The 71,521-nt window shown below is 37.5% G+C and overlaps 1 protein-coding gene across 1 annotated transcript; it reads left to right on the top strand.

Moving 5' to 3' along the window:
* Positions 1-533: 533 nt before the first annotated feature.
* LOC128867936 (homeobox protein orthopedia) lies at positions 534-49,232 on the top strand. Its single transcript, XM_054109575.1, has 5 exons — positions 534-1,061; positions 18,686-18,971; positions 21,270-21,399; positions 45,288-45,375; positions 48,167-49,232. The coding sequence occupies exons 1-5, from the start codon at positions 932-934 to the stop codon at positions 48,637-48,639; spliced, it is 1,107 nt and encodes a 368-aa protein (XP_053965550.1). The 5' UTR covers positions 534-931; the 3' UTR covers positions 48,640-49,232.
* Positions 49,233-71,521: the final 22,289 nt, after the last annotated feature.

Consider the following 71,521-nt stretch of genomic DNA (forward strand, 5'->3'; position numbering starts at 1 on the left):
GTGAGCGCACATTGAGCGCATTGTACGAGTAGTTGTTGTATTGTAATTGTGACGCCTGATTGATAACGCATTGGCTTTATCACCATGGGAAATAAGTCAAAAGCCAATTCAACAATTTGTTGTTTTTATACTCGTACAACACCAACATGCAACTGTTGTTGTTTTGTAGTATTTTCTCATTTTTTGTGCACCAGCGCAATGGCGTTGATGCGGCCGCGCCTGGATGTGAGTGAGATTGCGTGAGTGCATATGTGTTTGTGCATCCAACACACACTCTACATATACACAGCAAAATGCGTGCGCCTGTGTTGTAACACCCTTATGCGGCTTAGTGACTACCTGCACACCCATTACAATGGCCAACAATCGCAAAACTACCCTACACGAATGTTGTGATGAAAGAGCGAAAGAGATAACGCGCTGCAGGATACTTATCTGGCCTTTTGGCATTTGCTTTTATTTTGCGGCGCAACATAGGACAAGTCACACACAGTCAACGGTTGGCAACGCATCGCAGGACCTACTGCTGTTGTGCCATTTCATTCAGACACTTGCCGTTGGTCTGCTCGATTGACTGGTTCATGCGAGTAGCATTCAAATACGCGAGTCCATGCAGTCTTTGTGTCAGTCGGTGGTTGTTGATCGAAACGTAAATTTAACGCGCGGGAAATGCGATTTTAATCAAATGCAACGTGTTTTGATGTCACTAACCGCATTGTGCTAATTGCAATTAGTACAAGTAATTTGAGGGAACAACAAAAACAAAAGTAATTAGTGTGTTCTAAGGCAAAACATTGTTAAAAAAAAGTGCAATTAATTAACTGCGTTATTGGTAAACCGTTTACCAAAGAAAGATAACACAGAAAAGCAAGCGAAAAATTGTGCGAAAAAATTGTTAAGTGACAAGTTGAATTTAAAATAGTTTGCTAACATGATGACCACCACAACGCCACACCCCATCATGGCGGCTGTTATGCGCCCCGTGCAGGATAACTCCGTGTCAAGGCCCCGCGCGGTCTACAGCATCGATCAGATTTTGGGCACACAAACAAAGAGAAGTGGTGAGTTTAATAAACTGGAAGAAGAAAATCATGAAAAAATTATATTAAAATAAATAATTGAGAAATTATTTTGTAAAAAATAAAACATAAAAAAATTATAATAAATATAAAAAATTATTTTATAATAAATTAAAGAAATAATATTTAATGATAAATTGAAAAAAATTATTTTATAATAAATAAAAAAAAATATTTTATGAAAAATATAAAAAATTACTTAATAATAAATAAAAATGTATTTTATAGTAAGTTAAATAAGAAATTATTATACTGAAAAATAAAAAACATATTTTATCATAAATAAAAAAAAAAATATTTTATCATAAATAAAAATTAAAAATTTATAATAAATAAAAAAAAAATATTTATAATGAGTAAAAGAATTACTTTATAATAAATAAAAAAATTTTATATAACAAATAAAAAACATATTTCAAAATAAATTAAAAAAAATAAAAACATTTTATAATATAATAAATTTAAAAAAATTCTTTTACGATATGCAAAAGGAATATGCAAAAAATTATTCTATTACATATAAAAAAGTTGTATTATAAATTTAAAAAAAATTAATAGCAAACTAAAAATTTTTATTTGTAATAAATTGAAAACATTATTTTAAAATAAATACAAATTTATTTCATAATAACTAAAAAAAAATTTAGAATAAATTAAAAAAAATTATTTTATGATGTGCAAAAAATTCTTCTATAATATAATATATAAAATTTTTTTAATAAATTAGAAAAAAGTTATAATAAATTAAACAATTTTATTTACAATAAATCAAAGCATTATTTTATAATAAGTTAAAATTTATTTTATATTAATAAGAGATTACTTTATAAAAAACTAAAAATAATTACAATAAATAAACAAGATTAATTTATAATGAATTAAAAGGAATTATTTTATAATAAACACAAGAATTGTTTTATAATAAATAAACAAAATGAATTCATTATAAATAAAAAAAAATTCATAATAAATTTAAAAAAATTATTTTATGATATGCAAAAAATTATTCTATAACATATAAATCAGACAAATTATTTTATAATAAATTAAAAAAAATTTATAATAAATTATATTTATAATAAATTAAAATTTTATAATAAGTTAAAGTTGATTGATAGACTTAAAACCACTTGATAGCAGACGATCTATTCTATCGTGCTCATTTATTATTTGTATCATTTCTGGATCTATTGATTGTCGTTCCCTTTTAAGTAAAATTCAATTTAATATACCCAATATAAGGCTTCGACAGTACGAAACCTTTAAAATTGGCTTCTCGAGAACCAACTATGGGGTAAATGCTCCGATTCCTAGGGCATGTGCTGATTTAAATATGTTTCTCAATTCTTCTGGTGCTGATTTTAAATGGCCGTTAGGCATCTTAGTCAATCATATTAAATCGTTCTTTTCTTAGTAACTTCTAAATTATTGTACATTAGCTTAATATAGACTGTAAAAATGTATCCATTCAAAGACAATAAATAAATAAATGAAAAAAAATAAATAAAAATAATTTTTTGTTTTATAATTAATAAGAGACTATTTTATAAATAATAAATGAAAAAACTTAATTGATAATAAATAGAAGTTTATTTTATTATAAATTAAAAACTATTAATTAATTAAATAAAAAAAAAAGGTATAAAAAATTATTGTGTAATATATACAAAATTTGTTTTATAATAAATAAACAAAATGAATTAATAATAAATAAATAAAAATATTTCATAATAAATTAAAAAAAAATATTTTATAATACTTCATTGATAATAACAAAATTATTCTATAAAAAATAAAAATTTATTTTATAATACAAACAAATTATTTTATAAAAGAATACAAACTTTATTTTATAGAAGTAGGAGATTATTTTATAATAAGTAAACATTTATTTTACAGTAAATAGAAACCAATTTTTTGAATTTCTTTATTCCAATGCTGCAGAAATTAAATAATTAACTTAAGTTGAAATAATAGGGTGTCTATTGATCTACTTATCTATTTGAGGACCTTCGAGTTTCATGCTGCCTTTAAAATGAAATTGGTCTCTATGATATATATTTAAGTATACGATTAGCCCTTACGCCCATTGTTGGATATTTTAGCGAGCTCCTCTTCATATTTGTGGCGTGCGTCTTGATGTTGTTCCACAAACGGAGGAGCCCACAGTTTTATGTCACCTCCAAGCAGAAGTTGGATTTTACAAGGCAGAAATACTCTTGGAGGTTTGCTTCTATTAAATATGAGTCCATGAATCTATGAAATATTTTCTTTCAATAGCAAAAATGTACACTCAATACTACTTGTAAAGATGCTGAAAGGCGGCTGCTGTTAGCAGCAAAAATTTTCTATTCCTTTAATCAGAAAGAGCAAACTTTTAATTTATTTATATATATATAATTGGCGCGTACACCCTTTTTGGGTGTTTGGCCGAGCTCCTCTTCATATTTGTGGTGTGCGTTTTGATGTTGTTCCACAAATGAAGGGACCTACAGTTTCAAGCCGACTCCGAACGGCAGATATTTTTATGAGGAGCCTTTTCATGGCAGAAATACACTCGGAGGTGTGCCATTGCCTACCGAGGGGCGACTGCTGTTAGAAAAAACATTTTCTTAATTTTGGTGTTTCACTGAAATTTTAACCTACGCTCCCTCTGAATTCCGAATGGTAGTCACGCACCACCTATTCGGCTACGGCGGCCACGGATATTTGCCTCCTATGAAATATGAATCTGTGAATCTATGAAATATTTGCTTTCAGTAGCAGAAATGTACCTGCGGTACTACTTGCAAATATTCTGAAAGGTGGCTGCTCTTAGGAACAAAAATTTTCTATTCCTTCAATCAGAATTCAGCGCAAGATTTGCGAATTCGGTGTTACGCAGCAAACTTTCAATTTATTTAGATTTTTAAAATTGAATGAAATGGGAGAATTGAGTTTGGCAAACATAACTAGGACTAATACAAAGTTTACAGCGAGGGTTTGAGTAACAATTTCCCGACGGAAATGCACTCACAGGTTTGCAAACGACGGCTGTTACGTGGAATCACACTCGACCTACGGTGACCAAAAATATCTACTACACTTCTCTAGTGAATACTAATTCCTTTCAAGAGCTGAAAGATCCAAAGCAGTGATGAATAAAAAACGAAGATAAGCATTTTCAATTTTCAAACTCATATAAATTTTTGAAAATTTTCGTTAGACAGAAAAGCACTTGGGTATTGCCGTCGGCTATTCAAAGAGCAGAACGAAAAAATAGTGCGAGTGCATACAGCGCAACCGAAGCGAATACGGAGTAAAATTAAGAAAGTCTGGAATAGTCTTCATCAGTGCTTGCAGGCTCAAAATGCTGATATTTTCATGGTATTGTTTCTTGAGTGACAGAAGCGAGCGATTGTATGATAGGTGCTAATGGGACGATTAGTCGAGAACAGCGAACAGAACAGCTGCAATACTGCAATCGCTTTGCGTCGGAAAAAGTTTTAGCTATGAAAAATAGAAGTTTATAAAAATAAACAAAGCTTTTCGGGAGACCAAAGCGTTTTTGAAGACTTTGAACTTACTTACATACAAGGCAAGAGATTTTCAGGCTTGGCTTCACGGTAACTTCTCGCACATTAGGGCGCCAGATTTGTTGCCATTTTCCAGCAAAAACTGCATTATTTATTTTATTTATTTATTTAGATTCATTACGTACAATTAAATTTATAATTAATAAAGCACTAGCTGCCAGGGCTATCGGCTATCTTTTGGGTTTTATGTGTAAGGCGTACTTGAAGCAAAGCCTAATATAAATAATCACAACGCAAAAGGCGCTCTGAAGGCAGCCATCATACATAGTAGAGATGCCCACAATGAACAAAGCAGAGTAGGTTGACCACTTCTCTTTATTATGATAATATTGGTATAGCTCAATTATGTATGGAGCAAAGAATTGGCGAAATGGCCGCCGCGGCTTCGGCGGCACACCTCCAAAGACCACCAAATGGAAATAGTTCCTTATCTAAGGGGTGGTTAAGTTTCAAAGGCCGGTATTGATTTTGAATAAAATAGATAGTCCTTTGCAAGTCATCAATGGCCTGCCTCTTCTTCTCGTTCCTTGCGGGTTCTAAGTCAAGTCGGTATTTCCTAATGCAGTATTAACGCATCATGAAATTTATTTTTTAAAGATAGTCCCTTTCAAATGTTGGCCGCATTTGCGCCGTAATTCGGTCATCTGTAAACACCAATTTTGAATCTCTCGCTGGAGGACCTCGGCCGGTATCTAGTGAATAACTTTAGTAATATTGGCTTCCAATGCCTCAATAGAAGCTGGTTTACCAACAAAGTATTTAGGCTTTACATACCCCCACAAAGAAAAGTCCAAAGATGTGATATTACACGATCTTGGTGGCCAATCCACTGGTTCGAGATGAGAGATGAATTGCTTCCCGAAACGATAGCGCACTAAAACCATTGTTTCACGGGCTGTATGTCAAGTAGCGCCGTCTTCTTCGAATCTAATGTTGTGGAGATCATGGGCTTCAAAATCATTTATCATAACACGAAAGCGTTCACCATTAACTGATACATTGGCGCCAGCCTCATCTTTGACGAAATATGGGCCGATGATTCCTCCAGTCGATATATATATGTATATATACTAGCGGACCCGACAGACTTCGACAAATCTGATAGTTTTCCAACAGAAACATGGGTTTTCTAGATTGATTAATAATTTTTACTTTTGATCTTCTTAAAATATGTTTGGATTTGTTCAGCCCTGCATGATTATTCTTAGAATTTACTTAACTATCTTTTATTATTATTTGTGAATGAAATCATTCCTTAACTCGTTCTGAAACTAAAACAAAAGCAAGAATATTGCGAGGCCAATCAAATTTATAGCTCTTACATTTTTTGACTTTTCAATTTGGTCGGGTTCACGATATTATCACTTTTGTGTTAGCGAATTAGATTCTCCAACTTGAACACGCACACACACAAACGCGCAATATTTGTATGGGAAAAAGAAAAGGGCTGTTTTAGGGGTTTCCCGGAAAATATGTTTCTTCCTGTAAAAACCATCCTTGGACGGCGAGGAACATTTAAAAAAAAGAATTGTTAAGATTGGTCCAGGCGTTGTTGAGTTATGCGCTTACCAACACATTTTGCTATTCGTTTTTAAATTATAGATGTAAATATAATTGGTGCGTACACCCTTTTTGGGTGATTGGCCGAGCTTCTTCTCGGTCTTGAAGTTGTTCCACAAATGAAGGCTACGGTGGCTGCCTCCAGTCTATTTGCCGTACCAAACAGTTGTCTTCAGCCCAAATACGGCAACTTTGCTTACTGACGTAGCGTGTCATCGCTGAAAATCATAAGATGGCCTGAGCGGGCGATTCTTTCTAGTTTCTTTTCTCATGTAAAGGCCAAAAAGGGTGATATTTTGAAATGATTGTATGGGGAACCCCCCAGGGGAGTTCCAGGGGGTGTGCCACTGGCATGGGTGGATCGGCCGTCCAAAGTTAGTGGGGGTCGGTCATACATTTGGATTCGATTGGAGCACTCTAAATGGGTCATAGTGGGATTTTTCGTTCGACCCAAATTGGGGGACATCAGAATTCGTTTTAGAGGTATGGTTCCTTCGACAAAGTTTCTTATTTTGATCCCTAGAATACGATTTTTACAGAGCAATGAGCGATTTTTAAATCGACCCGCCCAAGTCTCCAATCTGTTCACCCTTCATATACAATAAAAATATATTTTTTAGATGCTTGTGAAAAACTGATCTATGCTCCCAATCTTCAATAAATTTTCGCTAGATGGCTTCATGGCATATATTTATACTACATAAATATACATACACAAATACATACTCACGCTGAATACATACACAAACACATACTCACACTGAATTGCCATTTGTTAGACAACACTTTACTTGAAGCAGCCTCGAACCAGGAATACGCAACACAATTTAATTGAATCTGGTTTTAACAACAATAATTTACTTACACACTGTTACAATATAACAATTTTTTAGATCCTGTTGGATTCCTCTGTTCTATCATACTAAAATACACGCAAGCAGCCAACGCGACCCCTTCAATGCGCCTTTGGAAAAAAATTTCAATACCAAAACGTGTAATCAAATTTTAATGAGCCTCAAATTAATAATTTTTCACAACTCAACGATATGTCTGCGACGGCTGAACGGCTGTGCAAACTCAGCAGGATATTTTATATAATATAAGAGCGCAAGAGGACGAGATTTTAAATTTGTGTTGGCTGAGTTTTGCACAATGAAGCTTAAGGAAAGACACGCTCATATTTAGCTCGCAATAGTTGTTGTGAATTTTCTTTAGTAAGAGGTAATTTTGAAAGCATCGAATTACTGATCATTGCATTAAAAACAGGGGTAAATACACATACTCGTTACATGCACACGCGTACATGCGTGTCTATACAAGGCCAAGCGTGTGTGATGTGTAGGTACACTTACATACATACCCAGAGGGGCGTGTGAGAGAAAGGCAAAATGAGAGCAAACATTTTAAGTTTATTCCAATCGGCATCAATGTATGTAATTGAATTGCAGTTCAAGCAATTATTGCGTTGTTGTTGTTGGCTTGGCTTCACCTCAATGTCAAACTATTGTCATTTGTTTATCACAAGTGCCTGCTGCTCGCAACGAACGACGTCACTGCACTGCGCTACGGCGCACACCCGGCGCTGATGCCCTGTGGTGACATTATGTGATTTCAGAATTCGTTTTTTTTTTTATTGCCAAATATTTTGCCTCCAGCAAATTTGTAACTGAAACATTTATTATTAGTTGCGTCTGGGTGCGTGGTGTTGAGGAAATTTAATTGTATTGCCGCATCAACAATGTGCGATGTAAAAAAAAAATTTAAAAAAAATTGTTGTCCAACGCCTTGAAGTATACATTTCAGGTTATAATTAGGCGCAAAAACGGTATGGAGCTATTTAGTAAGGCTATCAAAAACATGTGGCAACGCCCAACAAAAGTTTACAATTTTCTTTTTGTACAAATAAAAATAAGTTCTGGGAGAAAAGTGATGCTTGCGAAAATGTGGTGTAAAAATAAGGTCAAAGCGAGTAGCAAATCGTACTTTTTATGCCAAGAATTATATGGGAAATCATAGTTTCCTAAAAACTTGCACCTTTGCGCATTTCGTGCTGTCCAAATTAGAGCAGCCCCAAGTAAAAGTACATTCCCCCACAAATAAAAGTCCAAAAGTGTGATACCACACGACCTTTGACTAAATATGGGCCGATGATTCCTCCTGTCCATATATATGTATATAACGGGTGATTTTTTAGCTATTATCTTTTTAAACAGTTGGTTTAAACAGCTGACGCTCGTTTCGTGTTTTGTTTCACTATCAAACATCTTCAGTTTGGTCTATAATTTAACCATGAATCGTCTTACAATCGAACAACTCTTGCAAATCATTGAATTTTATTATAAAAATGCGTGTTCTGTTAAGAAAGTTTAAGATCCACTTTTTTATCGAAAAATTGTGTTCAGCGACGAAGCTCATTTTTGGATCAATGGGTACGTAGATAAGCAAAATTGTCGGTTTGGAGTGAAGATCAGCCAGAAGAACTGCAAGAGCTACCAATGTATGCAGAAAAGGTCACAGTTTGGTGCGGTTTATGGGCTGGAGGTATCATTGGACCGTACTTCTTCAAAGGTGCTGCCAATCGTAACGTAACGGTGAGCGCTACCGTGAAATGATATCCAACTTGTTTTGCCCAAAATGCAAGAGCTTGACTTGCATGACATGTGGTTTCAGCAAGACGGTGCCACATGCCACACAGCACGCGTAACAATGGACTTGTTGAGAGGCGAGTTCGGTGAACATTTTATTTCACGTTCGGGACCTGTCAATTGGCCACCCAGATCGTGCGATATAACGCCTTTAGATTATTTTTTGTGGGGCTATGTTAAAGCTCATGTCTATTCAGACAAGACAACATTAAAGCATTTATATGTGAGATACCGGCCGAAACATTGGAAAGAGTATGCCAAAATTGGACTAAGCGGATGGACCATTTGAAGCGCAGTCGCGGTTAACATTTGCATGAAATAATCTTCAAACATTAAATTATATGGACTGTACTATCGATTTAAATAAAAATTTCATGCATTTTTCTGAATTTTACGTCTGTTTTTTTGAAAATCTTTCCTATAGCTCTTAAAAAATCACGCTTTATAAATCACAAGGCGTATTTGGACATTTTGAAAGATAATTTGAAGCCAAGTATGGATAAGTTAGGAATGGGGGGTCCCATTATTTGTTTCAATAAGACAACGACTTCAAGCACACTTGAAGGCAACGGTTTAGGAAGGATTGCAATGATTGTGATATGCTTGTTGTTAAGTTCCATGTTTCACATCCATACAGAACTACCGACTTCACGCCTTGCTTTTGCTACGTAAATTTTTATACCTGTTTGTGCTACTGCATGGCATACCGCTTGTATATATTTTAGCTGATGCATCCGAGTATTTGTGCGATAGTAAACAAATGTCGTCCGCATAGTCTAGATCTTCAAGCCGGTCGCATAAACCCCAGGAAATGTCCCTGCTGACCGCTCACGCTTGTCACATTGCTAGGTCCAAGACTAGGTTGAAAAAGAGGGTATATAATAATTTGCAATCGGCTCATTGTTTATTTGCCGGACTGTTCGAGAGCTAGCATTAGCAGCTGAGACTCTCCTATACAGGTGAGAACAAAAAAAAAAAAAAAAAATACACAGAGACTTTGAGTAACCAGTGAGCAAATTTATCTCACCTTTTTCTAATCGGTTGATGCCAGTTCGTGAATAGGTTAAACTAAACTCTGTGTCTGCCTGAGGACTCCCGTTCAGTGGACCTTTAGGTGAAAATCAGCTTACATCCGAGGTAAATGATTTATATCAATGGTAATATGCACGTAAATGTAAAATAGTGAATTATGTGTGACTATACTTGCATTTTTTTACAAAGCACACTCATTTTTCGAAATCTCACCAATCAACCATAATTCAATGACACTCGGCTATTACATAAAATTGCATAGCTTAATGTGATGATACATGCAAATTAACTCGTTTCTAATGCGCCACATACGATAATGCTGTGCTCACAACAATAACATCATCATCATGAAAACAACAACAACATTTACCAAGTGCACGCCACGCCAGCTTTTTTCAATCCAAAATGGCTTTCAAATTTGCATAAAACCAAATCAGCGCTGCCAGGAGGATAGAGGTGTCGTATGGTTGTGTTGGTTGTGTTGGTTGTATTGGTGTAACCAAAGTCCACGCCAAATGTATACTCTATACATACACAAAAGTTTAGAAGCAATCAACCAAACGCTCCACTGAGATTCCGTCACTTTTAATATAGACGAGTATAACCTCACTTATGTGTTTTGCATTGGGTTGATGTTATTGGTGCTGGTTGGGATAGTCAAAAAAGCCGAAGGTGCCAAAATATTTGCACACAGTGTGGTTTTATATCAAGTGCAATATTGCTGGCAAGCGCGCATTTACTCACCTATTCATGTATTCATATACTCACACATACATACATATGTATATGCACGTATTCGTGTTTGTTTAAGCATTTGTGTAAGCAGCTACAGCTCTTATCCCTGCTGGAAAAAGCCAAACTATTATGGAAACAGTCTAGTTCATTTATTGGATGCATGCATACATGCGCACTTGCGTCGTTTTCTGGCTATTGATGGCATTTGGTTAAGCACTATGCAGAGGCAGTGGCCACATCGCCGTGTATGGATAGGTGCAATTGTATGTGAGAGCTTTGAAATTTTTTGATACGTATGTATGTGTATGTGTGTGCATGCGCCAATTTATTAAACTGATCTATTTCATGGTCAACCATATCCATAATTGAGTTAATGATTTATTCAAGGGTATGGCTTGTGGCCAATTTTCTATACCATAAATTTCGATTTGTATGCTAAAGAGGATCCAGTTGCATGTAACGGTTGTTGCATATTTCATTCATAAGGCGGACTTTGGAAAGGAAAATTTTGATGCAGGCATTTTTGGGAACTAAATTGTAAATTTGTTATTAAAAAAAATGGCTAAAAGAGAAATTTTGTATTGGTGGTGCAGATATTCTGTAAAATCATTCATCTGGTTTGAAAATTAGCTCGCTGCTTGCCTTGGATTTGATTTCAGTTATTATACACACATACGGTGCCTATCCACCTCGATTTTCGTAGAACAGTATTGTTTTTTAAAAATTTCTCCTTTGTAATTTTTCAAAACTGCCGTGATGATGCGTGATGATCCCGAGAGGAGTGAATAAGGAAATTTTTTTTTTTTTTTCAAAACAGAAAAAACTACAAAATGGTATTGGTTTCATGTCCAAGTGTTCTGCCTTTGCTCCGCATTTTACTCGGCATTTCATAATTTACGGCGGCAGCCCTCTACTGATCAAAACATAAGTAGTTATCGATAATAACTATCATTCCTATGGAACAAATGCTTTTTTCAATGCTATTTTCACGATTTTTGATTTTTTAAAAATTTGGATTAGGATTTTTATAGTTTTTTTATATAAATAATTATAAAAATCCAGAAACATTATACATTATAAGCGCACTTCCATGGAAAATTTTCCGCCTAAATTCTTTACCTCAACTACTAGGTTGTTCAATAAGCTGTTGGGTTCGGTAAGACCAACACAATTTTATGGCTTGAAATACACTTTATTATTCATTATAGTCTCCCTGAATATCAGCTCCAACAACACCTGTTCCAACTAGATTCCAGTTTATGAGTTCCATCCCTGAAGTGAGATTCTGGAAAGGCAACCAAATACGCTTCCACAGCTGTTATGACCTCATCATTTGATGAAAAACGCTTTCCACGCATGCATTTTTTTAACTCTGGCAATATATGGAAGCCGCTAAGGGCCAAATCTGTTGAATAAGGTGGATGTTCCAACAATTCAAACTTTAATTCGTGGATTTTTCCGTCATTGTCCAAATGGTTTTGTGACACTTTGGATTGTGCCGATGAAATATATTTTTTTGCTTTTGCAAATTAGCTCTTTTTTCAAGAATTTTTGCCTTCAGCTGGTCTAAAGGGTTACAATAATATTCACAATTTACTGTTTTACCAGGTTGCAAGTAATCCAAAAACCGAATTTCTTTCGCATCCCAAAAAACCGGTGCTAACACCTTCTTGGCCGATTTCTGGACTCGATATCCTTTCGGAGTAGAAGAACCAGGATCACACCACTCTTTAGCCTCTTGTTTTGGTTTAGGATCATGGTGATAGAACCAAGTCGCATCCATAGTGATGAATCGATGCACAAAATTCTCTGTATTCTTTCGAAAACACTTCAAAAGTTGTTTTTGTTCCATTGTTAGCGAATGCGGCCCCATTATGCACACAGCTTTCTGAAACCCAGTACTTCAGTCAAAATATTGCTTACACTGTCCAATAAGATGCCTAGGGCTTCTACGAAATCTTTTTCACTCACTCGACGAATTTCGTTTACTTAGCAAATCGAGGTGTTACTTTCCTTTTCCTGTTAATTACCACTAAAAGGTGAACTATAGCCACGTATAACTTTATGCTTTTCACACTGTTTTCACAACGAAGTCACATATCGCTCACAGTGTTATGTAATTCCATTGCTTTCAAAGCTTCGCGCCTTAAAGTATGCATTGAAATATTGTAATCATTACATACAGTGGCTCAAACGCTTAATCGTACATCGTACTCACTGTTGAACTTTAAAATAGAATTTCGAAAATATAAATTAATTATTTTCGAAAAAACCGTATTTGTCATTTATTTAGAGTCTACTCGATTTATTTATTTACATAAATATATTTTATTTACATTCAACATTTTTATACCAAAAAATAAGAAAAAAAATCATATCAATTCATGTCCAAACGAATAATCATACAAAATTCAATGCCCTTAAAATATTTTAATTAATTAATTAATAATTATAATTAATTTCCCTGATGAGATTTAGTGGCTAATCCTTTGGCCTTTATCCCTGCATTTTGGCATAGACGTCCTGTCATATATTCTACCACGTTTTTACGTATGTCTGTTGAAATATTCTACCATTCGGCTTTCAGCGCTTCCTTCAGCTCGTTTTGTGTGACTTAAAACTTTATTTCTTAGTTTTAATTTCCATGGCGTCACAGTAGCCGTTTTCTTCTTAAGCTCAAATTTAGTATTGTGCTTTCTGCAGACTTAACAATTAACACATCAGAGAATAATAACTTAAAGCAATAGAATAAATACAAAAAGCAGTGATATAGTTATGTTCTAGTGAAGTTCTATTTACAGCAGTTTTTACTGCCAAATCGGGTGCCGAATTTCATGCTGCCGCTCTTGCTTTCGGACTAATAAAGCGCTTCTTTCCCACAGTTCGCCCATGGCAGTTTAAAATCTTGATCTAGGCGGCTTTTATTTGCATTCAAAGTCTCACATTCTCTAATTAGTGCAATGTAAAATGAGTTTTGTTCATTAAATTTCCAATTTCTGCAATAGTTTTTCTCTGTATTTAAGGCGCTTGCCTCATTAGAAATGGTATTTTTTGGGTGCTTCTTTAAAAGTGTGAAAAACAGAAACGAAAGAAGACTTTTTTATTTTTGTATTGAGTATTTTATTTTCTGATCTATTTTTAAAAAATAAAAAAATTTATTTGTTCCTACGAGATTTGTTCAAAAAGTTGTCAGTTTTCAAAAAATGGTCTTCCAAAAAATGGTATATCACTGGCGACACGGATTTCGGGAATCACAGGTATCTGAAATCAAAAAGGCATAAAGAATCTTATTCGGAATGAATGTCGTTATCGCGTGAATTACTATCTTAGAAAAAAATAAAAAAATAAAATAAAATAAAAAATAAAATTAAAAAAAATAAATAAAACTTGACAGAATGGCGAACGTTCAAAAATGAAAAATCTTTTTTTGACTCTTTTTTGTTTACTTTAAAGGCCCGAAAAAATACCAAAAAAGTTCTTTTTCCGAATGATCGTAGTTCACACGACAATGACATAAAAATAACATCATTTCAATTTTATTTTATTAAAATTAGTTCAGAAAAACCTGCAATATCTGTGTCTATTTTCCATGTGAAGACCATTTTTGAAGGCTGTCCAAAAGTTATTTGAACGAACTTCGTATGACCACAAAATTTTTTTATTTTTTAACAATAAATCAGAAAATAAAATACTCAAAACAAAAATAAAAAATCTGTATTCGTTTCCGTTTTACACGCTTTTAAAGATACACTCAAGCAACAACATTTCAAATGAGGCGAGAGCCTCACGCAAGGGCCTTCTAAAGGGTGGTTAAGTTTTAAGGGCCGGTGTTGATTTTGAATAAAATACAATTTGTTTAGAAAATTATTATCATTTCTCCTTATTGTGATAATATTGGTATAGCTCAATTACGTATGGAACAAAATATTGGGCAAATGACCGCCGCGGCCTTGACCGCACACCTCCATCCGATGGTCCAAATTTTCGACAACGCTGAGGCATAATTGAGGTTCTATGCCATTAATGTACCGAATTATCTCATCCTATAGCTCTTGAATTGTTGCTGGCTTATCGACGTACACCTTTTCTTTCAAATAAGCCCAAAGAAAGAAGTCCAACGGTGTCGTTGACGTTTAGGGGTTGGTTCACATTCAACATCGGTCCTTGAAATTTAACCACCCTTTACAAAAACCATCTTTATCACTTCCAATAAATTTTTATGCCTTTTACCTCAGTTGTGTTAATATTTTACTTAAAGATCAAATTCCAATAAAGTTTGGGTTTTGAATAAATTTCTACATCGTAGGAAAAAAACTTATTCTGCACTCAATCGAATTTTCAAATTGGCGGCTTTCCCAACGCAGGAAATTGCAACTCAAAGCTCATGAGCATACACACATATATACATACACATACTTACATGCTCCTTTTCACATGGACACACACACACACACACACACATACTTATGAGTAGCGCATACATGTATGAACTCGCATATACACACACATACACTCACACAAATCAATACATATATGCACTTAGCCAAAATACTTAAATACTTACACTCTTCAATGGACTTTTTCTTTCAAATCAAATTCAATTGAAAAGCCACCGAATCGAAACTCAATTGAAGCGAGGCAACAACACATCGAATAATTTTTTTTTATTGAATTGAATTGAATTGAATTTGCAATTTTTTAACCCATTGTTTACACACTTGGCAATTGTGTGTGTTTACCGAAAAAATTCTTTTGATTTATTGATTTTGAATTTTGCACCGACCGACGAGCGGCAAATACGACGCATAGTTTGCCGGATCGAGTGGAATGGCAAATATACTAATAAATAGAAGAAGAGCAGTTGTGTGTAAAACGGCGGCAAAGAAAGAAGTGCACAATTGGCAAAAAAAATTAAGAGAAAAAAAAAACACTAATAGGAATATGAATGCGAATGCGAATGCGCACAAGGAGTGAATAGTAAAGTCATTGAGCTCATTTGTTGTTGCTATTGTTTGAAAATTATTTCGTGAAGTATTTGAACAAGAAATTTTCAATTGTTTAGTGGCGATGAGAAGTCGGGTTGAATTTATTTGTTTGTTTATACTCGTACGTTGAGCTTGAGAATGGGCGGAAAAGTGGGCTTGTGAGGTTATGCGCGAATTAGGGAGTATGCCACAGCATACACACACATACACTCTCATGCATACATACACACATATCTGCTTGTGTGAATCCTCTATGCGTCTATGCGAGTCATTAATGCTTAGTAGGTTTGCTTTGTAGACATTTTAATGCTATTAATTTGAATTAATCATAACCACCCCAGAGGTGTGTAGTGAATTATGCAATTATTTAGTACAGTAAGACTTCGCTAAGAGAAATCATAGTGGAAATTGAATAAATTTTATACAGCTAATTTTTTCATTTAAGCAATTAGGTGAGTTTTACCAATCGAGCGGATCCCGAATTTTTCAAAAAACCGCATAAAGTGCATATTCTTGGGAAAATCTTAAGGTGCTTCCGATAATCATCAAGTAGTTTTTGGCAGAATTTTTTTTTTTTGAATTTTCTTGTACTATTAAAGTCGAGTACCCTCTATTGCTCACTTGGTATTTATATTATATAACCTAATGCCAGCAGAAATATTTTTGGCAACCAATAACTTGGTACCGAATGCGAGGTGTGTAGTGAAAATATCGATCGCTTGTCCCTGCCATTTATCGAAAAAATAGAACGAGATATTAAATGGGTATTCTGGTCTAGACGCCTTAATTTTAGGTATTTGTAAAACTAAGATAAAAAAAATTAAAATTATTTTTATAGGTTGTCAAAAAAGTCTTGCAGTATTTCCGAAGGCTTGTCTTTGCAAGCGCGTAGTTCTAGTTGTATTTGTCGTATCGGTTCACGCTAGAGCTTTTTGGAAAGCTCTTTTCACGTGCTAACACGTGTTTGCTTAATTGTTGTTTGCTTTTAGTCGTTCGTGAGTTATAGCGTCGCAAACATGGAGCAAAATAAAGAGAAAATACGGCATATTTTACAGTACTACTACGATAAAGGCAATAATGCATCTCATGCTGCCAATGAAATTTGTGCAGTTTATGGACCCGATACAGTTTCTATTTCCACCGCACAACGATGGTTTCAACGTTTTCGTTCTGGTGCAGAGGGGATCGAAGATGCGCCAGGGTCCGGAAGACCTGTCGTCGAAAATTGCGATATAATCGCTGAATTGATCGAAAGAGACCGGCATAGTAGCAGCCGTAGCATCGGCCAAGAGCTAGGCATGAGTCATCAAACCGTTATAAACCATTTGAAGAAGCTTGGATTCAAAAAGAAGCTCGATGTATGGGTGCCACACGACTTGACGCAAAACAACATTTTTGCCCGTATGCACTTACGACAACGTGAAGCGCAAACGGTCGTGGTCGAAAAGCGGTGAAGCTGCCCAGACGGTGGCCAAGCCTGGATTGACGGCCAGGAAGGTTCTTCTGTGTGTTTGGTGGGATTGGCAGGGAATCATCCACTATGAGCTGCTCCCCTATGGCCAAACGCTCAATTCGGACTTGTACTGCCAACAACTGGACCGCTTGAATGCAGCACTCATGCAGAAGAGGCCATCTTTGATCAACAGAGGCCGAATTGTCTTCCATCAGGACAACGCCAGGCCACACACATCTTTGGTGACGCGCCAGAAGCTCCGGGAGCTCGGATGGGAGGTTCTTTTGCATCCACCGTACAGTCCGGATCTCGCACCAAGTGATTACCACCTATTTCTGTCCATGGCGAACGAGCTTGGTAGTCGGAAGTTGTCCACAAGAGAGTCCTGTGAAAATTGGCTCTCCGAGTTTTTTGACAATAGGGAAGCGAGCTTCTATAAGAGGGGCATTATGAAGTTGGCATCTCGTTGGGAACTAGTCATCGAACAAAACGGCGCATATTTGACTTAAATCGCAGTATTATAACCAATTTTATGAACAATTGAAAATTCAATAAAAATACCGCAAGACTTGTTTGACAACCTATACTATCCATTTTTTTATGGTTTTTATTAATATTGGATGTGTATAAAAAAAATTAATTACATAAAAAACGGTGCTCTATGGTTGACATGATTCCAACCCTTGTAGTGATCTAAAACAAACAAATTAAAAAATTCTTCATGAGTTAGGATGTCGCTATCGGATTACGCCAAATCAAAGAAAAAAATAATTTACAAAATGGCGTCAACTTGAAAGAAGAAATTTTTTTTACCCTCTTTTTTTTACCTTTTCAAATATATATATAATATATATACTTCAAACTTAAATTTTTCAAAATCCGAGGCAGGTGCGATAGACAGATGTATAATAAAAAATTCTTATCAAACTTCAAAGCGATCGGCCAAGTAGAACTTGAGATATCATGACGACCATCTCAAAAAAAGTAGTTTTGAGAAAATCGCGTTTGAAGTTTGAGCAACAATTCCAATAGAATAACTTAGATCATAATATTTACTATTCACTTTGGATTAAACGGCGATATGTTTTGAGGAATATATTTTAGAAGTATAAAGTATATATATATACATATGTATAGAATAAATAAAGGTTGTGTGGCATACAACAGCGAATCCTAATCCTCTCTAATCCCGAGAGACATTCGAACCTCAAATTTTGTAGAGCTCCTAAACATTTCATTCGGATTCTAGCTATAAAAATATAATTCATTCTAAAAAAATATCAGATAAATCAAAGTTTCACACTTCGTATAAGTTTTATAAAAAGTTTATGAATTTTCATAAAAATATAAAAAAATTTAATCATAATTAAAAAAATTTCGCAGTTTTATAGCCTATTAAATTTGAGTACTACAATGACGAGTATTTTTGAAGTGGCCCAAAATTCTTGTTGATATTTTATAATTTTCCGCAAAATGTGCATAGGTTTTAATTTTTTTAATTTTGTTTTTGAAGTGAAACTCCTTTGGCGTCGATGGACGAACGAGAATGGAGAGTTAAACATATTTGTATCTGCATATTTGCCAAACACTTTACGCCACTCTATCTATCTTCCAATTTCAGATTCTACAGAGTCATTGAACAACCATCAATTGCACGCTCTACACAGTCACAGTAACAACACCGTTAATAGCCACAATCTTAGCAACAATTCAAGTAATGGCAGTAACGGCAGCAATAACGCAATGAATATCAATGCCTTGCATCATAGCCATCATTTAAATCAACGCGACGAATCGCCAACTAATATGGATAATGGCCTTGATGTGGACAATGACGATGAACTATCGAATAGCCTCAACAATGGACATGACATGGGTGATATGGAGCGACCGCGAAAAGTACGAAGGTATGTTTGTATATATGTACATATGTATATATGTGTGTGTGTTGTGTATGTGTAAATTGTTGTGGGAACTGCACTCGCTTTGTTGACTCGACTAATCCTCATCTATGCGTGACTGGATATTTCGAGTAGATGCATTATAAGGGTGCTAATGAATAAATTATAATAGAAAGTCGAATTGATTTGGATAAGTTGAACGGTTCCGAATAAAGGTCAGCTCCCATACCACAGTTCATCTTAGAACCGTCAGTGTAGATTTCGACACCAAATCTAACAATCACTTTCCCTTTCCTCTATTCGGCTCTCGGTGGCAAACGTACCGTAAAGTCTTTCTTGAAGTTGAGGTCGGGGACTGTGAAGTCTGATTTGTTTTTGAGCAGTGAGGGTCTCTGTAGAAGATTCTTGCTGTGGCCGTACAATCTTTACGCTCTTCATTGCTTGTCCAGTTCACAAGCATCATATAAGATGAACGTATGAGGCCATTTCCAAAAATTATAAATCTTCGGATTGGGGGACTAATTTGACTAAAGATTGCAGAAACAAAAACACTTTAAAGTGGTTTAAAGGAATACAAAACACTATAAAATACGAACATTTGGAGGTTGCAATCCAATGACAGAAATTAAGTGACTAACAAGCAATGATTAATAAATTTCTCTGTGGAAAATAAATCAAAAGGAAGAATAATGACTAATTTTTGGATCTTACAAGGTGAAGCCCAAAATAAACAAGAAATAGAAACGATAGGATCTTTGTTCTGATAACTTCGAGTTTATTCATTCAAAATAGTCTTCTCTGGCCTTGGTATACTGGTTTCCGCGATCTAAAAGCTTTTCGTAAGAATGTTTCAAGTCATTGATCGGAATGTCCTTCAGCACAAACCTTTTGGATGGTCTCTACGGACGCAAAACGTTTTCCTTTTCTATTTTTTATGGCCAAACGCAATTTTCTGAGTAGGTAGAAGTCACAGGGAGCCATATCAGGCGAATGTAGTGAGTGATTGATGGTTAAAATACGATTTTTAGTCAAAAAATCTCTCACGAGAGTGGATCGATGAGATGGTGCATTTTCATGCAATAAGCGCCAGCTTCCTCCTTCGCGATATTGAGGGCGGATTCGACAAATGCGATGCAACAAATGCTTCAAAACGCCAAGATAGAAAATTGCGTTATGGTTTGGTTCATTGGCATGAACTCCTTGTGCACAATTCCCGTGAAATCATAAAAACGAATGAGCATCGATTTGAGTTTTGGCTTCTCCAAACCCGATTTTATGGGTGGTGGCTCGTCTGGGGCCTTCCATTCGGCACTTTGACGCTTAGTTTCAGGTTCATGTTGGAAACACCAGGTTTCGTCACCAGTTACAATGTTGTAAAGGAAGTTCTCGTCTTTTCTCGCCGCTTTAATGAGGTCTTTCGAAGGTTGAATTCTTAGCACTTTTATGACGCCAGTATTTTTTATCTTGGACTTCATCTTTTAGTTAGAGACAAACGCCATAGCCGAATGGAAAAGACTGAAATTAAGAAAACGTTTTTTTTAATAGCGATCGCTCCTGGGCTGGCAATGTCAGTCCTCCGAATGTATTTCTACCATGAAAAATCTCCTCATAAAAATAAAAAAGTTGGCGTTCGTAGTCGGCTTTAAATTGTAGGTCCCTCCACTTGTGGAACAACATCAAGACGCACGCCACAAATAGGAGTAGGAGCACGACCAAAGTCCTAATAGAAGTGTACGCGCCAATTATTATTTTTTTGTTTTGTTTTGTATTTTTAGTCAGCAAAAAATTATTGCAATCGCTTGTAAATTCAATCAAATGAGTAATTCAGTTAAATGCTGAAGAAAAGAATGAAAAATTTATGGAAAATAAATCAAAAGGAAGAGACAATTTTTTTGATCTTACTCAAAATTAGCAAAAAATTGTTGCAATCGCTTATGACTTCAATCAAATTAGTAACTCAGCGCCTAGTCCCCACTGCGATCGATTCGATTCGAATGCTTCATTGAAATGCTTTCTATTTATGCCATTTTTATATTTTTGAATTAAAATCCGCTTAAAAAATTCTTTAATGCTTCTTTAGTTGTACCCTCAAACGCTTAACAATTAAATAAACAAATAAATAAATAAAAACTTTAAGAAGCGATCGGCTTACATTTAACTTCTTTGCAAGTCACCAAAGCGGCTTCTTTATTCATTGAGGGTAATGCGCTCATCGAATGAACTAATTTATTTGATTTTATTTTGTACTACATTTACAATAATATTAATTTCCTTTCTTTCTGTTTCTTTGAAATCTCCCATTAGATCGCGCACAACATTCACAACATTTCAATTGCATCAATTGGAGCGCGCCTTCGAAAAGACTCAGTATCCGGACGTTTTCACAAGGGAGGATCTGGCGATGCGTTTGGATTTGAGCGAAGCACGTGTACAGGTAAATAGAAGACAAATTGCGATTTCATTATCTGCTACTCCGCGCGTATACTAAATATATTTGTATAGGTATAGCGACGATTATATGCGCTTGCAACTGTTGCCGGCTGAAGCGCGGGAATTGTTATCTGATTTTGTAATTACTTTCGGATTAGCGCATTTTAGTCGCAAACAATGATGATAGCTGTAGTGCGGGGTTACTTAAAAAAAAAAAAAGAAGAAAAAAAAATCGTGCATACCAACTACTTTATTGGTGTTTTGATGTTCCCATGACGATTGCTTGCCGAACTTAGAACTTTTAATATCACCTATAATGGCTAAAATGGGTGTCTTAATGGTGCAATTGTTCAATCACGCGAGTCAATTCGATTGTAAGTGGATGATGAGATACTTACACGCGTTTGTTTCTGCTTTAATCCGTTTTGTTATTGTAACTGATGAAATTTTATAGGCCACATGAGATATTTGATTGCTGGTATTGCTGGTGTGGGTTGGTATATGTAAGTTTTAGCTATGCAATATTTTTTCTAAACAAAATTATATTATTATACCCGGGCTGACACCCGTGAGGGACTTCTCATAAGTACTTTTATATCCGTTATAGGCAGTATGCAATCTCATAACTACACCAACCCAGCGATGATAGCAATCTCAGTAAAATTTCCTACAAAAACGGTGGAAAATTTCTCAATTACCCACATCTTAAAAAAACCACAAATTCCCAAAAGGCTTCAAAGCTCATTTTCCAGACGGAAACAGCAACAATAGAGATATAGCAAGAATGATAGAAACAAGATTGCGCCCATCAGAGAGTATGCGACGTCACATTGGCCGAGTTGTGCAGTGCTGCCAACCATTTGCTCTTCGGAATAAATTTAGTACTTTTTTATAATTATAAATAATAAAATTGCAAAATTTTTTAGGTTTGGTGTTTATTTTGTTTTTTTAATATAAAGCTACCGAAACTGTAACTTCAAAAAAAAAAAAAACTGTTAAAAGAAGGTTAAAAAAGGTCACTCTGAGAAGATTTTAGTGCTAATGAAAATTTGTTGATTCTTATAAAATTTGATAATTTGAAAGCGCAAATTTAATTTTTTGCTTCTTTTAAGGTTACGTTAGAATATTAAATTCTTTTTCTATTCTTTTTTCAACTTTTCTTAGCTTTGAACACCTTTTCACACATTTTAAAAAGCGTTTGAATTTACCGAATGCGAATTAAAACCATAGAAGTGTAATCGTTTCTTCCGGTCCTCAATCCTTAGTGGGGCATAGGGCATCGAGAGGTGTATTCATAGTAAAAATAAACAAAAAATACCAGAAAATACTGAAGAAACCATAACGACATTTTTACAAAAAGAGTACCTTATCTTGTTACATAACCTCAAATATAGCACAAAAGTCGTTCTCTTGACAAAAGAGTTTCTCTTAACAAAAAACTCATAAATTAAATATTACATAATCATAACACAAAAAAAATATTACATAACCATAATTAAAAAAAACGCAAATTTTTAAGACAATTCGTCACGTTTACAAAGTCCTTCAAGTAATTCAATAAAAATTTGATATTTTATTTTCTTTAAATGGGTTTTTTAGTGCGTTTTTATATCCAAAGCTAGGCAACAATGCAGTAGCGAGAGAGAGATTTGACTGCTGAAAGCAGAAGAGCACCAACAACAACTGCAATCGCGAACAATGCGACCAGATGTTAAAAAAAGTTAAGCTAAATAAAACTGAGGGATTTATCGAACTAATTTCAAAAAAAAATTCATAGTTTACAAAATTATAAACATTACATTTTAATTAGAGCAGACTAGAAAAACGTCATGAAGAAAGAACGAAAATCCCGAGACTAAATAACAATAGAATCAATCAAATCAAGTTACGAAAATGGTAATCTGGCCATACTAGTAGTGCTAATATGACGTAACTCATTGTCAAATCCGCTTAGAGCAAAGTAACGGTACCACGATAGGCGCCATCTTATTATGCTTCCCATCATGGGGATAAAGGTTTTTTTGTTTTTGTTTGTTTATTTTGTTTTTATTCCAATAAGCTTTATCGTATTACTTTTATGGCATAGACAGACGGTGGCGTTAATCGGAATTACTGGCGATGCATTCTGATTAAAATTGTGATAGAAATTGTGTGGCAGACGGTTCTTACGCGGATTTGTGCACAGCTTATTTGCTTATTGGATAGTTTTGTCGGTAAAAGATGCATCGCAGGCAATAAATTTGGTCCTGATACTAAGAAATAGTTATAAGTATTTATTAAAAAAAAATTGTAAATAGCAATTTCTTAAACTGCTCCGCAAAGTCAAAACAATTAATGTAATTTCGAATGTGTTAGTGCAAACTAACATTGCCGCTAGTATTTTTGGTTCTTCTCTTCGAAAGTTTCATTATTTTTCATTTACAATGGATTTTAAGTGTAATTTTTCGGCAATCTTGCCTTCAAAAATTCCCCTAATCCGCTAGAATTAGGAAAATTAAGTGTAATTGTCAATCCGCATTAGTTGCACTGAGATAATTGCGAATTAAGTCGCTAACCGGGTTTAACGCCACATTTCGATCTAAAAATTCTTCGAAAATACAATCAAAAAGCATCGTGAAATTATTTAAAAAAAAAAAACAGAAATTTTATAGAAACGCAAGCACCTTTTTTAATAAATACAACTCTTTCCACCCAACGCAAATTTGATAAGATTTCTTCGCATTTATATATGTACTATATATATAATTGGCGCGTACACCCTTTTTGGGTTTTTGTGGTGTGGAAGAGGGACCTACAGTTTCAAGCCGACTCCGAACGGCACATATTTTTTTATGAGGAGCTTTTGTGTTTTATTTTTTTATTTATATATTATTAGCATCAAATAAATACAGTGAACCCTCTCTTATGCGGACAGTCACCATCAACTTTTGTCCATCTAAGAGTGGAAGGAGGGTAACTTTTTTCGGTACAAAAGACTTGGTGTAAGAAAAATGTCCACCCATGGGAACTGACCTGCTAATAGAGGCGTGCCCTAAAAGAGGCTACACTGTACGTATTTATAAATTAACATTATTTAATAATATTGCCACGGAAGTGTAAAAATTGGACCTTAAGAAATTTCTGAAAGCATTTTTTGTCGATGTCATCAAAGTACATTGCGAGTGAAAATATTAATTGATAGTACCGTATGAGTGAGGGTTATATAATATACTTTGTGAGCCCGAAAAAATGGACGATTGTCATAATTTTTTTTAAATAAATATGTTTTAGAACTTTTATTCAAATGAGGCATATATCATACTGAAAGGTAACTCTCGAAGAATACATTTTGGTGCTTTTATTTTAAACATTTTTATTATTTATTGTTGATATCGCCCCTCCCCCGAAACGTCGTTTTTTAGAAGAGGCTTGCGGTGATCACGGTAGCGCATGAGCAGCTCAACTGAAATCAAAAAAATTTAATGATTATTGTAGAAAAATGTTTTTTAGTAAATCCGAACGGTTTACTTGCCCAAAAAAAATTTCCTCGATATGAAAGCCGCTTTGCACCAAAAAAAAAAAAACGATTTTTGAGGGGTTGAAAAATTAAAAAAGAATTAAAGAATAATTCCAGGGAACTACGCAAATATTTATAAAAAGTGAACCGTTCAAATTCACGAGGTTGTAACTTCGAATAATTCAAAAAAACAGTTAATGCAAATCGGTTAAATATATTAGTTTTTGATAAATAATGATCACCGTGACGGTAATTTTCAAAAAACACGAGTTCGAGATAATCGCGCCTAAAGTTTTGCGTGCACTTATCGTTCCAAGAAAGGTTGCGCGCTTCCACGGTCTGTAACTTTCGTTCTAGTGCTCCGGTCTTTATGATTTTTTGAATTTATATTTTTAAGATGATGTACTTTTAGAATATGCCACACAAAAAGTTTCGATATTTTAGTCCAACACAAGGTATGGGGTTATAATTATGCAAGATGAACAATTATTCTTAGTTGAATTCCGATCAAATGTGCATCGATAATTACCTTACAAGAAAGTCGCTTTCAATGTGCAAATGCCCGATTTTCTCTCCATTTAAAAATTTTTGTTGCAAATTATACCTCAAATAGGGAAACTTCCCACAGTCTGGCATTACGATATATCTCTCTTTGCACTAACTACTACGCTTCCCGCGTATCTGCTATGAAACATAGTTGTTGTAATAACATAAACATTTCCATAAATGTTAGTGAAATGTTGCTGAAACAGTTCTTGTTCGAAGCTAGATTCGGGTCGCTTCGGTAACATAATTCGGTAATTGTCATGGGAATAAACTATGAGAGATAATTACCTCGCGGTGTTGGTTAGCACAAAGGTGCCTTGGAGGTTAAGATGACTTTTGGGTAAATCTTCTCATATGAAATCTAACATGGAGTTCATAAAATTCTCCTCCGGTAATATGTTTCAGCAACGTTGCGCAGATGTTGGAACATTTTATGTTACACATTATTGGTGTTGTTGTTGTTTTTGTTGGAACATTATAAAACATTTCCTCTAAATTGCTTAAAGAAGACGTACGCTTTCGACTTTTTCAACAGTATTTGACAGCAGCACCTCAACTGGTCGGTCTAAACCTGCCATTTCGTTGATCGTCTGCAACTGAGTCTCTATCTTGCTTGGATGAGCTAAGCCATTTGAGAGTCACTGCAAACGGATGAGATTTACACCATAAGGATTTATGGTGATTTCCTTTGCTAACTGAGGAACTGAAACGCGGGGGGGTATCACATTTTTCCTGTACTAGATTTTTTTTTCGATTTATTTGCTTATCTTCCGATATCTCAGAGGTTAATGAATCTAATTGACTATAAAATTTAATATTGATGGTTTTATTGGGTTGCGTGTTCGGAAGTATGGGCTGGTGCTCTATCAAATGTATAAAATAATGAAATCCTTTTTTTGTAGTATGAATGACATATATTTTTAGAAAAAAAAAAATCAAACAAAGAATCAATCAAAATTTGCAATAAGTCGCGCTGATATTATTGTGAGCCGCTCTATTTTATTCAATTCATTTGAAAGTGTTCATTATTAATTCCATTGCCACATACTCGTACGTAAATAAATAATCGCATATTATATTAAATGCAGCTTAATTGGTTATAATAATGTTGAGTGAAAATTAACTGGATAAATATTGATGTTTAATTGCAAAGTGACTTTTATTTATTACTTTCGCAATAATTGCAACAATTAATAGGCCAATTAGCACATTTATGCTCATATACACACACATCCTACTCGAATGAATGCATGCTTACGTGGGTAAAAGAGATACCAAGCACTGAGTAGAATACAAGTACACCAGCAAAGCAATCGGAGTAGTAGCAATAACAGTAGTGAGAGCCAATTATGTTGCTGATTATGCAAATTAACATTCCAACAATTGTAACAATCAAGCACCCATTGAATATGTATTTGTTGTACATGTAATATACATACATGCAAGTGTGAGTGCTAAACGGATATGAGTATGAAGCAGTTCAATTAGTATAGGGGAAAATAAATTATTAAGGATTGACGTCACTCTGGCGATTTGCTTGGTTTCGTGTTTTTGTATGTAAGCGTAATTTGCATAAGAATAACGTCAAGTACCGATTTACTGCTGCTGCTCAACAAAATACATCCTGCACGCGCTTCTGCGCTTATCCAAAGCGGATAGCTCTTACCATGCGCACTGTTGAGAATTTAATTTACTAGCAACTCTGTGTGCTTTGTCGTGCGGTTGTTGGTAGAACGAATGGTGAGGTATTAAATTTTTGTAAATAGCGTTAAAACACTTTAAATCGTTTTGTGTATACATAACATTTGCAGTCATCGCATTTGGGGTGAGTAGGTAGCAGTGAAATAGAAATGTTAGCGTTAACAATGTATGCGCCTGCATATAGGCTATGCAATTAAAATACAAGCAGGCGAGTGTATACATACGAGCAAATGAGAGGGGTGAGATTTCTGCGTTTTTTCAACACCTTTTATTAGTGTTACGATGAGCTATTAATAACGCTTTCCATTAGATTGAATTGAGGTACACGCGAGTGGTATCATTGATTTTTTCAAATTGATTTTGGCGATAATTTTGTTGTGTGACGGGACCTGGTGGAAAAGTTCACATAAGGGTGCGCAAGTTCGATGATTTTATTAGTTTATTTTTTTTTTCTAATGTGGGTCCATGTGAATGGAAAGGATTCCATCTAATTGTAGATATTATCTTTTATTTTCAAATTCATTCAAGTGTTTTGTTGAGAAAAATTGAAAGATAATAGCAGCACTTCATCAAATGCGAAGCTAACTTTTCTAGATGGATTTTAGAAGGAAGATAAATTTTAGTACTTTCTACTTACAAATTTAATGAATATTAATGAATGTTATTCTAAACATTAACAACTTTCTATACAAAAAATATTAGGGTCGTTTTATCAACAAACTAACTTAACAGGCGAGAAGGCAGACTTTTATCCCAAAAAAAGAGACAGAAGACCTATTTATTGAACCAAACAAAAATAATATAAAACAGAAAACATAAAAATGGATCCCAACAAAAATCAGGGAACACTGGAACGGCACAAGCGACCTTAATCACTCCAAAAAGTTGTTCAACTTCAATGTCAACAGAGCAAAATCTGCTCTAACCCTAGATAAAAAGGGCCTCAGATTACTCTGTGGAGCTAAGTGCTCAGGTCACTTTCCTTCAAATAAACACTTTAGCACAATAAAATTATCTAGCACAAGACCATGCAGGTCCTGCTGTGATGAAGAGGAGTCTATGGAACACTTAATCACCAACTGTGCGGCGTTAGGCCACAGCAGACACAGAATCCTGGGCTCGTACCTACTAGTGGAGGAAGATCTACAATTGCTCCCTCCTAAGGAGCTGGTTCGATTCCTCGGTATACTATCAAATAAATAATTAAGTACTGGGTTGCCAATATTCGACGGACCCATCTGGCAACCCTGTATCTTTTGACAGAGACGTCAGACCGCTTAATGACATACCGCGTTGGAAGCATCAGTCCAAGCAGATTTTTACCATGGAACAGTACACGCCATACGGCGCTCCCAAATTGTTGAAATTTACATTCAAACCGACCTGGCTTGCATTTTCGTCTTTACCAAATCAAAACCGACCAAGGCGTCGCGACATCCCAAAATCGCCGTTCTCAGCAGTTGGGCATTGCTCGGACCACTTTACAACGAATTATCCGCATTGATTTGCATTTATTCCTGTATAAGATTCAATTGACGCAAGATTGTTGCCTGCGGACAAGCCACGCCCATTGGAATGGGCCCAAAGAGTCATCGAAATCCGTCGGGCCCGTCGAATATGTGCAACCCTGTAATTAGGGGCGCATAATAGATCAATCTGGTCGCAGTGCATAAAGGCCTTAGCCTAACCCGTACAACCATTACCATTAGCATAGTCGAGATGAAGCACCTGCCGGTCTACTTCGTTTATTTCTGTGATTTTATCGACCTTTTCGACATTGGCAACATTTGCTTTAACATTAAAAATGCTTGAATGGAAACGGCGAAACCAAAATTGCATTTAATCAGATGTTTCAGTATCGGCACCATAAACACCATTCAAAATTTCAGCGGTCTCGCTTGCATTTTCGCCTTTATCAAAAAAAAAACTGTAAAATGAACCAAATTTTCTCTTTGTTGACTTCCATTGTTAATACTCTGTAACCCACAACTGAATGGAACAAACAAAGAACAGCAAGCGAATTTTTTTTAGTGTTAAATGTCACATTGACAACGAACATAAACTTAAAATTATTGGATCGACACTTTACGAGATATCGATCCCATCAATCCTGTTTTCTCCAAACTAATATAATTTTGGAATTCTTAAAAAGAAACCACTATATAGACCACCCTGTACTCGTAATATAATATTAGTTTGACTAATTTTCTAATTTGATCATCCTTTACTTTATTACGGCATACGAGTTATGCAGCCTGTTATCTTGTCAACATCTCTTCAGCCTAACTTCAATCACTTTTTAAATTCGCATTATTGGCATACAACTCATACATATATCTATATGTATGCATGTGTGTTGGGTTAAAACAAAAAAAAAGGCCGTGAAGGCCAATTTAAAATTGGCTGTTTTTAGAATTTGTTGTTATTGTTGTCGCATTAACTTGACCTAACAACGCCACGAACAGATTTGTTATAAACATCGAGTGTCTGAACATATGCCAACAACACTTCACCGCTCCCTCTCCTCATTTGTGTCTGCACGCTGATCAATCATATCAAAAACGCGCGTACAATCCCCTTTACTGCAATAAGGACAGTAATAATGGCAATAAAAAGCGAATAACAACAAAGTGCGATAACAGCGCATTGGAAATTTAAACACGAAATAAAAAAACAAAAAAAAAACGGATTTAGTGAAATTAAAAAAAAAGTTAAAAAAAATAACCATAGACTTTACACACACACACATTGGTGCTTAATGGCACTCGTGACTGATCCCTTCACGTACTTATACGAGTATACATAGTAACATCCTTATCGTCAACAGCATAAAATTGCGATTTAAAAATGTTTCAGCACTTGCACACACACGCACATGGATAGGTACATATGTAGGTATCTACGTATCAAAAATCTGTTTGTTAGCTAAATTGGTCATTGATATTCTCTGTTTGCGAAAAAATCAAAAATCACATAATACACGCTCACACTCACACTCACACTCGCGCGCACTTCAATCGTTTTCCCATAACCTGCGCATAGGTAACCACCAGTCAGTTGTCAATCGACTGGCCGCTAGAGAATAACCGTACGAACGGCTGCTCGAGCGTGTTGTAACATTTTTAAATACACCGATTAGTAGTCAGTAAATCGTTCACAAGTACCGCAATTTTTTCCCCGTTAATGTTGTGTCCCTTTTCAACCACATACATACATTCATACATATGTACGTGCGTGGTTGTTGTAATTGTTGCTGTTGTTTGCCATTGAATCAATTGAGTTTTGTATGCACATTAAATGATCCTTTGCGAGTGGTGTCTTCTCTCACACATAAATATGTACACACACACACACATCCATGTGTGCTGTATTTTAAGGGGCGCGTGGATTCAGCGCCCCTCGCTGCGGATAACATGTTGGCATGAAGATGGCAATTATTTTCGGATTTAATGCACTTGGAAGGACATGAGCGACTGGCGGTAAATTGAGCGAAAAAAAAGACTGAAAAAAAATGAAATCCATAAAAAATGATACAATCGCATTGGCCACACATGCAAATACACCGAACAAAGTTGTTTCACATGCATGGTAATAGTGGCATGCATGTGTGTGTATGTGTACGCCGTATGCATGTCGGTATGTTTGCTTGGAACTGACTGCTGGTAACTAACTGGTTTAGTGCCAGACAATTTGTATTTATATCCATCATTATTTGTTTTGATGGGGTTGGAGGGCTGAAAATAAATATGTTCTTGCCCACAACTACTTGTAAGCACACACTTCCATACGAATACATATGAAGTGTACACACACACACATTTATTGCTACATGGCTATTGATAAGCTGATACATTTTTACTGGAATTAATAGATGGATGTATAACTGAAAAATTGTTTGAACAAAAACTTTGAAGAGGGCTATGTAGTGGATATCGTTGGAAGTTGTGAAAATAAATGGTAACAGCCTGTTAATCAGAGCAAATCATAAGATTATAAAAACGTAGTAAACACACCAACACGAATGATTTAATTTTTAGATAGAGATATAAATTTCAATTACCTGTATTCCACATTTCAATAAAAAAATATGAATCAGAGTTGCTATTATATAAAAATTAAGTGCTAGTTTAGGCTGGGTATCATGCAGGCAGAATGTAGTAGAGCTTACTCCACGTCAAGCGAGGCAAGTATTTTGGACAAGGTGTGAAATTTTTTTGAAATTTTGTCTTATTTGTAGGCTTGAGTCATCATCATCATGCAGGGCCGGCGGAAGAGGAAAATTCCGAGTATAGGGCTAGCGAACCCATTTTACTTTTTTTTATATCATTATAATTTTTTAATACTATTTTTCAATATATTTTTTTTTTTGTCGGGACAGACTAGCAAGTTCAGCACACATACATAATTTAATGCAGTGTACTTCACTCGGGTTTCCTTTTTACTCCTCTTTAAATTTACCACACCTCCGAAGAAATCTGAGTAGATCTTGTGATGCCAAGGAGTCAAGGTGGTCACTTCTTATTGCATCAGTGCCAAATACCTCAAGCCTGATTTGAGCGAAGGCGGGACAGACACACAGAAAGTGGTCCGCCTTCTCATCCTCCTCTTCACAAGCTGAGCAGAGTACACTGTCTGAGATGCCCACCTTTTCCATGTTCTTTACCCCTAGAAAGTGGCCCGTTATCAGTCCAATCAGCTGTCTACAGTCCCCCCTGTTCAGTGATAGGAGGAACGGCGACAGTCGGTCGTATATGACAGGTAACATCGGTTTTGTCCATCTGCAGCCTCTTTTAGCCAGCCAAGCTAGCTAACCGTAGCTTTAATGGCTGCAGAAGGGAGTGGTAGAACGGGCTCCGGGCCTATTCTAGCTAAAGAGCCACATATCTCGTTACTCGCGATACCTACGTGTCCCGGGACCCAAGTTAGCATCGGGATATTATGTCTATCGACATAGTTCAGCATGGATTTACAGTACTCAACTATGCTTGCACACAGAGATCTGCCTCTCCATCTGTTTTCCACAACAAAGTTCCTCGCACACAGCATAGACCTCCGCTTGAAACACAGATGCGTGCATTCCAAGAGCAAAGTGTAGTTTTGTTCCGATGGATTCCACTTATAACCGTGCTCGGTCCTGAGGCCATCCGTGAAAATGTGAAAACGGTGTTTTCCTGGCTCATTTTCAAAGTTTGATCACAATTAAGCCTCTGGCAGCACCAAACTGTATCTCTTTTCAAGCACGATTCTGGATGGCATGGAGTCAAGTAGCATGGCGAGGTACGTTGGATCGAAGTCCATGCCTACCCCGTTGTCCAATGCCGGACAGGGCCGTACCAATTTCCATTGTGTTTCAGCCTACAGATGGCCTTCAAGGTCTCTCCTTGCATGAAAACATAAGTGGTGGTAGACTAACCAGATCATCTAATGCCGGACCTGAAGTAATCGGAAGTACGTCCGATAAGCCCAAATGTATTAAAAAATCATAAATATAATTTTCGAACTGCAACAAAGTAAAAAGGACTGACTCGATTGAAGCACTGCTTTTATGCTATAAAACTTTAAATTGTTTTGTATTGCTCTGCTTTATTCAAATTAAGATTTTGTTAAGTTATTGTGAAAACAAAAGGAACATTTGCTGTTTTGGGTTATGTTCGTTAGGTACAAAACTCCACTAAGCAGGATAAGCGGGAATAAGAAGTAAAACTAAGATGAAGAATGTTTAATCTCTGATTTCTGTATCTGCTGATTTGTTATTGTATTGTTCACTACTCTTTCCTATGCATTTTGCCTTAAGCGCAGAGCGGCGTATGCCGAATGTTTGCTAATTTTAGTTTTATATGTAAATTTTCCCAAGATAGCTCTGCAGTTATTCATAAAAGGATTCAGACAGGTCCCTCTGAACTCGATTCTTCCATTGTGCACGCAGGCACAGAGGCGTTTTTTGTTTAAATGGGGTTCCTGCAAGCAGGCACTTCATATTTTCATTGGCGCAGCTTCGTCCAAACGTATGACTTGGCAAATCGAATGCAGTCGTTATATAAAAAATATTTTAGGACGTTTTCTCTGTCCATTTCTTTAGTGCATATTTCAGTTCGTAGAGGTCATAATTCCATCTTCTTCTTACGTATGCGTTGTTGAATACAAGCACAGTGACATTTGGGGCTTCTGCATTTGAATTTTTTTTTTTTTAATTTACGTAAAGTTCAAAAGAAATTCATGAATTATCTATCATTGCTGTTGAAATCAGGCATCAAGCATCTCAGCACACAAAATTACCCGGAAACGTGCAACACATCCGACGTTTTTTGATTTTTTTTTGCATAAACGAATAACGCAAAGCTTTTAGCACAATTATTCACATTTTCCATTTCATCTCTGCGCAAGAAAATGATACAAATAATAACTCGACATTATAGTAGTCCTTGTAACAATTAAAATACTCATGCATTTGCATTTATTCAAAAATTTATACCACACATTTGAGCAGAGCATACACACACACATACACATGTGCGTAAGAGTCTGACAATTGCTCGAGGACTTGAAGCACACTGCTGTTGTCAACATTATCTTCACTGCTAGACAACTCAACCGCCAACAGCCAACCGCCCACACCCAACCATCCAACGCATCTTCATTATTGCAATAATAGTCTTTGCGTATCTCCTCCCTTGTGCCGTTGCTCGTTGTGTGCCACCACCACTCCTCTTTTGGTGGTATTCTGTCGTCTGGAGAGACGGTAGCATTTAGAGCAATTATTGCCAGGAAATCATTACTAATTTTATTCTCGCATTGCTGCTTGCATTGTTGGCGAACAGTCGACGCAGCCACCAACAACGCTCGTTGCTTGACGGTCGACGGTCGCCTGTCGTTGGCTGATTGCCTTTGGGGTGGGAGCCGGTTGCTGTTGCTTATTGAAATTACGCCCTAACTATACTCGTTTCTATACTCGCACTGGGCTGTGAAGTTGGCGTATGTAACTTGTTTGAAATTCCATCAGCTCATATGTCCTCTACCTTCTTTATGCCCTCTCACTCGCCTCAAACCACCAACTTTGGCAATTTACAATGGCATCATAAAACAGTTTAAATGTTAGCCAATTTGAAATTTTCAACTTTGTGAACTTTACAACACAAAATCTCAGCGTATTGGTTCTTTGTTGTGCCACAGCTGTGAAGGATGATGGACCGCTTTACGGTCCTTGGCTTTGTGCAAATTTGCTTACAAACAATTAATTTTCTTAATACCTCACCGCAAAAAGCACACGCACACACACGCATTCACATTGGCCGCAGACACGCCCAAGCCACAACACAAGGTGAGCAACGCATCAAAAGGATCTGGGCACTTAAGCAGTTATCTGTTTAAAGTCTTGGGATACGGGTATAGGGACTCGTGTGAATGGCAGTGCACAACTGTGCTTGCCCTCTCGAATTGCACCCTGTCATCTGCATACATGTAAGCGGAAATGTTTTACATCCACGCCCAGCATGAAATTCGACTACTTACAATATGTAAATATGCGCTGTGTATGTGTGTGTAAAAGCTCATGGCGAGAGAGCCAATTTATACTTCTTAGGAATGAGTAAAGTTGGAAGAACTAAATTGACACACTACTACACAAACAACAGCAACAACAGTGCAATGAAGACAAGGTGTTTCAGGCTTAGGGATTTTCTTCAACGGCAGAAAATCGGATTTTGACACCATCCCTAAATGCATTGCTTTTCGACTGGATTTGGCTTCTCTGAGTGATATTGGGAAACACTTGTGACCAAATAGAAACTTTACCTTGTAAAAGGCCCACTTATTAGTTTTAAAGTGAATTCAGGAGTACTAAACTAAACCTCAAAATACAAATTATACAGAATATTCGAGACATGCTTTGTGATTCGAAACAGCTATGAAGCATTAGGTTTATCTCGTCAACTTTGAGAGAAATCAAACACCTTGACTTTTTTAAAAATCCTTTAAAGGGGGAAACCGGTTTAGGAAGCCAAAATTTTGATGTTTTTCGAAAATTTTTTTAACAAAGAAGAAATAATCAAAAAATGTTTAAGTTTAGAGGATACTTTATTTATATTTTTAGGTACACTTTTAAATTTTGTTGAAGCTATTTCCGCGGGAGATAGTGGCGTTAGAGCGTGCTGGCCATGGACGATCGGTATCTGAGTGTCTTGCTGGTGGGAATTCCTGAAGTTGCAATTTTTCTCTGAAATCAACAGCAACTTTTTTTTATTAACACATATTTTCTAAGAATATGAACCTAATTGTGGTAAAAAAATATTGAAAATTGCATGCTTTTGAGGCACTTGAACTCAAAGTAGTTTTTTTATTTCATATTTTTTCATCTATTTTGTTTAAAAAACCATATTTAAATAATAATATAGTCCCAGAATTAGGTTCATATAGATTAGAATTGAATAAGGAAAAAATCCCGAAAAATTTTAGAACGATTGGTCGATAACTTTTTAAGCTAGAATTCCCACCAGTTGAAAAAAAGTAGTTTCGAGAAAAACGTCGTTCTAACTAACACGGGCACTGACTTAAGTGCTCATAGAATCGGTAATAATGCGAATTTCGCTTTAAAATCTTTACCACATATTCTTGAGTAGTTATACTAACGATTTATAGAATAAAAAAAAATTGATTTTTTGATCGATCTAAAACGGTTTCCCCCTTAAGAAGATGGGCGTAAATCAACATGAAATAAATAATTGGCGCTTACACCCTTTGTGGGTGTTTGGTGGAGCTCCTCTTCTTATTTCGGGCGTGCGTCTGGATGTTGCTCTACAAATGGAGGAACGAATAGTTTTACGGCCCCTCCGAGTGGCAGATGAGTTTTTCTGAGAGCTTTCAAGGCAGAAACCTGGTGGGGCATACAGTTTCAAGCGCCCTCCGAACAGCAGATGGATTTTAATCAGGCGCTTTTTCTTAACAGAAATATCCTCGGAGGTGTGCCGTTGCCTGCCGAGGGGCGACCGCTATTATTTAGAAAAAAAAACACTTTTTCTATCATTTTGATATTTCATGCACGGAAATTCGAGCCTACCCACCTCCGAATGGTAGTCACGTAGCAACCCATTTGGCTATTGCGGAATAGATTAGTATACGATTAGATTAGACTAGGGTAATTGCCTTTCTTCACGAGGGTATAGAGAGTTTAACTTAGGTCTGGAAGATCATTGTGATTACATTATTTTATACTCAATGCTCCTATGTAATATAGTGAAACCACTTCGTCTCTCTAATAAACGATGAAATATTGGCGGCCGCCGTAGCCGAATAGGTTGGTTCGTGATTACCATTCAGAATTCACAGAGAGAACGTTGGTTCGAATCTCGGTGAAACACCAAAATTAAGAAAAACATTTTTCTAATAGCGGTCGCTCCTCGGCAGGCAATGGCAAACCTCCGAGTGTATTTCTTTCATGAAAAAGCTCCTCACAAAAATATCTGCCGTTCGGAGTCGGCTTGAAACTGTAGGCCCCTCCATTTGTGGAACAACATCAAGACGCACACCACAAATAGGAGGAGGAGCTCGGCCAAACACCCATTATATTTATATATATATATTGGGTGAACAACTGCGGATTCGAAGTCTGCCAGACATCCAAAGAAGTAAGAGTTTAGTCAGCACGTTCTGGTACCAGCGGGTTGGTGGCAGAACAAGTTTTCGACACTCTCTACTTCCTCCTCATTTCTGCAGGAGCCGTTAGAGGAAATTCCCATACACTTACCATTAAGCAGTGTCATCGGATGATCTCAATGACATCGGACTAGATTGATGATGGAGCTAGTTTTGTGCTTACTCCCTCCCGGTCACATGTGTCGAGTTACCTCACAAGTGAGCTCCGTGTTCCGTCTATTGTTGGCCTGTGCGATAAAAATCAACCTGATCCAGAACTCTTTCCGACATATTGAGCAGAGTTGACTTTTATAAGATTAGTTCCCTTCCTAGCTAATTGAAAGGCAATGCAATTTCCGGAAAAATATCTGCGCCCAGTCACCCGGACAATATTCGTGGTACACTACTTAATCAGCTCATTTAGAATACTTCTATATTCCAGTACTACTTTGGAGGAAGTGTTATGATACTGCAGAGGTTTAATGACAACTTGGCTGTCAGCGTAGATAATGATCGGCTGTGCTACTCCAGGCGAGTCTCTGATACCCAGCGCAGCTATTACCCTATTAGCTATTTGCCTAATGGTTATATCTTCATCTTCTTCTTTATTGTAGGATTAAATCGTGCTCCTCAACAATTTTTGTACAAGAGATACAATTTATTTGGATTATATTGTATGTAAAAGAATAAGAGTTATCGATAGAGCTGGATGTCCAAGACTTATTCCAGCGTTTAGGAGGGCGGCCTCATATGACTATGACGGCTTTCCCGCCATTACTTATTTAGCCAACGTATTGTCGGGCATGCGTAGGACGTGATTTTCCCATTCCCTTCTTCGTCTTCGGCTCCACCTACCAATGTTTTGCGTGTCGCATATCCCTTTAATCCCTGCATTTCGCTTAAGATCTCTGCGCGTATGTACTGTGATTGATCACAATGTTGCCATCTCAACCTTGTTCATTGCTTGCCTTTTGCGTCTGTTCGGGTTTCAACGGCATAGCTGAGTGCTGGTCGGACGCATGTTTTATAAATTCGGTATTACTTAAGACCCAAAACCGTTTTCCTACTAGTTGGTGTAATAAATATTATTGAGTACTTTTGTGTTCTACTTCGAGACATATCCCATATTCTGCTAGTAAGTTAACCAACTGACTGAACAAGAGATTTTGATATGAAGTTTTATAGGGTCGTAGTCTTTAAATCCTACTCGAGTTATACTGGCTGCCGAGTTTCCATAGTGGGTAGAAAATTCAGAAGCTTCACATTTTATTGATAGACCTACATTTTGTTGGTAGACTTACAGGTTACCACAGTACTCGAACACGGATTTTGTGCGTGACTACTTATCAGTTGGCTCGGGTCGAAAGGTTATGGGGATCCAATTATGAAACTTCCAGGAATGATTACTAGAATCTCCTGGCATGGAATCGCTTTATGGAAAGTAGTAGCTATCAGTTAGTATTTCGAATACCGCTTCGACCACTGTCTTTTAATTTTCAACCGGAGGACTGGACTTTTACGAGGACTTAAATTAAGATGGAAGCTGGTAAAACATTTCCCAAAGTGAACATCATTTTTTACGAGCTATGGAATGAGAAACTAATTTACGTTGAATATCTTTTGGAAGAAAATTAACGATCGCTTTTAGGGAACTATTAAAGGTGATTAGTATTTCATTGGTGTTCAATTTACATTTAGATCGATTTTAATTGAAGTCCTTGTCAGATCTGACTAAGAGAAATCAAACTGGTGTAACAATGACAGATGAGCATGCAAGGCGAGATATGATGAAATAGATTCCTGCTGAGAAATAACGCATAGATAAACCGTACGCCATTTCTTCTTCTGCATCTTAGCATCATAGACCTTGGTGAGCCATTGCTTCATTCACAACCTTGTCTCTATCTAAGACTACCTCCTTCCAACGCCGCACGTTTAGCTTTCCAAGGTCAAGTTCCATGTCTGCGAGCCATAGTTTTCTGGGGCGTTTTCTTCTCTCTTCCACTTTTTGTTTGCTAATAGTTCCAGCTCATGATTACATATATCTAAATCGATAGGTGCCGTCTTGCAGTCTTACATGCCCATATATTTTTCGCAATATTTTTCTTTCAATACCGTTTTCTAGCTTGTGGCGACTATAATGCAAAACACACGTATTGGGGCTCACGATTAGTGAATCCCAAAGGTAGGCAGCTATATAAGACTTTAGTTGATCGAAAAAACGAATTGGATGTCATATCTCCTGGACATCCCACCTATTGGCCCTCTGATCCTAAAAAAGTTCCTGACCTCATAGATTTTGCTATATCGAGAAATATAAATCGAAACTCAGTCACTACAGAAACGTCGTATGATTTATCATCAGATCATTCCCCAGTAATATTAACCTATTACGCTAATATACCTGGCTCTGCAATTGACTCTAAATATAAAACAAACTGGCTGAAGTACAAAAAATTTATTAGCAGCCACATTAACACAAATCCTGTAGTTCATATCGAGGCTGAAATTGAAAAATCTGTTGATGACTTCACGTTTGTGATGTCATCAGCTTTAGAGCACTCTAAATACCAATTAAGTCCAAAATTTGCCACAAATGTCTCCAACTCTGAAATTGAAGGACTACTACTGGAAAAAAGAAGGTTAAGAAGAGAATGGCAACAAAACAGATCCCCTGGTGCTAAGCAAAGGCTGTCTGCTGCAAATAGAAAACTGCGAAGTGCACTTCACTTGGACGAAGATCGTAAAAACAAAAACTAATAGGACTATGAATAAGTTCGTGCGGTTTTTTTTCGAAATTTGAAACTTTATTGACGTAAAATGGTTACAAATTTAATATTCAAAATATTGTCCATCGCTTACTACTACTTTTTCCCATCTTTCTGGCAATTCACGGATTCCCTTTGTGAAAAATTCGGTCGGTTTTGCCGCAATCCACGAATCGATCCATTTTTTGACTTCATCGTAATTACGGAAGTGCTGGTCAGCCAGGCCATGTTGCATCGATCGGAAGAGATAGTAATCGGATGGCGCAAGGTCTGGACTATACGGCGGGTGGGGTAGGACATCCCATTTGAGCGTTTCTAAGTATGTTTTGACCACTTGTGCAACATGTGGCCGAGCATTGTCATGTTGCAAAATAACTTTGTCGTGTCTATCGGCGTATTGCGGCCGTTTTTCTCGCAGTGCTCGACTCAAACGCATCAATTGTCGTCGGTAGACATCCCCCGTAATCGTTTCATTCGGTTTCAGTAGCTCATAATACACAACACCCAGTTGGTCCCACCAGATACACAGCATAACCTTCAGGCCATGAATATTCTGCGCCGACGTCGATGTTGAAGCATGGCCAGGGTATCCATACGTTGCCCGACGTTTTGGATTGTCGTAATGGACCCACTTTTCATCGCCAGTCACAATTCGATGCAAAAAACCCTTTCTTTTGTGCCGTTGAAGCAGTTGTTCGCATGCCATAAAACGGCGTTCAACGTCTCTTGGCTTCAATTCATACGGCACCCAATGGCCTACCTTTCGGATCATTCCCATGGCTTTTAAACGTTTGGAAATGGTTGATTGATCAACTCCCAAAGTTTTTGCAACCTCTTCTTGCGTTTGAGCCGGATCTTGATCGAGCAATTCCTCCAATTCGGTATCCATGAACTTTGGCGGCGCACCCTCGCGTTCTTCGTCTTCCAAGCCAAAATCACCACTTTTAAAGCGTGCAAACCACTTCTGGCACGTTCGCTCAGATAGAGCATGCTCACCATAAACTTCCACCAAGATACGATGACTTTCGGCTGCTTTTTTCTTCATATTAAAATAATGAAGAAGAATTCCCCGCAAAAACACATTATTTGGCACGAAATTCGACATTTTCAAGTGTGGTAAAAATATTGTTGTTTACGCTTCAAATAAAAAACTTATACTGACGTTTGTGCCTTACGACAGTAGCTCTCCAATGAATGTTTGGAAATGTGGATCGATGGAATAATAATCAAGTTACGCCATCTGTTGTAAAACCGCACAACTTATTCATAGTCCTATTATATTGAGAGCTTATCCAATACAAAGCACACAAATTTTTCTATATGGAAAGCAGCTAAGACCATTAAGACGCCAGTAGAAGTACAAAGCCCCCTAAGAAAACCTGACGGTACATGGGCTCGTAGCGCTGAAGATAAAGCGTCGATATTCGCCGATCATCTGAGTAATGTTTTCCAACCAAATTCTTCTGCAAATGAACAAATACTAGAAGAAAGTAGTGGCAACGCATCGTTAAACTCAGAACCAATCAACATAGCTCCTGAAGATATTCAGGCAGTTATTAACAAGAATCTTAAGGTGAAAAAGGCGCCAGGTTATGACGCAATAACACCATTAATGATAAAAAATCTACCGCAAGTCGCTATAATTGTGCTGTCTGTAATATTTAATGCAATCATCGAGGTAGGCATTTTTCCAAAGAGCTGGAAAACGTCTTTAATAATAATGATTCCTAAGCCGGGCAAAGACTTAAATGTGCCATCGTCCTATCGACCAATCAGTTTGTTGCCGTGTTTGTCAAAATTATTTGAAAAAGTTTTGAGAAACAAAATGATGCCGTTTTTAAACGAACGTAATATAGTCCCTCCACATCAGTTTGGTTTCCGAGAACAACATGGGACAATCGAGCAAGTAAATCGGTTAACTGCGGAAATAAGAAAATGTTTTGAACTTAAAAAATACTGTTCAGCAATTTTTATAGATGTGGCACAGGCATTTGACAAAGTTTGGCATGAGGGTCTCAAACATAAAATAAAACGCTGTTTGCCACCTATTACACACAAAGTTCTGGAATCGTACTTAACAAACAGACATTTCAGAGTAAAATGCAACGATTATGTGACTCATGAATATGAAATTGAATCTGGTGTCCCTCAAGGCAGTGTACTAGGCCCAATTTTGTATTTAATTTATACTTCTGATCTGCCCGAGTGCGATAGTTTGACTATATCTACATTCGCTGACGACACCGCTGTGCTTAGTTCTCAAAATGATCCGTCTCTGGCATCTAGAGAGCTAAATAAATATCTCAGACTTTTAGAAAAGTGGCTGAAAAAATGGAGAATAAAAGTGAACGAAATAAAAAGTAAACATGTCACATTTTCGCTTAGAAGAGGAGACTGTCCCTCGGTTACCCTTAACAACGTATGCATACCACAGTCTGATCACGTCACATACCTTGGCGTTCACCTAGATAGGCGTTTAACATGGAGACGCCACATCGAGGCAAAGCGGCTTAATATGAGAATCAAAGCTTCAAACCTTCACTGGCTAATTAATGAGCAATCAAGATTGAGCCTTGACTGTAAAGTCCTCTTGTACAAGGCAATTTTGAAACCAATTTGGACTTATGGAATCCAATTGTGGGGAACGGCCAGTAGTTCCAGTATCGATCTTATACAGAGAGCACAGTCGAAAATTTTAAGAACCATAACTGGAGCGCCGTGGTATATAAGAAACGACAACATCCATAGGGACCTAAATGTACCGATGGTGAAGGAAGTATTCAAAAAAGTTCGTGAATACTATCAGTTGAAATTGCAAGATCACCCGAACCCGTTCGCACGTCAACTCCTGAGTACACAACATACGACCAGGCTTCGAAGAAATGACCTACCACCCCGATGAGTAGAGGGCCATTTGATAATTATTTATTGTAGAAAATGAGATAAAAAAAAAAAAAATTTCTTTTAGTTCTAAGATTTGAATACTTATTGTGAGGCCTTTGAAAAGGCAGATTCAATAAACAAATAAAAAGTAAAATAAAAAAAAAAAAAAAAAGTAGTTTTTAGCGTCCATAGTTCGCCACCAAAGTTAAGCACCGGGCGGATCAAGGTTTTGTTTATCCTTAACTTTTGGTTGCGAAGCAATAATTTAGACTTAAGCAGCTTCAAATCAGAAAAGTGAGACTTATTTGCTGCTGAAACTCTATCATTTATTGTCAATGATGTATCCTTATTGGCTGAGATTTTTGGTATCCAGATAGGTAAATTCTTGTACACTCGCGAATGCATAGTCTCGGTTCAGCAGGCCATCATACCTTAAACCGGAGCTGGGTAGGACCATAAACTTCGTTTTCGCGGTGTTAATTCTGAGACCAGTATTTCGTACGTTTTTTCCAGTTTTATAAAACCACTCTTTAATTCACTTCATACCTTTTACAAACTGTTATTACAGAGATTATTACTATTAGAGAAGCTGCGGCAAATGAGATCAACAAGATCACAGCTAGCTGAATTTCAAGATAGACGTAACTGGAAGTAATGTAGAAAGAAACACGAGGTGTTTGCTCTTTGGAAAGCGGTAGCATATCTACTATCATCAGAACGCACAACATTGATTAGCTTAAAAAAGCTAAAAAAAGGCCTATTTTCAATATTTTTTTTTCTATGCCAAAAATTATTTATTTAATTCAAATTCTTACTTCTTATAGATACATATTTAAAAAATAATTTCTGAAATTTTGAAAAAAAAAAAAAAAAATTAAAACTCCCCCATTGTGACGTGACTTCCGGTGACCCCTCGAAAAAAAGATGCATCCGCGTTGTCAGCATAACTCCTGACAGGATCATCTAAAATGAAAAAAAAGAAAATAAGTGTTTTAGTTAAGATCATAAACTCGTGCTTGAATGAAGGAAAGAAAAAAAGTAAAAATTGGAATTTTGGCATACATTTTTCCAAAAAAATGAAAATTTCGGTCAAATTTGCTTGACATTTTGCTTTTTTTAAATAGTTCTAATTGAAAAAAAAAATCCTTCGTTCACGCACGAGCAAATTGTATTTCGAACACCTGTGTAAAATTTCATCAAGATCGGTTGAGTAGTTTTCGAGAACATTTGCCAACCGACTTTGAAAACCAGGTTCCGAGAAAGACGCGTTTAAAGTTTTGAGTAGCAATAAAAGTGGGTTAGAGCGCACACATTCCAAAGGCTGTATCTCCGAAACTATTATTCAGATCGATTTGAAAATTTAGGATAATATTCCTGAGATGTTGTAGAAATTAATAAGCCAAACAAAAATCGATTTTTTGAACCCACGAAACCCATGCAACCTTAAAAGTTAAATATAATATGAAAAAAGTTTGCGATGATGCCACAAAAGGTAGCAAACCGATGAGGAAGCAAAAACGAGTTCTCATTTCCCCTGCAACAGCGCAGTGCCATGCAGAAATTAGGTTTGGCAGCTACAGGCATCATTATCAGCCCCTCTAAATTAGCAAAGGAATTGATGAAATCGATCAAGGAAGCTAAATATTTCAAGACCGCGAAGTTAGTCACATTGCGAGATCAGAAATTGCATTCATCTTTGACCTCAGCGCTCTTTTGACTTTAGCGGCAGCGACATAAAAGTAACCAACCCTACACTGACAGTTTGCACTCAGATTACCTTGCATTTACACCTTTCATTTGATACGTTGCGACGATGTTATGAGTTCGATTCACTACTCTTGCCCTCAAGAGACAAAGCTACCTGTATACTCCAATCAGACTCGATTGCTCACGTCTGGATTTTTCGTACATCCTCAAGAGGAGTACTATTTCTAATGTTCTGCATACAAATTGGCACTCAATTTTCAGAACAAACAATTGACAAGTGTGACTTTTGCCTGTCTTACATGCACCTAATTTCAGCTTGTCAGTGGGTAAGGCAGTATTTCAGGTTTCACAGGGTCGCACACTGCGAAAACCAATTGTGTGTTGCTTCCCACACATTCTCATGTGTACGAGTATATTTTGATTACAGAGACAATTTGTTATTGTCAAATTGGGCGCACTCGACTTAAACACAATTGCAAATTGCATTTAATAATTGTTTGCACGACTGAAGAAAATTTGAGAATGGCCGAAGGGTGGCAGGTGCGTTGATGTGCTAGTATTTTACCTTTGGTCGTTGGTGGCAATCCCTGTTACTGCAAATATGCAGAAATCTACCGAAAGGGTTGTTCCTCGACGACAGCCAGCTAACGGTATAAACACCTGATGAGACGACGATGGCAGTTGGGGTTTGCATTCCACTTCCCACCCTAGTCAAATGCGCATTTCGCATTTTCTTTGCGAATGAAGAAGGAGGGGAGGTGTTTGAAATGTGACTGGGCACTGCTGGGGTTAATGTAGGGTTGTTGGCGAAGAAAAGCAGAGGAGCAGCTGACTTCCGATTGGATTCTATTGTATTGCATGCTGCTGCTAACCTCAGCAAGGCGTGAAAAGAGGGTTGAATGCTGTTGGCAGCAAAGTGGACTCATACAAATACCGTAGTGGGGGGCTGCTGGCAGTTGGGTTGGTTGAGAGGTTGCTGTCGTTCGCCATACAATTGGACACGGCTATTATTTTTGCAATGCGGCTAATTCGGCAGACAATTTCAAGCGATTTTTTTTTTTTTTTTGAAATTTTAAAGTGCATTTAAAATTATTGAATTATTGAATCTACTTTTGGCATTCATAAAATATTAACTTGAAAATTTGCTTTACTTTTTATTTTCAGGTTTGGTTTCAGAATCGACGCGCTAAGTGGCGTAAACGTGAGAAATTTATGAATCAGGACAAAAATGGATATTTGCTGCCCGATCAAGGTTAGTAAATTTTTAAGGTTGCATGTTCTTGTGTTTTCAAACATTTTTTTATCATATATTCGTTCTAAAGCTTGAAAAATTTCTAATAATGAATTATCTCAAAACTCACAAAAATGTATAGCGTATGTATAAAAATATTTATGTAAGGCAAAATATTTTTTTCTAATTTAGAAATAATTTTTTTTTTATTTAAAATAAAGTGAAGCGAATAATTCTACATTCAAGCAATAGCGGAACTCATTAACGCTAAAATTTTAGCACAATTATTAAATAAACTACGATAGACTTGCGAAATTTTGTATAAATACAAGGTGAAGTCCAAAATAAAAAATACTGGCGTCATAAAAATGTTTTTGATGACGTCATATTTTTAATGATTTAGCTGACTTCCACTGAAAGCTTTGTGACATTCATTTCAGTGGAAGCGAAGTTATTGCGTCTAAAGTGTCAGCGGTTTGTGTCATCGGTACAAAAATGAGTTTCGAACAAAGAGCTAATCTCAAATTTGGTTTTAAAATCGGTAAAACGTTTAGCGAAACATTTGAATTGATAAAAAAATTGATGTCTACCTCGTGCCAGAGTTCATGAGTGGTTTACACGTTTCAGAGATGGTTGTGTGGACATAAATAACAATGAACTTACGGGCCGCCCCGAATCAGTAATCACCGAAAACTTCATCAAAATGGCTCGTAAATTTATCAAAAATGAACCGAAATCGGAGTTGAATATCTCCAAAACATCGATTTATCGCATTTTAACTGATCATTAGGGCTTACGAAAGGTCTGTGGACGTTTCGTTCCGCACAAGTTAGGATAGATTAACCTGGTTGGCAATAAGCCACGCATAGACCTTTTGGTCTTTAGCGATACCAGATGGAGACCGACCTCTATGAATACCTAAAGTAGAAATCATGTAGAATGTCAGCGCTTTTGGCGAATCTAAGTAGAGTGGGAGATCCAATTTTGAGACGTCCTCCAGACCCTCAAACAGTGAGGCTCCTTGGCATCTTAGTCGCGTTTTTAATAATGCCGGACAAACGCACAGAAGGTATTCTAAAGTTTCCTCAACATCCTCTCTGCATTTCCTGCATTTCGAACAAGTTAACTGCGGACCGAAAATTGCTCAGTATTCAACATTCGCAAGGCCTCATTAAAGAGGCGAGAAGAGACGAGAATTTCCTTTACAACAGTGTAACTGGTGATGAAACGTAGTTTTTCCTACAATAACCTGAAACTAAGCGTCAAAGTGCCACAGTAAGACCACAGACGAGCCACCAGCCAAAATATCGCGTTTGGAGAAGTCAGAAATCAAGTCGATGCTCATTAGCTTTTACGATTCCAAGGGAATTGCCCATAAGAAGTTCGTGCCAGCAAGTCAAACCGTTAATGCAATTTTCTACCTTGGCATTTTGAAGCGTTTGCTGCATCGCATTCGTCGCATTCGCCCTGATTACCGCAAAGGAGGAAGCTGGCGCTTATTGCATGATATAGCAACATCTCATCGATCCACTCTTGTGACTGATTTTTTAACAAGAAATCGTATTTTAACCATCAATCACTCACCGCATTCGCTTTATATGGCTGCCTGAGACTTCTACTCTATTCGGAAAAGTGCATTTGACCATAAAAAATGGAAAAGGAAAACGTTTTGGGTCCGTAGAGACCATCCGAAACTCTTGTACCGACATCTTGAAGGACATTCCGGTCAATGACCTGCAACGCTCTTTCGAAAATCTCTTAGATCGCGCAAAACAGTGTATCGAGGCAGGAGGGGATGGCCTTCACTCCAAGAAGATTCTCCTGTCTATTTGGTGCGATATGGCCGGTATTGCTTATTATGAACTTCTGGAACCAAACCAGACGATAACTGCTGATTATTATTCCCATCAGCTATCAAACCTGAATGAGGCACTTAACAAAAATCGATCGTCTTTAGTGAATAGACGCAAAGTTTTGTTTCACCACGACAACGCAAGACCTCATACCGCAAGGCAAACATTAGGCAAACTGAACGTGCGCGGATGTGAGCTAATGCCGCATCCACCATACTCTCCGCATATTGCACCTTGTGATTATCATCTTTTCCGGGGACTTCAATCCCATATGAATAAAGAGAACTACTCCTCAAAAGAAGCTATAAAAAGGGATATCGAAGCGTATTTTGGCTCCAAGGACAAAAAATTTGTTGAGCAGGAAATTAAAAATTTGCTTAAACGTTGGGAAGACATTGTAAATAATGAAGGAAAATATATTATTGATTAATAAATACTTTAAACATCTTTTCTATTAATTTTAAAACCACCTTTAAAGAACGCACGAACTTATGGACTGACCTGATACTTGCATATACTCGAACCTACATCGCGAATTTTAAAATGGAAAAATAGTTCCACTCAAATTTATCCACTTTTGTTTAGTACTTTTTAGATATTTTAAGCTCCATTTTTCTTTAACTTTTTTACGCTACTCATTTGAGTTACGCTCTTACGATTAATTACAAAAAAGTGTCCCAAAAATTTGATTTATGCATAATTTGACGCTAATGTAATTTTAATTACCTTCATTTTGCTTAACAAAAATCCGGTGCTCCTTTAACTTCGTGCAACTAGAATTTACCGTTACACATTATTTTATTAACAAATTATTATTTTATTGCTTGTTTATGCTTCGAATTATAATAATTTTACTTAGAATTAATTATCGCCACACGCAATTGTGGACACGTGTCCGTGTCCGACATTCCCTCACTTTCCACTAATAAACTAACTTTCGTTTCGTCTTTGCATTGCAGGTTTACCCGATTTTCCGCTTGGCTTGCCCATTCCGCACGGCATTCCCGGTCATCCAGCTGCATTACCACCAGAATTCTGGCCACCACATTTCTCCTTACATCAACATTTTAATCCCGCATTAATTCCACCAAGCCTCATGCCCCACTACAAGCTGCCCAACTTCCACACACTCCTCTCCCAATATATGGGTTTGAGTAATTTGAATGGCATCTTCGCTGCTGGTTATCCGCAAAATCTGTCCTTACATTCGGCAGCGCAAGTGAGTCCGCCATGCAGTAATAGTCCGCGTGATAGTCCACCTACACAACCACAACCGGCAGCGGCGCTCGTGTCATTGGTGCCCACCTCTATGATTGCGGGTGGCGTAACGTTGACCTCTTCGGCGGCCGCCTCGCCCAAGAGTCCAATGGCGTCTAGTGTGGCGAGCAACGCCTCAACGCCCGTGTCGGTGGTAACCAAAACCGAGGAATGAACTTGACTGCGGCGGAGTTGTTGTGCACTGACAGTCAAAGGTTAGTCGCAAGGCGGTTGCTGATTGTGGATGGCTGGCTTTGTATGTGGCATGCCTGACCTAGCGAGAATAAGTATTACGAGTGCTAATTAAATTAATTTGTGTATATATGTACATATATATATATATAATAATAATAATAAATAATTCATATACAATACGTAGTGTTAGTGGATTGTAAGTTTTGAGGGCAGCATTAAAAGTGATAAAGACTTCTGAGTTTAAGGAAAAATTTCAAATTATGTGTATTTATGTACGTACATTCGTATTTGTAAGAAATTTTATGCATATTTTGAAGACGAATTTATAATATGAAAAACCAGTAGCTATGTAAATATAATATTTCAAAGGACGAGTACGTCTGGATGTAGCGCAGATATGTGAGTGAATTAATTTATCATAAAATTATTTACGCGATTGATTGCCAAATATGCAAAGAATGAACATCAATGAAGTAGTGATAAATTGTAAGAATTATAGACATACACACATATGTTTAATAGGCTAAAGTTATTGTACAATACATTTAAAACAAAATATAGAAAAGATAAAAAGTAAGAATACTTAATAAAGTAAAAGTAAAAATTTACACAGTAAAAATGAAACTGTTTTCTTTACGAAAAATACCTAGCAAAGGTAAGTGAATGTTGCTGTAGTACAAGGTGTAGTCCAAAATAAGCAAGACTGAGCTAAAATAGAAATGACAGCAGGTTTGTTCTGATAACTTCGAGTTTATTTATTCAAAATGGTCCCCTCCGGCCTTGATATACTGTTTTGCGTAGGTAGTTCGCACCCACAGACGCGGCGCACTACGTACTGCATGCGCTTATGGAACGGTATCAAACGACGCAATATGCGATATTGCTAGAAAGATATCAGTGGATATTCATGCGATGGAGCTGTATCGCCTCTATGGAGTTAAAGGAGTGAAACCGACGATAGCAGAAAAGGTGGTAGAAAGAACGCGATCGATGGTCGAATGGCAAAGAAGATCGGATGAGTCAACCAAAGACCGGTGGACTTACAAACTCATACTGAACCTCGAAGGGTGAACGAATAGGCAGCAAGGCGATATTGACTACTACCTAACTCAGATACTCACCGGACATAGCTGCTTCCTGGAATATCTACACTGTTTCCAGCTGGCCGACAGCTCTTTTTGCCCGAGTTGCTCGAATACAGTCGAGAGCGCAGAACATGTGGCCTTTCACTGCAGAAGTTTCAGTGAAGCACGAGCAATGCTGGCGAAGGCATTCGATCACCCGCCTTCCCACGCAAGATTCGTCCAGGATATGTGCTCGACCAGCACTAAATGGGACGCCGCAAAAACGTTCGCGGCTACAGTCGTGACGAGACTGAACCGCATTGACTGGGAAAGGAAATCCCAGAAACGACAGCAGCAGTTGCTACTGCAGCAACAACAGCGGCGGCAGCAGTAGACGCAGAAAGATAGACTAACCTTATAAATATATAGACAAACAACCTTATAAATATAAAGCCTATTCGTTGATTACAAAGTTTTTGGTACCTTTGCTAGCAGGTGGACAATGGAGAGAACTGTTTTAGACAAACCGACGACAGACACAGACGCTTGAGCCAAACACAGTACCGAACTGAAGACAAGACAATAGTTTGTGAGTATAGGACTATTGCATTTTCTCCGATGTTTAACTCCCCCCACAACCGCTTTCGAAGCCAGTGGGAGAAGTGAATACCATCGATGGCGTAAAATTTCCATACGCCCACAGGAGCGAAACCTGGACCCAGGAACCTGTTGTGTCAATAGACATAAACGCGGCTCCACCTTGAAGAAATGCTAACGCGGTTCCTGGGTGGAAATCAGCCGAGGAGCAGTAATGTTATAGTGTTAGTGGGAGCATGCCCCACATGTGTGACGGCTCGTTTGATGATGTTTCAGACAATTTGATTTACACCTCCTCCACCATTTTGATTTACACCCTCCTGATTTTACAACCTCCTTTTCGAAAGAGTGTTTCAGATCATTGACCGGAATATCCTTCAGGATGTCGGTACAAACCCTTTGGATCGTCTCTACGGACGTTTTCCAACATTTCAAAACGCTTTCCTTTCATGACCAAATGCAATTTTCCGAATAGGTATGAAGTCACAGGGAGCCATATCAGGCGAATACGGTGACTGATTGATGGTTAAAATGCGATTTCTAGTCAAAAAATCAGTCACAAGAGCGGATCGATGAGATGGTGCATTAACAAGCAATAAGCGCCAGTTTCCTCCTTCGCGGTAATCAGGGCCAATTCGACGAATGCGATGCAACAAACGCTGCAAAACGCCAAGATAGAAAATTACATTGGCGGTTTGACCCGTTGGCACAAACTCCTTGTGGACAATTCCCTTGGAATCATAAAAACAAATGAACGTCGACTTGATTTTTGACTTCTCCAAAAGCGATTTCTTGGGTGGTGGCTCGTCTGGGGCATTCCATTCGGCACTTTGACACTTAGTTTCAGGTTCATGTTAGAAAAACCACGTTTCGTCACCAGTTACAATGTTATAAAGGAAGTGTTCGTTTTTTCTCGCCTCTTTAGTGAGGTCTTTCGAATGTTGAATATTGAGCAATTTTTGGTCTTAAGTTAACTTGTGCGGAAAGAAACGTTCACAGACCTTTCGTAAGCCCAAAGGATCAGTTAAAATGTGATAAATCGATGCTTTGGAGATATTCAACTCCGATTCCATGAATTTCAACGTTGATTGCGGTCGATTTTTGATATATTTACGAACAATTTCGATGGAGTTTTCGGTGATTACTGATTTTGGCGGCCCGTATGATCATTCATTCATGCCTTAAAACCATCTCTAAAACGTGTGAACCACTCATGAACTCTGGCACGAGATAACGAGATAGACAAGCATCGCCATACACTTTTTTCATTGATTCAAATGTTTCGTTAATCGTTTTACCGATTTTAAAACAAAATTTGATATTAGCTCTTTGTTCGAAACTCATTTTTGTACCGCTGATACAAATATACTGACACTTTAGACGCAATAACTTCGTTTCCACTCAACCGAATGGCACCAAGCTTTCACTGGAAGTCAGCTAGGGATGTAACTTCCAACGCACTCAATCATTAAAAAGATGGCGCCATCGAAAACATTTCTATGACGCCCGTCTTGTTTATTTTGGACTTCACCTTATAGATTTTGTTTAGTAATGGAGAATATGGAATAAAAACTATCAAATTCAACAATTTGCATTGCAGACTGCGTAGTCATCTGCACATGATCGGGAAATAACCTACTGACTGTTGCCGTTTCTGTGACCCCAATCCCGGGATATCCCAATGCACTTTCTCCTTGAATGCAGCGCTGTGCGTGGAGAAGGTTGAGACATCTCCTTCATTTGCAGCCAGAAGAAAGGCACATGCGCTCAGTCCAAACCAGCGCTATCTAAAGTTTAATAAGGGAACTGAGTTTGGATGAGGTACTGTGATGAGTAGAGGGCGCAAAAGGCAATGAGGTCGAAGTGCAAACCTCTACTAAATCTAAATCTAAAATGCAACAATTTTCAGTTATGTAGAAAACAGTGCAACGACCACTTTTTTTTCTTGAAAACTCAGTTTGTTTTATTTTATCTGCGATTTACATGCGTTCGTGAGCTTGACCGCGCTCACATAACATTACTTCTTATTTCTATACTTTTTATAATCTCCTCTTGGGTTGGACACTTCGTGCTTTCGTTCATTCAACACGACTGGCACCTGCTTTTCTATATCCTATCATCAAAAAGTACCGGAAATGTTTAATTTCAACGAATCGCGCACGTGGCAACCGGTTTTTTTTCTTATTTTGGTAGGACTGTAAGACACACATCTGTCACTATTTAACCGTTTGAGAGATGCTGTACGTCGCAAACGGCCGGAAATGTGGACAAACAATTCTTGCATTTTGCATGATGATAACGTGCCATCGTATCGATCCCAAATTGTGTTGCATTATTTGACCAAACACCAAGTAAATACCATCGTGCAACCACCGTATTCACCTGATATGGCCCCGTGTGACTTCTTTTTGTTTCCCAAGTTAAAGTTACCACTTCGTGGAAGGCGATTTCAGTCGATAAAGCAGATCAAAGAGAATGCGACGAAGGAGCTGAAGGCCATGCCTTCGTCGGCCTACCAGGGGCGCATGGAGGACTGGGTTAAACGTTGGCACAAGTGTGTTGCTTCAAACGGGTCATATTTTGAAGGAGATAAAATAAATTATCCTGAAATTTAACTCTGTTTTGTTTTATTTAAACATTCCCGGTACTTTTTGGTCATAGAGTAAGAAAAACAACAAGACTGAATGTGAAAATTATATAGGAATATAGCTACTGAACGTCGGCCACAAAGTGTTCGCAAATATTGTGTATGAGCGAATCAAAATTTATGCTGAAATATGAAATATGAGATGGGCACCAGTACGGCTTTAGAAGCAATCGGTTAGCAATTGATCGAGATTTCATGGTAAATCAATTTTTGTTTTAATTTTTCGAGCACAAAAGAGCAGAAGATATCAACTGTCTGTTTACTGTTTTAAGCAAACGTTTGATAGTCTAGACAGAAAAAAAATCAAGCACCGTTTCTCTGTACGTTGAAGATTACTACTATCAAGGTGCTAGTACAAGGCGAAATATCTGAACCCTTCCAAGTCCTGTCTGTTATTAACTTGCATGGAACACTATTTTAAAACGATTTTCAAATGTGTGCATATGCTGACGCCGTTCTCATCACGGCAAAAAAAAAAATAAAAAACACAAATACAAGCCAGTTCGCATATTCAAGCTACTAGAAACAAAATCAAAAGATAGAGAATGTCAATGCTGAAAAAACTAAGTTTATGTTTCGCTCAGCACGTATTCGTGCTATCAGCGAATAAATTGCGAATTGCTACTGATGGAATCACGAACGTAGAAAATCAAAATATATATGTATATAATAACTTGGATACGTCCGGTTCTTACTTATATACAGTGCCCGGCATTCGAAGGGTAACCAATTAAAAAGGCCATAAATTTAGTTTGAAAATTACTTTTGTCCAATTCAAAGTAAAAAATTTGTGAAATTAATACAAAATTAAGAATCAACTTACTTTTGCCCGATATGATCACCTTTTGCCTTGACTATGACCTTGAAACGATCCAGAAACGAATCGTAAGCTGCCCGAATGTGACTTACAGGTATTTTGGCCCACTCGCGGACAATGGATTTTTTCAGTGCCTCGAGACTGGTGAATTTTTTAGTTCGGATCTTCTCTCCAAAATTATCCAAATATAATAATCCATCGGATTCGCGTCTGCTGAATGTGAGAGCCATTGTGTGGTCTTTGTGAAGTTCGGAACCTTATTTTTTAGCCATTCTTGGTTCACTCGAGCTTTGGGTGGCGGTGCGGAGTCCTGTTGGAACGTCCATGATCTACGACCGAAATGTTTGTCTGCCCATGATTTTAAAGCAACCGAGTACTTTCCCGATAATAACTCGCATTTACCTTGACACCAGGCTCGATGAAAACTATTGGGGAGCGCCCATCTGCGGTTGCAGCGGCCCAAACCATTACCTGTGGCGGGTGCTGTCACTTGGTGGTGAATCGATGACTCAAATCCTCGTATGAACGGTCGGTCAAATGAACTCTATCGTTTTGGGAGTTTACGAATTGCTCTATTTGAAAAATTTTCTCGTCATTAGGCACAAAGTTCGGAAATTGACTGATTTCGGCCAAGCGAAGCAACTCCTTCGCTGTCTCAAGTCTGACTTGTTGCTGCTTTGGTGTAAGATGATGCGCCTTTTGGATATTGTAAGGCTTGACTTTGGACAATTTTTCAGTATGCGGCGGATGCTACGGTCAGATATTTTTAGTTTTTTCGCCCTTTCACGATGCTACCAGTATCAGTGTAACGAGTAATGGTGCGATAAACAAAAACTTTATTTACTTTAAGGTGCTCGAGCTCAGGAGCAATCGTTGGCTGTGATTTTCCAGCCAAATATAATGCAATCTCATTTTTTCGTTTGAAATCCATTACTGATTTTCTTTTTTCGCGTTTACTCTCGGCAAAATGCTTCTGCGCGTGTGTAAACAATATTCGGGACTATCATTTAGCTCATTAACAGCGGTCTGACGCGATATCCGACATATGTATGTTCGTATTCGTATCTCTTTCTCTGATACTTTTTTCCTTGCCTCCTTGACTATCTACCCTCTTTCCAGAGCTCTAAATACAATGGGCTTTTTAGCCTGCGTGTTTTAGGAGCCACCAAACCTCTTAGTGCTGCTTGGCTCGACCTATTCAAATTTCAATTTTAATTATTTCCGACATTAAACTTCATTCCCGTGGATCTGTAGGCAAAATAGGGGTAAACACCTTAAGTAAATGATTAAACACGGGCTATGTCCACCTTATGATCCTAACTGGCATAGGACTCTGCAGTTATTATTGCATCCGATTGCAAGAAGGAATAATACAAAAATCTCTGGCATCAGCCGTGAAGTACTCCTCGACGTTGGGAATTTCATATTACCTGAGTAGACAGAAAGCATAAAACTTACGAACGATAATCAGCGCGCATCTTTACACTATAATCCAGTCTCTACTAGCAGCAGTAGATCCTTCACACGTCAAGTCATAACGGTGCGAGTGTGCAATTAAGTGCCAGAGAAAGCTGTGTTGAAAGAAAAGAAATGAAATAAGTAGAAATTACTATACTACTCGTACAGCCATCGAACCGGCATCGAATGATATGCCCATATGCTTCACCAGGTAAATTTATAAAACTCCAAAAAGGAAAAAATCAATTATGATATCAATTGCAACTCGTATCGAGAAGAAGCATGGAAAAGAGGACACAAAGCAAAGAGGAAAGAAATATATGAATATGTGCGCGTAAATAGGACACACGCGGCGTTAAATACAATACTGTCTTACTTAATTGTTGAGCTGCAGAATTATTAAATATTTTCCAATAATATTGGCAGCCGCTACTTTTGGCTCAAATGCACAGCGGGAGAATGAGTGTGAAGGATATACGAGTAAATGAAGGAAATGCGAACCTTGTAAGTTTTAATACAAACGTATTGCTGGCAAATGTGAAAAGGATTGTAGAGCTATGTGAAAATTTTATTGAAAAAAAAAATGTTATTCTGCCGAAAAGATGCCGAAAAGAAGAAATTAATAAGAGTAAATTGTAACAGTGGCTGAGGTAGAGAAATGCAAGCTACAACTTCACTAACACTGAACAAAATAAGAAGTTCATTAATGAGTTGCCTGCGAAGAACAAAAATAATAATCAGGCTTTTTTCTTATTAATAATTTCTGTTATAGATATTATTAGAGGGGAATTTGAAGTGGCTCTATGATAATATTATTATTATTATTGATTGGCTGTTTGGGCACTGCGACCTGAAGATATCTATTGTGCAGCCACGTAGCCTACTCAAACAGTTTTAGGCTGTTTATAAATAATTAAACTGCTGTAGGCTTAATTTCTACCAGGAGGTTTGGATCTATAGCTCCATTTCCCAGGTAATTTAGTTTGCGTCGTGCCACTGCTGGACAATCGCATAGAATATGTTCTGCTGTTTCTTGCACCTCTTTGCAGAGTCTACAGGAACCGTTTTCTATTGCACTTATCTTTTTTATGTGATAATTAAGTTTACAGTGTCCTGTTAGTAGTTCAATGTAAAGTTTTATGCCCTTTCTGCTTAGATTAAGGATTGCTTCTGCCTTTATCCGTTCTGGATTTATGAGTCTTTTCGATTGCCGCATGCCCGATTGGGCTCTCCAGTAATCGATTAGGCCTCGTTGTTCCTGCTCACGTAGAAAGCTACTTTTGAAGCTGAAAGGTTCAAGACCTATGAAGGGAGTGTTTGCACCCTTTTTCGCTAGATTGTCCGCAATTTCATTGCCTTCGTGCCCTTCATATTTCGAAGAACACATCAAGGTAACAATGTTTCAAAGGCTGTTGAGGGTTTTAAAACATTCCCAGACCAACCTTGATTGAAATGAGAAGCTATCCAGCGATTTTAGAGTTGCTTGACTGTCAGAATGTTAATATTGGCACCACACGTGTCTCTCCGTAGACATTATCTGGCACTCAGCTGTAAGGCGTGGACCGACGCCTGGAAAATGGAAGTGGTTTTTCCCATTGCTATTGGGTTTTTGAAATGCGAGCCGACAATTTCAGCCCCAGCACTACCGTCTTCCATTTTGGACCGATCAGTGAACCACACCTGTGCGCCCTGTTTTAAGAATATTTCATTGTTTCTCCACGCTGAGCAGTCACTAATGATCATTTTGAATTTCTTGGAGAATTCTAGTTTCCTTTCCATCTTGTTGTGAACTGTCAGGCACGGAGAGTTCAGGATTGAACCCAGAATCCTTACATGCCCTATAAGATTGCCTTCTTTGAGATGGAATAGATTAGGAAGCCTGAGAGCTGCACTGATTGCTGTCCATTTGGTTACTAGATATAGTGGAATGAGTCCAGTAACCATTCCTAGAGCCGCTGGGGGGCTCTTAATCAACTAAAAGATCAAGGATGATAGATTACAAGGAAGCACCTTCCGAATTCGCAGTGTTGTCAAGCTACTTCAGTGTTAAGGAAGCTGCACATAAGTCCAGTAAAATCGGCCATCGTAATATTCACAAGGAAATATAAACTCAAACATCCTTAGCCAATCTACTTAGCTGGAATTGCAGATCGAATCATCCAGGGAATATACTCCAATGGAACTTGTATATTCTATAGTTATCCATAAACTTAGCATTGACGAACATAGGTACGAAGGAAGAGATTATTCGATGGATCGACCATGCGCTATCTAACAGAGTAATCACCTCGAACTTAGGTATCACTTGTCTAGGGCAAATACTTACCGTCTCTGTTGAACCTAGGCTTAAATGAATTGCTTATTACCATGAGCAAGAAAAGGATCGAGATAGTTGCTTATGCAGATGATGTAGTCATCCTGATGACAGCGGGTTCATCAGCGGGTTTATGCAACACAACCAAACAAACATTTGTTTGCCAGAACTTTTCGAAGAATTAAGGAAAACCAACCGCCAAAGACGAATCATCCTTCAATGCGATCATCCAAGACAATGCGTGCTCTCACATATCAGCTCACGCAAGATAATTTTTGGGCATTTAATGGGTAATCCACTTTACAGCCTTCATTTGACACCTAATGATTTCCTTTTGTTCACAAACATCAAATATGAAATGCGAGTTCAATATTTTTAAATGCCTGACAGTCAATTGTTGAAGTGGTTTCGTTTTTTTTTGTTTTTTGCGGATGAGGGAGTTTAAAATACCTGATGCATCATCAAAACTGCCGTCGCAGCAATGGTATGTCCGGAGACGAAAAAATTCCTCCTTCGGCAGCGTATATGCAGGTTGGATGTTCGCTTTTGCTTATTTTCTACAGGTATTTCTGCAAATATCCGTCCCCGAAGTATTTGGATTATAAAAAAATTTACTTCACCAAAGTTCCTGCTATACCATGTAGCGAGGTCTTTTATTAGCTTAGCCGTCCATCTGCAGCGTTACTCTTGCATTAGCGTGTCATCTCTTATTTCGCGCACTGCAATTTTTTCTTCCATTCCCTCTTTCTTTAATGCCTATAACTTTTTCCTCACCAAAGCCTGTAAGTCTATCGGTATTGAACCGTTTATTACTTGGACAGCTGTCCCTGATACTGTGCGGAAGGCGAACATAACTCTCAGGGCTGTCGTTCGTTGTACCGATGCTCGAGAGCTTGCATCGGTGATTTACCTTTAGCGTCTTTACCCACAGTTCAGCTCCGTATAAGAGAACGAAGAGCGTGGTAGCCATCATGATTTCTCGTTTCTTTGGTTGGACCCGCTGTGTTTACCATCAGTCTACTGAGTAGGGATGCCATCTTAGCGGCTTCCTCTGTTGCGTGTCTTTTATTTGGGCCCAAAAGGTTAGTCTTGCATCCAGTCTTATGCCGAACAACTTTTTTTGTTTTTTTTGGCGGTGAGGATGGGTTAAAAATGCATTCGCACCATATTGTAACCGTCGCTACTATGTGTGTGGTGATTCCACTAAAAATATCCCTCCTCTTCTCTTAGATTTTTCCCTCCACCCCGGCACTGCTTCCGCATTGCTTCGAGGTAGAGGGCCAAGACGGCGTCCCACTTACTTACGTACCCTGCGTGCCGGGTCGCCTGTTTTGAGAAACCTATGCTCAATGCTCTTCAACCTAAGTTTCCATTTCTCGTTTCTTTTTTCGGATAATATCCTCCTCGAAATTTGCAACTGCATTCCATTTTTCATTGTCTATCATCATTTTCTCGATTATTTTTTTAGGTGTACATGCACCAATAGCTCGTTGCGGAGCTGTTCTCTCTATCCTCTCGCATTTAAAGAAGGTGTGCTCCGCATCATCATACTCAGTATCTCCATATAAGCAGTTTGGTAGGCTCACTTTTCTCATTCGCCACAAATACTTGCGAAAGGAGCCAGTTCCGGACAAAAACTGTGTGAGGTAATAGTTAGCCTCTCTGTGCTTTCTTTCAACCCACTTTTTAGATCGGGTAGGCTGTCTCGCTGTCCATCTACCGTGCCGTTTAGAGTTCCATCTTGCCTGCCAAAGGGTGAGCGTTTGAATTCTAATATCGGAGAAGCGTGGTACTGGGATTCCTGAGATTTTTGCCTCCAATCTCCGTTTGCGCTCCTGTGCTTGAATATTTACTAGTATAGGAATGGTTCCGCTGATAACTTTTACTGCTGCTTTAGCTACTGTTCTGTATGAAGAAGCCTCTCTGAGAGAGAACCTTTTTTGTGGTTAGCGTATTTGAGCAAGTTTGCATGCTAACTTCTAACGGGATGTGCTTCTTGGTTAGAAGTTTTAGCTCCGTTTTCTCTGTGGCTAATTTGAGGCCACGTAAATCTAGTCATGTTTGTGTTCGTATCATTAAGTTTTCTACGAGCTTCTTCAAGGTTTCGTGCAGTGATCTGCTGCGTAATCGTCTGTGTATCCGATTAGAAATTTTCTGTATTGAATATCTCGTCATAACTAATGTTCCACAAGTCGGGACCGAGAATCGATCCTTGTGCCGCTGTGATGGCTGTGACGTGTATACAACGAGACCTCACTGGGGTTTGATAAACGAGTTTGCGGACTCGTTGAAGCTTTTAAGCAGCCCGTTTTTGAGATATCCACTTCTGAGTGGAAAAGGTTCTTTGAAAACTGGTTCAAGCGAATGCAAAAGTGACTGAAGGCTTCATAGGAGAATATTTTGAAAACAAAAAATCCATTTTCATTATTATTTTACTGTGTTTTCATTACTGGGCGCGAACCGTAAAAGGCAATCCTCCTATTATGTGATATTAAAGAATATTAAATAAGTAATGGAATATTGCATATTCTCAAATATCTGAAATCTCTTCATTCCCATTCATGTCAGCAGCATTACCGACATGAGCACTACTCAAGTGTGATCACGTGTTAGTGTTTGAATCACGGCATATTACGACTATCTCAAATATTAACACTCTATGAAATACATATTCGGGTGTGTATTGAAAGGCATTCAAAAGGGTATTTGCTGTTCATATGAAATGTCGCTCAACGCATTTTGAAGCTACATACAATATTACCAAATGCAGTGTTGTGTATACAAGGTGGCGCAAAATTAATCCTTATAATTTTTGCAAATGGTGTCGTACGTCAATCATTGACACTTGTAAACTAGACAGCTAGAGTATATGTATGAGGGCGGGTCAATAAGTCCGTGATTTTTTGTATTTCTGACCTCTTTACTGAAAAAGAAATACTGCTACTGTCAACAGGCATCTGTCAGTTGCCTCCTGTCAACTGCTGCGTCAGTTAGTTTGTGCTTTACAGCTACCTTTATCAAACTACCCAGTAATTTGAGGAGAAAATGGAAAAAACTGAATTTCGTGTGCTAATTAAGCCGATTTACCCTTTGAAACCCACTGTTTCGACTGTTGTTTGGTCTCTGGTGTGTGGTGATGGATCCATGTTTCGTCCACGGTTACAAAATGGCGCAAAAACTCCTCCATATTGCGATTAAACAACGCCAAACCTTCCTGTGAAGTTGTTACACGATTGCCTTTGTGGTCGACTGTGGTAGTCTGATAAAGGTAGCTGTAAAACACAAACTAACTGACGCAGCTCGTTCAAATTTTGACAGGAGTCAACTGACAGATGCCTGTTGACAGGAGCAGTATTTCTTTTTCAGTAAAGAGGTCAGAAATACAAAAAGTGCGGTATGTGGGCCGGCGGAATCATTGGGCCGTATTTTTTCCAAAATGAGGCCGGTCAGGCAGTTACTGTGAATAGTGCTCGCTATCGTGACATGATCACGAACTTTTTATGGCCCGAAGATATGGATGTGGACGATATGTGGTTTCAACAGGACGGTGCCACTTGTCACACAGCTAACGAAACAATGGCTCTTTTGCGTGAAAAAATTGATGGACGAATAATCTGATGACGCGGCGATATCAATTGGCCGCCAAGAACATGTGATTTGACACCGTTGGACATCTTTCTTTGGGGTTATTTGAAAGAAAAGATGTACGTCGATAGGCCGGAAACAATTCAAGAGCTAAAGGAAGAGATAATTCGGCACATTAACGGCATAGAACCTCAATTATGCCTCAGCGTCATCGAAAATTTGGACCATCGGACGGAGGTGTGCCGCCGAGGCCGCGACGGCCATTTGGCTGATATTTTATTCTATGCGTAATTGAGCCATACCAATATTATTGTAATAAAGAGAAATGACAATAATTTTCTAAAAAAAGTGGCCGACTTTCAATGCTAAAAGCACGGAACTTCTACAAAGAAGAGATAAGCACAGACTTAACACACTGATTTCAGCTATTGCGGGGCACTGCCTAATCGGTAGGCACGCCCAGAGAATAGGTGTGCAAACACATAACTTCTGCAGAAGTTGTCTAGACGAGGAAGAGGAAGAGAAGATCCCGCACCTGTTACTGTTACTGTTCTGCTCTATCCCGACGTAGGCCCACCATTTTGGGCGGACATTTCTTTAATGAAATGGAAGATCTTGGCTCTGTCGGAATAAAGGATCTTTCAAAAGTTTTGAAAAGTACTCATTGGTTTTAGGAGAGATAAGGACTAGTTCCCCATGCGGCATCAGAATGTGCTATGAACCTGAGTGTGTCCCAAAGTGGACAATCGCTTCAACCTAGCCTCACCTAACCTAAAGGTCAAAATAAAGATTTCCATCACTCCCAATAATTTGTTTTTATTTTCAAAAAATGTATTCAAAAACAAAATAAAATGATTAATTTTGCGCCACCTTGTGCATATGCAGGTGATGTAGCTGTGTATGCAGGAGTATCTACTTATCTATTGGTACGCCCCCCAACTGGCTCCACTTATGTATTGTGTTGTACAAATCGAAATTTTCGTTAAAATGACAAAATTAAATTCCATAAGCAAATAATCAAGTGAGTGCGCGACTTGCTTGATGCTGGATTGCGGATTTGCGGATTGGCGATGTTCTGGCAAAAGGAGCAGAGAAATTCAAATTTCCTTGAGCATTCGCAAAGGAACGGATGTTCTAAAGGCCACAATTGCATATAAAACTTTGATTGGCCAAACGGGCGTGCGGCAGACACATCGGCACATCTGTCCCTTGCGCTAGCAGCTTTCGTCGTCGAGCGCGCTTGCATACAATAATGTAAGGTAATGCCGAAAATTCAATAAGTTCAAGTAGCTCAACGTTTTATTTGAAGAATTGGTACTCTAGTGGCTGTCATGCCACAGGCGCTGCAGGAGGTCGAAAAGCAACAGAATATCAGAAAATCTCTTCTAATATGTTCTCGCAAATGTGCACATACATACATACACACATACAAGGAAGTACAAATAATGGTAGTATGATTTTAAGGGCCAGCGATGGCAAGCATGCACATACATACAAGTAGGAATGCATGTATATGCACATGCGCGTTGGTATGTGTTCTAGAGGTGATGTAATGAATGAATGCACTCTGCGGGCAACAAATATATGAAATTTATCAAGTGGACTCAAATGTGCTCACACTCAATAATGCACTCACTTCCTTAGCTAAGTTATTCGTGTGTTTGTATGTAAGTACTTATATTATATATGGCAGATATTGAATTGGAAAAAGGGTTGGTGTGCGTTACCGAATGAAGTACATATGCACATTCATATATGTATGTAAGTATGTATAATATAAATTTGCTAGGCCTTTTTCTTTTTCGTAACAGAAGGTGTATTTGCAGCACTTGAAACGTTTTTTCTCTGTACTTGATGCATTCTTTGCCATATTTTTGATTATTAAAATGTGTAACCAACATTGAAATTTGCGTCAAGTGCTACTGTCGGCATTCATGTGTCATTGCGCTTATTCGATTTACGCTTATTTCCGCCAGCAGTGGCGTAGAGGAGAAAATTCAAATTGTTTAAAAACATAATAATAAAATTTATTGAGGTTAAGTTAGAAAGCCGAAAAAGGCGAATTTTCCAGAATTTTTTACCTGAAAAAACTTTTAAATTTATCAATCTAAAAATTTGTACACATATTATTTGATTTTTTAACTGTATTTTAAGATTAAGCATTAGTAAAAATATTTATTTGGAAAGGAGTTATAAGTCATCTCCGTTTTGCGATGGCCAATATATCTCTGAACTGGATACTTTGAAATTAAAAAACCAAACAAATTTCGTTAAAGTAATGTTAAATCTAGTAATTAATCGAAAGATCAAGCCAAATAAATTTTTTTTTGGCAAAATGGCGGATTCTCAAAAAAAAAAAAATCGATTTTTGACAAAATTTCGGCCTTAAATTGTTAAAAAAAAATATATATTTGTGGTGAGAAAAAATCTTCGATTAATTACTTAAAAATATATTTAAGAAGCTCATATTAAATTTTGAGACTAATCGGTTTAGCCGTTTTCGAGTAATGTTGGTCACCGACTTTGAAAACACCATTTTGAGAAAAACGCGTTTAAAGTTTGCCTTGTGCAGGGTGGGCCATATAGCGTTTGCTTTTTGAACCACCTATTTTTTTGAGAATGGTAACACAAATGACATGCCAAATGTGTTCATAATTTACTTAAAGGTTTGACATTTACGAAATGGGACACTATACGCTTGAACAAAATTGGGAAATATTGAAAACCTATTTCCAAAGTGGTGAGTCTTCTTCTTCTTCCGCGGTTACAGTAAATGGCGAGCGTTACCGTGAGATGCTCAACGAGTTTTTGTTTCCTCGCCTCGAAGCTGTGATTTAAGCTAGTTGGACTATTTTTTGTGGGGAGCCGTTAAGGACAAATGCTATGCGCACCATCCAGCGACGATTGATGCTTTAAAACACGAAATCGAAGTTGCCATTCATGAAATTGCACCGAGCTTAAATTGTGTTGGACGATTTGACCAAACACCAAGTAAATACCATCGTGCAAGCACCGTATTCACCTGAAATGGATCCATGTGACTTCTTTTTGTTTCCCAAGTTAAAGTTACCACTTCGTGGAAGGCGATTTCAGTCGATAAAGGAGATCAAAGAGAATGCGACGAAGGAGCTGAAGGCCATCCCTTCGTCGGCCTACCAGGGGCGCATGGTGGACTGGATTAAACGTTGGCGCAAGTGTGTTGCTTCAGACGGGTCATATTTTGAAGGAGATAAAGAAATTTGCCTGAAATTTAACTGTTTAGTTTTATTGAAACACTCCCGGTACTTTCTGATCTTGCCATAAATTCGGCGAGAATAAATTCGTAGAAAAAAATTCCGTTATTTTCTCGTTTGTTCGTATGCATTGTGTACTCATTACTTATACTCAGTTTCGTGGCAAATTTCGCTTTTTAACAATGGATTGAGAGATAAGGAATAACGTATACTTAAATGTGGGAAAAGTGCAAGTGAGACTGACGAATTGCTGAAAAAAACTTACTTTTTTGACAATGTTTGTTTGCCGCACGAACAATCGTTTTTCCCAAACGTCTGAAGTGATAGACAAAAAAAGAAGTAGTCGTCCTCGCGTGGTTCGTTCAGTGCAGCTATAAAAGCCGTTCGAGAAAGAGTTCGCAGAAATATCTTTATTAAGCAGAGGATACCATTACACCAGTATGGATTTCGAACACTGAGTTTGGATCGTTCGAAGAGAAAAGAAAATGCGCAACAGTCTTCCTCGACATCGCTCAATCAATCGACAAGGTTTGGCATGAAGTCCATATCAACACATTGAATTCAGGCCTTCCACTTTGATACGTTCGCAATACAGATATTCATCCTGACCTCAACATTCTTCCGGTGGCTGATGTTGATAAAAACAAAGAGAAGCCCGCTCTATGAGGTTCCAGAGGAACATTAACGAGGAAGCCAGGAAGCCTCTTTCATTCCCTACTTTTCCTATAATCGTCCTATTCTCAACAGAGAAATGGTTCATTACCATGCACACGAGGAAGAAGGTCTATGCAATTACAAATATGTGAATTTATATACATATGCGCATATACATACATATATATGCTCACTCAAGTAGGAGAGAGCCAGATGTCGAACGTTGCCGAACGCGGGGACCGTTTGTGCCTCTTTGTCGTTCGTTCCCTGCTCTCGCTTGCAGTTCAAGCAAGGTAACGACGCATGAGCAAGGTAACATCCATACATGGAATTATAAAACGTTATCACGTCAAAATGCTGTTCCAGGGGTTCAGCGTGGCCATCATCCAGCCTCCATAATGGTTTGGTGGGGAGTGTCTCGTAAAGGCGTTACATCTCTTCATTTCTGAAAAAAGTAGTTAAGACCGGGGCAAAAGTGTAAGTGGTGAAGCAGTTGAATAGTACTCCCTTCAATGGAGAGCGTTGGATCTTCAGGCGAAATTCCGCTCCAGCCAATAAGGCAAAAATCATCCGGCATCATGAACGTATGACCATTGATTGGAATTTCAGTGTCCTTTGCCCTGTATTGAAGAAAGGCGACCTATCGGGGGATCAGTCTTATTGCGATCTCATATAAGGTTCTGTCGAGCGTATTGTGTGAAAGATTAAAGCCATGTGCCAGCTCACTGATTGGACCTTATCAGTGTGGTTTTAGACCTGGAAAGTCCACCAATAACCAGATCTTCATACTACGCCAAATTGTGGGAAAAATCCAAGAAAAAAATAACGATATAACTCATAATCTCTTTGTCGATTGTAAGGCTGCTTTCGATAGCCCGATAAGGGATCACTTATAGGCTACAATGTCTGAGTTCGGTATTCCCGCAAAACTGATTCGACTTTGCAAAATGATATTGAGCAACACGTCCAGCTCTGTCAAGGTAGGAAGAGACCTCTCCGAACCTTTCAATATCGAGTGAGCTTTTAGATAAGACGATCCACTATCGTGCGACCTCTTCAACTTCCTCATGGAAGGGGTGCTGCGGATAGCCGGTGCTCATCGAAATGGCGCTATTTTCACAAAAAGTGATTTCCTAACTTTTCCGTTCTACTTTAAAGGCTGCTATATAAAAAAAAAAGAGTCTATGAACCCCTCTCTCCTTTTTTACAGTTACAATGTCTGGAATGCCTGAGCAATGAGCTGTAAGAGTGAATGCACTTGAGGGCATTAAAATTGAATCAGAGCACATCTTGCAAGTACAGGAAGGGTAGCGAAAATGAAAAATGTATCAAAGTAAATCAAATTTGTGGTTAATATGAAAAAATGAGTAAAAATTTATTTTTGAAATAATTGTATTGGCAAACGAATGTGTATCAATGAACCTACAAATAACTATAAATCGCCATATAATTTCCTTGTTTTAACTGAAAAAAGAAAAAAATCATTCGAAATCATTTCCCAATCCAAGGCTGCAATTGTTTTGCATTGCAATAAAGGAATTCATGCGCATCCTTGTCGTTGCCTTATTTGCTGTCTTTTGACATTTCTCAGTTTAATATTCACTGAATACTGCGGTAATTAAACAAGTTAAATCCGCTCAAAAGGTGCTTACAACAGATTTTATTTCGTTGGCCTGTGTTGGATGGATGTATGGATGTATGGATGGGAAATGTAAGTATGTATGTAGGTATGTATGTGCGCATGAGTCGAGCATTTGTATAAGACCGAACTGCTGATTATTTGTGTAACTGTGTGGGTATGCACATTTGTATTTTATGCGAATTCATATCCATTCCACTACGCTACTTGTCCTACTTGCCTGTGAAGGCGCGCGTTAAGTGGAAACTCACTTAAAAAATTATTTAATTCATCAAAAAGTTGTCAACGAAATAATTACGGACTTGTTTCATCATTTGAATGCTATTCATTATAAAAGAGGATAAGTTTTGCAATGAGAATCCAGTATGCACGATGGCATACACACACACACACACGTACATATAACGAAAGGAATGGGGAAGAGTTAAGGCGTTATCGTTTGTGTGAGGATGCGGAAATTCTGCCTTCATTTAACTTTTAGTTCATATTATAAAGGGTCTTTCAAAAGTGGCGCCTAGTTGTCAGTTGTGAATAATTCCTAGGCGGTAGCTTTTTTATGTAATTTTTGATGCATATGCTACTCCTACCCATTTCATCAAACTACTATTCAAAATTTTATCAAAACTATTAGAAAAATTACTTGCCAAACGCCTTAATGAAGTTATTAGGCAGAGGAACCTGATACCAGCGCATCTATTTAGTTTTCGCGTAAAATTCTACAACCGATTAAGCCCTGTGGGGCTCAAGTTATAGAAAATATCTTCGAAAAGAAAAAAGTTTGTTCTGCTGTCTTCCTAAATACATCCAAGGCTTTCGATAAGATATATCACGACGGCATTCTTAACAACTCAATATTACAATATTTTAAAATGCTATTCGATCGGATACGTTTTTTCGAATTAAATACTCCACGTGTTCTGATCTAAAAGAAATTAAAGCAGGTCTCCCACATGGTAGCGTTTTCAGATGCGGTTTGCTTACCGATCAGAACTGCGTCACAGCAACATTTGCAGACGACAATGCTACCTTGTCAGTTGGAAATACACAAATTAAGTCCATTGCAAATCTTCGAAATCATTTATCCAGAATCTATGAGTGGACAGTTACCAGGCGCATAAAATTAAATGAAACAAAATTCGTTCATACTGACTTCACCTACATTGAAATGAGATGCCTGCCACCATATACTAGTATAAGTGGAGTACAAGTTCCGTATCATAACACAGCTAAATACTTAGGCATGGCTCTTGATACCAAACTCAGATGGCGAAGAAGAAAAGAGAAGAACTCGATATTAAATTCAGAAACATGTACTGGCTTATGGATAATCGATCCGCTTTATCCAATTACAAAAAAATATGTTTTCACAAGCAAATACTAAAACCAATTCGGACGTATCCAACTATGGGGTTGCTCAAGCTCCAGCAACTTACTACAAATCCAAAGATTTCAGAATAAAGTCTTGCGTTACGTTACTGACACGCCCAGATACGAGGTGTGTTCAAAAAGTATCGCGAATTTTGAATTCTCGCAGGTTATGTATATTCGAATTTTGATATGAGGGTCTTATGTCTCTCACTCATGCCGACGAGTTCGGTAATTTTGAATGTTCAGTTAATTGTTGACTTTGCTTTGACGTGTTTCAAAGTTTCGGCTCGTTTTCGATTTTTACTTATTCAAAAAGATGGATCAAAGAACCTGTATCAAATTTTGTGTGAAAAACGAAATTAAGTGCGCGGCTGCATTCCGAATGTTGACTGTGTCATACGGAGAAGCTACTTTGGACCAAAGCAACGTTTATTGGTGGTACAAAATGTTCTCGAAAGGCCGAGAAGATGTGAACGACGAAAAGCGTGCCGGACACCGGACAGACGAACAAAGAAGTTGCTGAGGACCTAGACATATCGATTCGCTCGAGCCATTCGATGTTTTTCAATGATTTGGGTACCAAAACTGCTCAATTTCGACGGAAAGCAGCATCGCACGAACATTGCTAATGAGATGTTGGACTCTGTCCGCGACGACCCAAATTTGCTCCAGAGGGTCATAACTGATGACGAATCGTGGGTTTATAGCTATGACGTGGAAACCAAAGCTCAATCACTAGGAATGGACAAACCTGGGTTTTCTTCAACACTTTCGGCTACAACAGCAATATTTTCGTTACGTTAGTTTTACGAACCGTCTCTGCCAAATTTTCACAATTTGTATAGTGAATTTTAATAATTTCAGTGCATTGTTTATTAATGGGATGGTTTCTACTTGTCAAATATGAAACAATGACAGCTTCATCTACATCTACCGAAATAGCTGGCTGTTCAAAATAACACCTGTTGCAAAACCCTTTATTTATATTCTCGGCACTCGTATCTAGGAAATGATACCGATTTTGGAAATATCGAGAGTACTATACGGGAAAAGGATGTATTGTACGTCCCTAAAGACTTTACTATCATATAAATTTGACGAATTATATAAAAAATTTATTTTGCATGAAAAGAAACAAGCTGATTTGGTTTCCGGAAAACCCTTAGAAGATGCAATTCTAAGAAGGCGAAAAAATATCCATGGTGAAAAGTAAAAATTTTAGAAGTAACATTTATTTGATAAGGGTTTTAAAAAGCAAAACTAGAAAATTGTATTTAAAAAAAAAAATAAATAAATAATTGGCGCGTAGACTTCAGTGAGGTGTTTGGCCGAGCTTCTCCTTTGTGGTATGCGTCTTGATGTTGTTCCACAAATGGAGGGACCTACAGTTTCAAGCCGACTCCGAACGGCAGATATTTTTATGAGGAGCTTTTTCATGGCAGAAATACACTCGGAGGTTTGCCATTGCCTGCCGAGGGGCGACCGCTATTAGAAAAATGTTTTTTTTATTAATTTTGCTTTCACCGAGTTTCGAACCAACGACCTCTCTGTGAATTCCCATTCGGCTACGGCGGCCGAGTATTTAGTGAGAATAAAAATTTGAAATCTCTAAATTTTTTGCTCTCACGTGGAAAACAAACCACAGAACTTTGGATATATAGAGTACGAGTATAAGTATTGGGTATGGGAATAAGTTTCAACCCTCATAAAAGAAGTGCCGCTGCTGATACTATTTTTGAGTTTGCTCTAGTAATATACTGGTGATTTGAAGGTGTTTAAGTGAGGTCTCGATCGCAGTAGTTGACATTCGTTTGAAGCGTAAAGATCCTTTTTTATTTGACGTCAAAAATTTCTACGTTCGCCCCGAAAAAACAGCATTTTCGAGAAGTTATGCTTCACTTTTTCAGTAACCTTGCTCAGTTCACCTTTTAAATTTACCTAAGAGGTGCAGTTGAAACGTGTCGTATATTGATCAATATGTTTGACAATTACGCTTCATCAAATACAACTTGTAGGGAGTGGTTTCGAAGCTTCCAAAGTGTCGATTCCAACGTGAGTGATAAAGATCGCGAAGAAGCATCGAAGATATTCAACAACAATTATTGGATGAAGACGCGCGTTGAACCCTTGATGATATGTCTAAAGAGTTGGATGTTGACCGGTCAAGTGTCGGTAAACGTTTGCACGCGGTGGGAATGGTCCAGAAAGCAGGTAACTGAGTGCTACATCAATTGAAGGAGATGGATATCGAGAAACGTTTGGTGACGTGTGAGATGCTTCTTTAACGGCAGAAAAGAAAAGGTTTTCTGCATTGCATCATCACTGGCGATAAAAAATTGATCTATTACGATAACCTTAAGCGTCGAAAATGTTGGAGCCTACCAGGTTCATCGACAGCGAAAAAAAATATTCTTGCTTCAAAGGTTATGTTGTGCATCTGGTGGGATCAGAAGTATGTCATGTATAGGGTGGGCCATGTAAAATTTGCTAAAAAAAACACTAATCAATATTTTTTTTTTTTTTTTTTTAATTTGAAGATGGACCATTGTTATTTATGAATGAAAAATAATATCGTTCAAATGACTGCCATGACTGGCTTTACAGTAGGCCATTCGATCAACCCAATTTTTAAGCACATTTTCGATTGTTTCGGCTTCAATTTCATGAATGGCAACTTCGATTTCGTGTTTTAAAGCATCAATCGTCTCTGGATGGTTCGCATAGCATTTGTCCTTAACGGCTCCCTACAAAAAATAGTCCTACGGGCTTAAATCACAGCTCCGAGGCGGCCAATTGATATCGGAATTTCGGCTGATTACACTGGATCACAAATTTCAACTTTTTTTCTGCACCAGAGACGCCGTTATGAAATTCCTATGTAGAATCACCGTCTAATTCCGAAAATCGAGGTTATTTTTTATTCTATGGTAACGTTTTTGAGATATTTACGAATTACCGTTATTTCAAAAAAAAAAAAATTCGGCCCACTTAATCATATATATCTCGAAAACGAATAGAGGGATTCCAAAACCATTTAAAGCTTTTAAAAGGTAATAAAATTTGCTATAAACTGTGTGTAAAACACTTTTTGCTAGGCCCTGCAGATTCAAAGATAACGAACTATCATAACGGATTTTTAAAATTTTTTTGTAAAAATATAAAAAAATTTGTACTTTGAGAGAAAGGATCTTTAAAACCTTTTATGTTTTCGTATATTTTTTGTTTTCACTCTAAGCTCTGTTTGCTTACAAAAAAAATAAACTTTAATTCAACAAAATCGATGAACTAATACAAAAGTTACAAATATTCAAGTAAATATATCCATTTAATACTTAAGTACCCTACTGGTAATATGTGTTAGTATTCGCATGTCAGTTAGTCACAGGTAGATTTTGGAAGGGTTATTAGATACAAAAAATTGTTAGTGTCGTTATCTCAAACACAGATACATTTCAAGCAAGTTCATATGTTTAAGGCAGGTAGTGT

This window comes from Anastrepha ludens, chromosome 6 (assembly GCF_028408465.1).
Source record: "Anastrepha ludens isolate Willacy chromosome 6, idAnaLude1.1, whole genome shotgun sequence".
Classification (NCBI taxonomy): Eukaryota; Metazoa; Arthropoda; class Insecta; order Diptera; family Tephritidae; genus Anastrepha; species Anastrepha ludens.

Excerpts from the sequence above, each read along its gene's own strand:
- LOC128867936 (XM_054109575.1), top strand. The coding sequence starts at position 932 with ATGATGACCACCACAACGCCACACCCCATCATGGCGGCTGTTATGCGC. Across the intron at positions 18,972-21,269 it reads CGACCGCGAAAAGTACGAAG|ATCGCGCACAACATTCACAA; the intron begins GTATGTTTGTAT and ends ATCTCCCATTAG. Across the intron at positions 21,400-45,287 it reads TGAGCGAAGCACGTGTACAG|GTTTGGTTTCAGAATCGACG; the intron begins GTAAATAGAAGA and ends TTTTATTTTCAG.